At 35.3% G+C, this 72,089-nt stretch overlaps 1 protein-coding gene and 1 long non-coding RNA gene across 11 annotated transcripts; one reads left to right on the top strand and one right to left on the bottom strand.

Moving 5' to 3' along the window:
• Window positions 1-23,300: 23,300 nt before the first annotated feature.
• Window positions 23,301-53,351, bottom strand: LOC141502576 (uncharacterized). Of its 6 annotated transcripts, XR_012472592.1 has the most exons (5): window positions 52,029-52,757; window positions 50,000-50,114; window positions 32,187-32,347; window positions 30,108-30,247; window positions 23,301-29,566 (listed from the first exon to the last, which is right to left on the bottom strand). It is a non-coding gene; the product is annotated as an uncharacterized LOC141502576 (long non-coding RNA). The 6 variants fall into 6 exon arrangements; XR_012472595.1 differs by lacking the exons at window positions 32,187-32,347; window positions 50,000-50,114 and adding an exon at window positions 53,289-53,351 and having other exon boundaries at window positions 52,029-52,181; XR_012472594.1 differs by lacking the exons at window positions 32,187-32,347; window positions 50,000-50,114 and adding an exon at window positions 52,764-53,137 and having other exon boundaries at window positions 52,029-52,181.
• A 3-nt stretch (window positions 53,352-53,354) lies between these two features.
• Window positions 53,355-66,194, top strand: ARRDC3 (arrestin domain containing 3). 5 transcript variants are annotated; one of them, XM_074207371.1, is made up of 8 exons: window positions 53,358-54,003; window positions 57,672-57,753; window positions 59,809-59,956; window positions 60,942-61,044; window positions 61,599-61,855; window positions 62,260-62,422; window positions 63,328-63,482; window positions 65,235-66,194. In XM_074207371.1, exons 1-8 carry the CDS (start codon window positions 53,724-53,726, stop codon window positions 65,289-65,291), a joined length of 1,245 nt encoding a protein of 414 aa, XP_074063472.1. In that variant the 5' UTR covers window positions 53,358-53,723; the 3' UTR covers window positions 65,292-66,194. The 5 variants fall into 5 exon arrangements, with proteins under 5 accessions (XP_074063473.1, XP_074063472.1, XP_074063475.1 ...); XM_074207374.1 differs by lacking the exon at window positions 53,358-54,003 and adding an exon at window positions 56,085-56,268; XM_074207373.1 differs by lacking the exon at window positions 53,358-54,003 and adding an exon at window positions 56,520-56,792.
• The last annotated feature ends 5,895 nt before the right edge of the window (window positions 66,195-72,089 follow it).

Here is a 72,089-nt window from a genome sequence, read left to right as displayed (position 1 = left end):
AAGACATGCCTCTGTCACCTGTACAAGAGCCAGCAAGGAATAAGGAAATGAGAAAAGACTTGCCTTTTTTAATACATCTCAGCTTAGTTCAGCATCCAATCAACAATATTTCTAGTAGAACAGAATCAGTAACAGAATGTCTGTGTAATTCCAAATATCTTTCCCTATACAGATTCCCCTCCCACCTCTGCCATGTGGACCAGCAGCAGGTAGAGTACCCTGAGCTTGCTGTGGGGATGGAGTTACCATTAGCCAAACCTTTATTTTACTTTAATGTTTTTCTTTGTTACGAGGGAGAATTCATAGGAAGGAGGGACAAGTGGTCAGGGAAAAGTGTTTGGTATAAAAACAAATACAAGGGGCAGCTAGGTGGTACATAGAAAGCTGGCCCTGGAGTCAGGAGGACCTGAGTTCAAATCTGCCCTCAGACAGTTAATAATAGCCTAGCTGTTGGGCAAGTCACTTAATCCCGTTGCCTTAAAAAAATAAAAATTTTAAAAAATACAAAAATAAAGCATTTAGTTAATTTTTGTTTGCTTCTACTATCACAGATCCTACCTATTTCTCTTATTCAATAGGATGATATGAAAGACTTAATGAAGACCTTCCTTGTTTAAAAAACAAAGGAACAAACTGGGGACAGCAAGGTGGCAAAATGGATACAGTACCTGCCCAGGAATCAGGAAGACCTGAGTTCAAATCCAGTCTTAGATATTTAATAAGTACCTAGCTGTATGACCTTGGGTGAGTCACAACCCCATTGCCTTAAATAAATTTTAAAAAAATTAAAACAAACAAACAAAGTTTGTTTTTTTTTCCCCTGCCACCATTTGCTGGTCTATCAAAAAATAAAATCAGTGTAGTTTGGAATTTCTTGTTCTTAGTAAATCAATGGTTTTCTTCTTCTAATGAACATAGTTTTTATTTTTTTCTAAATGATCATAAAATCATCTTTTTAATAATAATAAGTTCTAAATTATAATAATTTTTTTTGTTTTGCAAGGTAATAGGGTTCAGTGACTTGCCCAAGGTCACACAGCTAGGTACTTATTAAGTATCTTAGGTCAGATTTGAATTCAGGTCCTCCTGACTCCAGGGCTGGTGCTCTATCCACTGTGCCACCTAACTGCCCTAATAATAATCTTTTTAATGATAATAAATTCTAAATAATAATCTTTTTAATAATAATAAGTTCTAAAACATTTTAGGAATCAATTTCAACCTCACCAAAATGTGGATTCTAATCTACATCATCTTTTTTTTCCATTAATTTTATTTTGAATTTTCATCTTAAGGCTAGAACCAGAATTTGACTACATTAAAGGCCAATTAGCATTAGTTGACACAATGTGGTTTTTTGACCCATGAGACAAAGAAAATAGAGAGGATGAAAATTTTTTTTTCAAAGTAAAATTAAAATAGAAATTTTGAACCAAAATAATGCACATTGTCCTTCTAGTTTGAACACCAAAAGATAACATCTTCATATGAACGAGAAACCACAGAGGATTGTATTCAGCCTATCCATTTTATACTACTTAATTTTTTGAAGTATATAATAAATTCCATGTGCTACTTTCAAAATTATTCTGCTTGATTATGCTTCCTACTTAACTTTCTTGTGTGTTTTTCTGCGGTTATTATCTAAGAGAAAAAGTTCAGAAGTATTCATCCTAAAAGCTGAATTATTATGAGTGATGGTGAGTTCAAATGTATTATTCCTGTAGATGACAAAGAAAGGCTGTAAAAGTACAGATCATGGGATTTGATGTTTATATATTGAGAGGACCTGGTCCAAACAGGAGGTCAGGGGTTGAAGTGGATGTAACCAGGTGATGAATATCTTGAAAAAAAGATGATTAGTAGGAAAACTGTCACAGAGATCTACAGAAGGTGACAAGTATGGAGTGAAGCTCCAACGAGGAACGGTTGCTGGATGATGACAGCAAGGTGAGGGTGGCAGTGACAGAAGAAAGTAAGAAATATATACCCCCTCTTCCTTTGGACCAAGTGTGAGATGAAGGGATGGGGGGAGAAGAAAAATGCTTCCAGTATTTTAGAGGGTGACTTGGGATATAATAAGGTCAGCTGGATGGCAAAGTAGATGAAGCACTGGGTCTAGATTCAGGAAGACCTGAGTTCAAATGTGGCCTCAGATACATACTAGCTGTGTGACCCTAGGCAAGTGGCTTACCCTGTCTGCATAATCTGTGAAACGATCTGGAGAAGGAAATGGCAAACCATTCCAGCATTTTTGCCAAGAAAACCCCAGATGGGGGTCACAAAGAATCAGGCATGACTACAATAAAAACAATCTGGGGATACACTATCCCTGAAGGGACCCATTTTCTCTGTGTTTGAGAAGATGAGACAAATGTAAGAGAAAGAGGTCTAGAAACAAAATTTTTTTTTTAAATTGGATGTTTCAGAAAGCAGAAAAGGAATAATAAGTACAGAGGTATGCTAAATTCAAGAGTTGATTGGTAAATTTTGTGAGTAAAAGTGTGAGCAGTTCCATCTCAAATATGGGCAAATGGTCATATGAAAAATTGCTCTAAATCACTACTTATTAGAGAAATGCAAATTAAAGCATCTCTGAGATACCACCTCACACCTCTCAGACTGGCCAATATGACCAGAAAGGACAATAACCAATACTGGAAGGGATGTGGGAAATCTGGGACACTAATGCATTGTTGGAGGAGCTGTGAACTCATCCAAACTTTCTGGAGACAAATTTGGAATTACGTCCAAAGGGCAACAAAAATGCATATACCCTTTGATCCAGCAATACTACTACTGGGTCTATACCCTGAAGAGAGATGATGAAAAAGGGTAAAAATGTCATTTGTACAAAAATATTCATAGCAGCCCTGTTTGTGGTGGCAAAAAATTGGAAATCAAGTAAATGTCCTTCAATTGGGGAATGGCTTAGCAAACTGTGTTATATGTATGTCATGGAACACTATTAGAAACCAGGAGGGATGGGAATTCAGGGAAGCCTGGAGGGATTTGCATGAACTGATGCTGAGTGAGATGAGCAGAAGCAGAAAAACACTGTACACCCTAATAGCAACATGGGAGTGATGTTCAACCTTGAAGGACTCGCTCATTCCATCAGTGCAACAATCAGGGATAATTTGGGGCTGTCTGCAATGGAGAATGCCATCTGTATCCAGAGAAAGAATTGTGGAGTTTGAACAAAGACCAAAGGCTATTACCTTTAATTTTTTAAAAAACCATTATCTTATTAAGGATGTGATTTCTCTCTTATCACATTCAACTTAGATCAATGTATAGCATGGAAATCATGGAAAGACTAACAGACTGCCTTCTGTAGGGGGTGGAGAAGGAAGTGAGATTAAGGGGAAAATAAATAAATTAATTAAAATAAATGAAATAAATAAATGAATTAAATTTCTAAAAATGGCCAAATGCTAAAAATCTGGACATGATTTATTGTTCTACTGATTGTCTAGACTTAAGAAAGTGTTAGAGGGGTGGCTAGGTGGCACAGTGGACAGAGCACCAGCCCTGGAGTCAGGAGTACTTGAGTTCAAATCTGACCTCAGACACTTAATAATTACTTAGCTGTGTGGCCTTGGGCAAACCACTTAACCCCATTTGCCTTACAAAAACCTAAAAAAAAAGTGTTAGAGAAGTTACTGATGCAGATTAAACTTAAAGGAATGTCATGTATATAGTCCCCCCCCCCCAGCTGATTATTAAATGTTTACTAGGACACTCCTGAAAAGAAGATCAAGACTTGAGAAGGATTGCTTATCCTTTATTCTCAAAGAGGACCGATGACATCTGGAGGGTAAAGTCTTGACTTGCAAGTGAATTGGATTTAAACAAGGCAGAGCTGTACAAAGTTATTACCTCATTCTCTCCTCTCATAGAGATCATATCAAAACTAATTTTAAAAGAGTTTCAGTTTCTGCTTGGTTATTATTAACATGAGTGATAATATTTTGTTACTTCCACTTACAGAAGCTAACATGGCAATCGTTTTAGGTAATTTATTTGGAACCTGTCATAGCATTGAATTCCTGGCATAATATGCCATTCCCCATCAGGGTCCAGTGGAATGGTCTGGCAAATATTCAAATGCTTGCTTGAATGAAAATCACCAGGCCATGGATTAGGTAATAGCCTGGCATGCATCTGCCAGGTGTGTTTGGGGCTGAAGGTCATATTCTTTCTAGAGCAGTCCTAGGGAAGTGAACAGTCAATTGATCAAAAATAAAGCAGTTATATATGCCCTCAGTTCCTGTGAAGGTGGAAATAGAAGATCATGCTCATCATTGTTTCTCTCTTAAAGTACACAGGTATCTGACTCTATTTACAGAACAGTCATAGAATATGGTTTGATCCAAATTTTTAGTTGAAATTTAAACCTTTGAAGCAATATGTCCCCCATATCTTAATTTTTAGTTCTATTTAAGGTTCAACTTAATGCCACCCTCTATGTGAGATCTTTCCTGATTCCCCCCAACTAGTAGCACTTCCCCCTCCCCAAAAATTTACTTTGTGTAGATGTTGTATTTATTTATCTGTATAAATGTGATTTTTTTTTCAACTCCCTGAGGCAAAGGTTGTTTTCACTTTTGTCTTCCCCAACACCTAAAGTTGATGGTATTGGATAGAAATGTCTGGTTTCCTGGTAGCAAACTTTGGACCAACCTCTGGAAGCTTCTCTGCATCCATTGGAATTGCCTTTGAATTTTTCCTCCCATTTATTATAACAGTCTTATCTGCAGTTGTTATTTCTAATTCTTCTGTCCTCAAAGAATCCATTCGGTTTTCTTGAACTTGATTTATTTTTCTACTGAGAAATGTTATTGATGCAGATTAAGCTTAAATGTATGTCATTTTTACATCCCCCCCCAGCTGATTATTAAATGTTTACTAGCACACCCCTGAAAAGAGAATCAAGATTTGGAAAAGATGTTATCTGGTAAAGATGGTGGAGTGGTTTGCCATTTCCTTCTCAATGTGTCCTCAGTTTACAGATGAGGAATTGAGGTTAAAAAAAAAAAGAACAAATAATGACTTACCTAGGGTTATACAGAAACTGAATTAGAACTCAGATCCTCCCAGATTCCAAGCCAGTGCTCTATTCATTGAGACGCCTAGCTACCCTTCTATAATAGTCTAAAGACATTTATTTGTCCTTTGGATATTAAGCAAATAACCTGTACTACTCTATCATCTCCAAAAATCCAGCTCCCTCAGAATATGTTCAATGTATTTTTATCTTTTAGGTCTTTATCATAAAGAATTTGGTCCCTTGACCTTTACTAAACTTTTTGATATATGGCACATCTTGGAAAGAATGGATCTCTTATTTTAAATGCCATGAGTTATTTTTTTGCTTCCCTTGTTGGTACCCAATAATTATAAATGGTTAATATTCATGCAATCATTTTTTTTGTAAAATGTATCATATTTCAAAAGAACTAGGGAAGTTTGGTATTTAAGGACAGATTGTTAGTAATCTGAATAATCCACTCCCTAATATATATTATGTAAATATAGATTTGTCCCTTGTTAAATTTTTCTAAAAGTGCACAATTAGTGGTTCTTCTGCTCCACCTATGATGTCATCTGACATTGCTCACAAAAGGATCATAACCATGGCCAGGTCTGTGTGTCAAAAATGCTAGTTTGTAAAACAATTAATACATTGTAACAACACTGTTCTAGAGAACAAAATGAATCAACTCCATAAGTTAATGCAACCAGCTGTGCAAAATATGGTCTAAGTTTCTAATATGGTTTGGGGAATGCAAAAAAACTTAAAATAATCACTTTTTTAGGGGGTTTTTTTGCAAGGCAAATGGGGTTAAGTGACTTGCCCAAGGCCACACAGCTAGGTAATTATTAAGTGTCTGAGATCGGATTTGAACCCAGGTACTCCTGACTCCAAGGCCGATGCTTTATCCACTACGCCACCTAGACGCCCCAAAATAATCACTTTTTTAAAATTGCTTGCTTTTTATTGCAAAATTAAGAATTTATTCCCATTACACGAAAATTCCTAGCTAAAAGCAGTTTTTACTTTCAGATGAAATGCTAGTATTTAGCCACCAGATGGCACCAATTCCCACTAAAAACATCATCTTGCTACCAGATTTTATACAGTATTATTTCTAGTTGCTTTCCAGTGAAAATAATGCTAAAGAAATTCTTCAGTCCCAGAAAAATGTGGTGTTAGTCACTGAAATTAAGGACACACTGGCAGCAAGTAGTAGAGCTAGGTAATCAATAAGCATATTAAATAGACATCACTTAATAAACAAAGATTCTGCCCCTACTGTGTATCTCAAACACTATGCTAAAAGCTAGAGATTTGAAGGAAGGCAAAAAATAGTACTCATCTTAATTTATTTGTTTATTTTTCCAACTACATGCAAAGATAGTTTTCAACAATCATTTTTTATAATTTTTTGAGCTTCTTCTCCTTCCCTCCCTTCTCTCCCAAGATGGGAAGTAATCTAATTTATATGTATAACCATATTAAACATATATTCATATTACTCATGTTGTGAAAGAAGAATCAAATCAAAAAGAGAGAAAAATTAGAAGGAAATAAGCATTAATACATAAGGTAACAATAGTCCTAACTTAATATTTCACAAGATAGAAGCTAGCCCTATTGCTATACAGTTTAGAAAAACAGGTCTAGGAAAATGAAGTCAATGAGTAGTTAACAGGCACTTATTAAGCTCAGACTTCAGTTCTGGAGATAGAAAGAAAAGCAAAAATAGTCCCTTCCTTCAAAGAGCTCACATACTAGAATGGAGTGACTTGCCCATGGACAAATGGTAAGTCAAAAAGCTGGGATTTGAACCTTATTTTTCCATTATTTCACTGAAATATGAACCTAGAGCCAGAAAAAAAAAATCTCAAAGATAAATTTAATTGAACTATACTATTTTACAGATAAATAAACTGAGACACTCATTTTGAGATTCTGTTTTGAGAAGATAATTAAAAACCCATTAATACTGTAAAGTGAACTGACATTAATTTTAAAAAGAAGTTATTTTTGTCTCAATACTTTGCCCATATACAGAATATATAGTTAAATTTATATGTGTGATAATTATATATAGTCATGCAGTACATTTATAGACAAAATTTTATCAGTAATTTTATCCTTTGATGTTCACTGTTCATATCTATAATCCAGTTAAAATTATAGAAGGGAAGCTAAGGTGGCACAGTGAATAGAATACTGGGCTTGGAACTAAGAAGACAAGTTCAAATTCAGACTCAGATACCTACTAGTTGTGTTTTGTTTTCCTCAGTTTCCTAATTTGTAAGAAAAAAACTGGAGAAGGAAATAACAAATCACTCCAATATCTTTACCAAGAAAACCTTAAACAGGATTAAGAAGAGTTAGGACTGAAAAACAACTCAACAATAATTGTTTACAGACTTCCAGGACACTTCTTTCTTCAATGAGTTCAGACTCACTGACTTTCTCTCCTTCCCAACTTCTATTTCCTCTTGGAAGTTCCATTTTCTTAGCTTCTAATGTGGGGTGTAGATGCACAAGGGAAGAGGAAAAGTTCTATTTTTTTTCAGATTTAGAACCCAAATTTTCAAATATAACTTTTTTTTTTAGGAAAAAATATTTGTCACTAAAATACCTCTACAACATACAAATGATACTCCCTCAAATACCCTAACTTTCCAATTGCTCAACTTACTTATTTCCCACGACCTAAATCTCCACTTCATCAGATACACACAAAAATGACTAAACCCTTGATCTTCCACAAATGCACCACTTCCATATTCATGGATTCTGAAATTCCTTTCTCTGATCACAATCTATTGTCATTCCAGTTCTCCCTCAACTTTGTATCACCAAACTTCATTTTTTGTCCACAACGTGACCTCCAATCCTTCCATCGCTCTAGTTTTTCCCAAGTTGTCACCCTACACTATCCTTTCTTCTATTCCTTATCTTGAATCCTTGGACCACCTATGTGATTCTATATCAGCCCCTTCTTTTGAATCCCCTGTGCCCTCTCCCCCTTCAACTTTAATTACTCAATTCCTCCACCTACTCACTTTCCTATTCCTCCACCCCACCTAAATCACACAAAAAATGGTCATAATCTTTATCTTGCCCTCTTCATGTTCAAAACATAATTTATTGGTTTTTTACCCACCTCTCCCTCTGCCTTTTCTTACAAAACTCTATTCTTTATTCATACCCTGACCGTTCTTGACCCTTTTATTCTTTCCCAAGCCATCTCCCTTGCACCAACCACTCTCTGCTCTTTGGTCCATCTTGACTTTTTGCTGAATTAATTTAATTCTATATATCTTCTTACAATCCTTAGCCCACTTATAATTTAATTGATTTTTCCTGCCAAGCTTCAGTCTTGAATAACTGTCATGATCTCCAGTATTTGCTCCTACACAAGTCTTCCTCTATAAAGGTGGGGAAAAAAAATAAAAAAATCAGCTGACTAGGTTCACTATAAACTTATGTTACATATCATCATCACCTGTGCCTTCATAGGTGCTAGGCAATTCTACCCTACCTCCCTTATCAATTCACTCACTATCCACAGTGACTTTTCCAAATGTCTTCATCCTTTCTCAAGCCTACTATGGTTCCTCCTGCCCTTCATCTTCTCATCTGAGAACTCTGTCTCATATTTCACTGAAAAATTAAGATCATTCTCTGAGTTTCCTCTTTTCCCTTCCTCTTTATCTCATATCACTCAATGCCTTCTTCCATATTCTCTTCCTTTATTCCTCTTTCACATAATGAAGTAGCCCTTTGAACACATGACCCTATTCTGCCCTGTCTTCTCCCCAGTCTTCCACATATTTTCAATCCCAAGCCTGTCTATTGGCTGTTTCCTTTCTTACAGACATGTCTATATCTCCCCTATCCTCAAAAACACAATTACTTAATCCACTTGTCCATAGTTGCCATTGCCCCATATTTTTCCTCCCTTTTTTGATTAAACTTCTTGAGATGTCTGTTTAAACTACATGTCTCCACTTCTTTCCCCTCTCTTCTCCCCTGTAGTTTAACTTCCAGTCTAATTATACAACCAAAACTTCTCTCTCTCTCCAAAGTTACTTAATGATCTCTAATGGCCAAATGTAATGACTCTTCCCATTCCTCATCCTTCTTGACTTTTTTTGGCTTTGGCACTATTATCCATCTCTTCTCCTTGATGCTTTGCTTTCTTCATGTTTTTGAGACACCTCTCTCCTAGTTCTCCTATCTTCCTATCTAAATAGCCATTCCTTATTAATCTCCTTTGCTAAATCTTCATCCAATCATGTCTGGTAATAGTGGTTATCCCCACTCAAAGGGTCTTCAACCCTTTGGTCTTCTCCTTCTCTACTATTTTACTTGATAATCCCATCAGTTCCATGGATTTAATTATCATCTCTATATTGATGACTCTTTTTTGTGACTGATATTTTATTTTATTTTTCCAATTATATATTATGAAAATTTTTCTACATTCACTCATTTGCATATTTATAAATTACACTTTCACAATTTTCACCTATTTCCTTTGTGTCCTCCAAAATATCCAGTCTAGTGAATGTTATACATTTCTATTTAATATGTTTACATATTAATCATTTTGTGTATAAGGAATTAGGACTAAGGGGAAAGAAAGAAAACCAAGGGATAGGAAGGAAAAATATAAGCGAAATTTTTAAAAAGTGAACATAGTATTCATTCAGATGCTATGGATTTTCTTCCCTCTCTGAATGTGGTGTTGTCCATATCAGGTCTCCCAAGCTTGTACTTGATCTTTGAACTGCTGAGAAGAGATGCATCCATCATAATTGATCAACTCATAACATTATCTTGGTTCTGCTCTCTTTGCTCGGCATCAGTTCATGTATTCCATTCTTTTCTAAAGTCCAACCATTCATAGTTTCTTATAGAACAATAGTGATCCACAGCATTCATATACCATAACCTGTTCAAGTCATTCTCCACTTGATGACCATCTCCTCAATAATTTCCAATTCTTTGACACTACACAAAGAGCTACTATAAATATTTTTGGACATCTGGATCTTTTCCCATTTTATGACTCATTCTGCATATAAGCCTAGTATTGATATTGGTGGGTCAAAGGGTATGATCAGTTTTATTGCTCTTTGGGCATAGTTTCAGATTGCTCTACAGAATGGTTGGATGGGTTCACAACTCTACTGTATGTTAATGATTCTTAAATCTACTTATCCAGTCCAAACCTCTTTGCTAACCTTCATTCTCATATCTCTAAATGCCTATTGTACATCAGAAACAAGATGCCCTATGGATATCTTACATTCAACATGTCCAAAACTGACCAACCCTTCTTCCAAACTTCCAAACTTCCCTCTACAACAATCTCTACAATCTACAACAAAGTGTCATCTTCAACTCTACACTCTCTCACCACATTCAGCATCTCCATATCTCACCACATTCAGCATCTCCATATCTAACCTGCTGTTCAAAGTCTGTAGATTTTAATTTTGTGAAATCTCTTACAATCTAGATCACCTCATACCTGAATTATCTTATTAGTCTGGCAGGTGATTTCCCTGCCACAAGTCTCTGCCCCATTCAGTCAGCAGCCAGAGTGATCATTCTGAAATAGAGATCTGATCAAATCACCATCACCATCTCATTCAGTAAATGCCAGTATCTCTCTATTATCTCAGGATCAAATGTAAAATCACCTATTTCCTTTGTGGCCTCCAAAATATCCAGTGTACAAGAAACACCTCTGAGGCTGAGCTCCAAGCTAATAACCATTTATTAAAGGAACTTGGTCCTTCTTCATGATTTGAGAGTGTCCCCCTTCTCCAGAGTCTTCATTTTATAGTGTTTGATAGACAGCTAAAACAGAAGAAGCATAGTAAAATGCAGCATCTCATTGGTTCATAAAATTTGACTATGATCCTCCAGGAGGGTCTACACAAAATACAGAATCCCATTGGTTGACCAACAAGCCAATGAGCACATCTTGCCAAATTTATTTGATCTTTCAGAAGTATTTCAGATTGGGCTAATAAATAGATGTCAAAATATTAGTGTGGGATGAAGGACCAGGAGACAGGCTGGTCATAGACCAGAAACAGGGTTACTTGACCAAATGCTCATGGCCATCTTCTCATATTGGACAATAAAGGGAAGAGAGACAAAAAATAGCTGGGGGAACTTTCCATATCATTGAGTCATCTCTGCCACATTGGTTCCCTACTAAGTAGGCAGAAAGGGCAGAGGTCCTCTAATTGACTTCCTATGATTAAGGAAGTTGGGGTGGCTAGGTGGCGTAGTGGATAAAGCACCGGCCTTGGAGTCAGGAGTACCTGGGTTCAAATCTGGTGTCAGAAATTTAATAATTACCTATCTGTGTGGCCTAGGGCAAGCCACTTAACCCCATTTGCCTTGCAAAAAACTTTAAAAATTTAAAAAAAAATTTAAAAATTAAAAAATTATGATTAAGGAAGTGAACTTCATAATAAGCAAGTGAACTTATACAGAATTTATAATTTAAAGTTTGGGGTCTATTATACATAAGAACTGGTCTTAATGAATTATCCCTTAGGGTTAAAGATGTTTGAATGTGAACTTTTCTTTACTAATATTAGTAAATTAACCAATTATGTATTGATAGACAACCATAATGATAATAATTACTAATAATCACTAACCCACAAGAGTATCACACTAAACTGATAAATACTGATTGGAGTAAGATATGGGGGGGTCAATTAAAATCATCTATCTCAGCCTTCAAAGTCCTTCATAACCTCCTCTCCCACCCCCATATTACCAGTCTTCTTACACTTTAAATCCCACCAAAGACTTTGCAGTTCAATTACTGGCCTCCTTGCTGCTCCTGGAACAAAATGCTCCATCTCCCGACTCTGGATGTTTTCAGTTGGCTACCCCATTGTCTGTAAAACTCTCCCCCTTCATCTCTACCTCCTTACTTCCCTGGCCTCTTTCAAGACCCAGGCAAAATCCCTCTTCCTGCAGGAAGTCTTTTCTATCCCCTTACTTTTGGTGCCTAACATTTGGTAATTAATTCCAATTTATTCTGCATAAAGCATACACAGTTTAGATGTGATCTCCCTTGTTAGATTCTGAGTTCCATGATAGCAGGGATTGTCTTTTTCTTTGTATTCCCAATATTTTACCCAATGGTTGGCATATACTAGTTGCTTAATAAATGTTCTTAACTAACTGACCTAAGTCTGAAAGTATATAGGTAGCCCTGGGTTCTCAAAAATCCTGCCTGTGGACAATAGTGAAATAGCAAAATTATGAATTATTCAAGGATATAAATAGTTTAGAACATATTTCTAATAAGATGACCTTAGATCTAGACCTGGAAGAGAGATGAGAGTCCATCTAGTCCAACTTTAACTAGGAAAATGAAACCTAGAAAAGTAGAGTGATTGGCCCAGTATGACACAAGCAATAAATATCAGGGTGGGATATGAACACAACTCTCCTAACTCCAAAACTAATGTTCTTTCTGTTGTACCACATATTGCCCCTAATCTTGTACTCTATTAAAAACAATAAAATGACTATATAAGAAATATCAACCAGGGCATTTGAAATCAATAAAGAAAATGGTAGCTAGATTGGGGATAATTGATCAGAGTTGTTTCCCTGTTCGTGGAATGCAAAAAAAGGACCTGAAAAAATAATCAGGAAGATAGTGGAGTGGTTTTTTTTTTCAAAAACTTCTCCAACCCTAAAACTCTAGAAAAAGGAAATTATGGACCAGAAATAAAGATATAATAAGTACACAAGTTTAAATGACAGAAAGGCTATACCAGGTTAAAAACTTTATGAAATGACATTTTACAATTTTAAATAATAGAACTTCCTTTCAGTATCCCCCTCTCCCCTACAACAAACTCTGCATTTCAGGTTCAATCAACACAATTTTGCCAAGGTTGTGCTTCAGGGGCCAGCTATGCCATTAGTACTTCCTTTCCACCCCACAATATCCCACAAGGGATGGATCAGTCAGAAAATGATTCTGCCCAGACAGATTGAAGAAAGGGAGAGTAAAGTGGAAGCCTGAGCAGTGTAGGGGGCAGTGCCAAGATGGGTAAAGGGGGATGAAGTGTCTCTGAGGGAAAGAGGACTATTCACACAACTGGAGCTAGGGCCAGTCTTCATCCAGAATTCATTCTCGGGGAATGCAACAGCTCTTCCAATATGAGCAAAATGAGTTCAGTTTTGGGGGAAATCTGTTCAACAGTAAAAAGAAAACTGAACAAAAAAAATCACAGGAATATAAGAGACTAGGAATATAAAATAAGGACCAAACATCTGAGAGGTAAAACTCATTTAACCTAGTCCAGGAACCGTCAAACCAGTAGGAAGACTCATAAACTAAGTAAAAATTCAAACAGAAACCACAACACAATCAAAAATTATCATAAAGTTAAGGAAAAGTAACCAAATTTCCTGAATGGGAAAAAAAGAATTTTGATAATTACTCAGAAATTATAGGAATAACAGCAAGAAATTACAGGATGTATTAAAAGAAAAAAGGGAAATTTTAAATAAAATATTAGAAATGAAATTAGGTGAGAAATTAGAGTTCACAAAAAAAAGAATTTAAAAAGAAAAGCAAAACATAGAACTTAGAAAACATATTGGAGATCTCTCTAAAGGAGAAGAGGTTTTGAAAAAATAGATTTAACGTGCAAAAATAAAGAAGTGGAAGAAAATTTGGCAGAAGACAAGCAAATATCTTAAAAGGATATTGAAAAAATATCATTCAAATAACTTTGAAGTCAGATGCAGAGATTTAAGTGTCCTTGAAGAACTGATACTTCAAAGAATTTAATTAACACTGTAGATAACGTATCAACTGTCCAAATTTTGCATCCAAATTTACTTTATCAATTACATCCACAAATATTGCCATTAGACAAACAAATAAACAAGCAAAAAAATCACATATACTTAAAAATTTCTAGGTGGCCAAATGTCACAATTTCAGTAACAAAAAAAAAAATGTTACAAGTATTCAGGAGAAAGACCTTCAGTGATGAATGATGAATATTTTGAATAACTAGATGACTTTGATGTATATTTTGAATAACTAGAGATCATTTCTGGTCATAAGAAATTTAAGAAGAGAATAAAGCAGTGTATTCCAAAAAACTGGGGAGCTCAAACTGTAGTGAGTTTGATGTCCCACAGTAAGATATCCTACAAAGCCAATAATTACCAATGAAAAAAGATGAACCATCAACAAAAAAGAAACACTTAAATCTTCAGTACATGTTCAATTTAAGCACATGTAAGTAAAATATCAGGTAATTTGAAGAGGTAACAAACATTGTCAAATTGTAACCAAGAAAGAAAGTCTTCATGAGAAAAATGACACCTGAGATGAGAAGCTGGAGGATAAGGATTTGAAAAGCAGAAATGCAGAGGGAGAATGATTTAGGTTAGGAAATGACCTGTTCATTTATCCAGAAGTAGGAGATGAAATATTAAATTGGGAGAACAGCTAATTTAATCTGAAACAAAGTTTATTTTTAAGATTTGGGAATATACAAAAGAAGTAGAGGACACTGTTTACTTTCAATAAGTTTACAATCTAGTTGAAGAATGAAGACAAATACACACACACACACACACATATAAAAGGAGAGAGAGAGAGAGAGAGAGAGAGAGAGAGAGAGAGAATAATACTATACTAAACATATGGTCAGCCAGGTGATAAATTGATAAAATTCTAAACCTGGATCCAAGAAGACTCATTTTTCTGAGTTCAAATCCAACATCAGATTCTTTGTTAACTGTGTGACCTTGGACAAGTCCCTTTACCCTGTTTGCCTTAGTTTTTCTTATCTGTAAACTGAGGGGGGGAAATAACAAGCCATTCTATTATCTTTGCCAAGAAAATCCTCAAATGGGGTCACACAGAGTCAAACATGACTGAAATGACTGAACAACAAATGCCAGATCCTTTGGTACACTAAGTATACCAATTTGACATGAATAAAGAGGTATTATAGGGTAGGATAGTCAAAAAAAGTTTCCCTTGGAGGAAACAATCCCTCAAACTGAACCTAGAAAGATATTTACAATTTAGATTGGCAAAGAGAAGGAGGTAATTTTATTTCAGAGAAGAGGGGACAAAAATGAGCAGAGATATGAATAATAACAATAATAATATAGTATTTTAAGGTTTACAGTGTACTTTTAAAACATCACACATTTTTATCCTCACAACAACTCTAAGAGGAAGGTGTTGATTATGCCTAATTTACATTTGAGGAAACTAAGGCAGAAAGAGTTTAAGTCATTTATTTAGTATAAACTAGTAAGAGACTGAGGCTGATTTATGAACTCAAGTCTCCTGACTCTAGATCCAGAGGCCTCTATCCACTGCATCACCTAAATAAGCAGGATAATAAGTAGAATGACCTAAATGAAGTCAAAAGACTAATTTGGCTAGGAAAGGTAAATAAATTGGTGACAATTGACATTCATTATAAAACAAGTGAAACAATGTAGATTTGACTGAGTAATTAAAAAGTCACTATAAGTTCTTGAACAGAAAAATAATCATGATGAAAATAGCAATTAAGAAAATTAATTTAACAGTAGTGGTATCCAAAAATGGATCAGAGGGAAGGCAGAATTATTGTCTGAGGAAATGGAAAGATGCCATGAAGGAAGAATAAATAGGCCTTGTTATTTTGAAATTGTTTTTGGTCTCATTTTGTTTTGTTTTGAAGGAATGTGCACTGGATTTATGGTTTGCGGAATTCACATTTGATTTTTTTTTCCTTAGTCTAGAATGTGCTCTCAAAACAAGGAAAGTTATGTCACGGTGTCTGAACAAAAATATTCTAAAGTCTCCCATTGGCTAGAGACTATCTCTTAAACCTTGATCTCCTAGATTTGGCCTCTGGGGAATGCAGAAAAATGACCTTGTTTATGACATCTAATCTCACATTTGTGTTTTTTATTTTACTATAATCCACTCAAGAATGCTGCCATTTTTTAATGATTAAATTCCTTTCACTTTAACTAACTTTTTAGATATTTATTTTACTTTTTAAAATTATTAGTTAATAATAAACATTCATTTGTAATGATTAGGTGTTTATAATAATAACATTCATTAAATAATTACAATGTTTAGGGTTGCTGAGAGAAAATCAAAGACAAGTAAATCATGATCCTAAATCTAATAGAGAGGTAAAACTTCAACATTAAGCTATTAATTATCTGCATAGGTATAAATCTATCCAGGAAAACATATGAGAGAGTTAGATGTATATTTCAGAGTATTGAAAAAAGGGGCACATTTTTTACTTGTATTAATTTTTCAGAGTTCAAGCAACCTTAAATTCTATTGGAATTGCAATGCTTCCATTTTTAATTGGAAGATTTATCTTAAGCTGTTTGACAAAGATTTCAAATTGCTGAAGATGCAAATAATTATCATAAAAATAGACTTTTAATATATTCTTGTGTCCACTTCTAGGAGAATGAAAAGAGAGAAGTTGACTTCTCTGTATTACTAATTGCAATGCAGTATAATTCAATGCTTCATAGAAACTTTGATGTTGCTTTGAAGTTTTTGGAGACAGACAATGCAGCTTGTTCAGTCTTTCAGTCCTGTCCAACTTTTCATGATTCTATTTGGGATTTCTTGGCAAAGACTGTTCCACTAGTTTGTCCTTTCCTTCTTCAACTCATTTTACAGATGAGCAAACTGAGGCAAATAGGGTAAAGTGGCTGAACTAGGGTCACAAGTGCCCAAGGTCAAATTCGAATTTAGGTCTTCTTTCCTCCAGGCCAAATGCTTTATCTACTGGGTGGCCTAGCTGCTCATATCTTTTAGAAAAGTTCCATTTTTCTCCAACTCCTTTTAGAAATCAATGAATTGTGAAGAGCTTTTTTTAAGTATGTATGTGTTTCTCTGGATAGCAAAGGAACACAGCCGTTTTCTGAACAACCATTAAGTAGCAACATTGGGCAAAATCCATTTACTGGGGGAAATAGGACAAAATCAAAATAGTTCCTGCCTTCAAGGAGTAACATTCTAGCTGGAAAGAGGAAGAATAAAAAAAAAGTAAAAGTAAAATGAAATCATTTTAAGGAGAAGAGGGCTAATAACTGGGGGAATAAGAAAGGCCTCAGGTAGGAAGTGGAAACTAAGGAAAGTTTGGAAGAAAACTAGTGATTGTATAAGACATAAGTGAGAAGCAAGTGTACTGGGGAGAGGTGGAGGAAAGGGGTATGAGAACTATACAAAGACACAGGGGGAAATGTCATATGTGGGGAAGTTAACAAGCCAATGTGACTGGATAACTATTACCATTTAATCTTACTTCATTATTAGCCTAATTGTTTCTGTGATATATGCCCTTAATGATAGTTCTGTGGTATAGTAAATAAGTCCTGGTTCGGGAAACACAGGTTAATATATGCTATTAACAATATGAACATAAGGAAGTTACAGTATCTCTAGATTATCACTTTCCTTGTCCGTTAAATGAGTGCAGTAATCATGATCTAGCTCATAAAACTAAAAAAAGTACTTTGCAAACCTAAAAACACTTCTCACAAGAAAATAATGCAATGTTATTTATGCCATTGCTTAGACAAAAAACATCATTGGTAATATATCTACCCTTACTCTGTTAATGTTGGAATCTCCTATGGTCTTTATTCTCCTGAGATCATCATGCCATGATTTGAATTCCTGCAGTATCACCAGGATAATATCACTGTTGAAATGATAGCTTCTATGGAAGACAGGAGCTTGGGGTCATTGAAAGTGCTATTCAATTTTTCAAATACAATCTAGACTTTTATTTTATTCAATTCTATACCCAGTTCACTTTCCTTCTGAAGTTCTTATCCAAGATATATGTTTAGAAAAGACAATTATGCTTAGTGAAATTGACATTATTCATCTACTACTTTTTTTTTCTATGTAGAAATTTCTCTTTGCATGGCCATGCCTATCCCTAAAGACAACTTGTAATGTTCTAGGCCTTGATATAATCAGTATAGTCATTGATAAATGAGAGAATGGAAAACATCACTATCCATCAGACTTTCTCTTTCCTTTAAACTTGTACAGAATGTACTATATATCGTTGGTAAGCATCTTTGGCAAGGATGTTTTATGCCTCCCTTAAGTTCAGTGATCCTCAGGGGAAGCACTAAAAAAAGTTAGCTCTGTGGTAGCATCCACAATGGAAAAATGAAAAAGGCTCTTTGACTCCTTATTGGAAGAAAAGTCTTAAGGCAACATTTTGATCTACCAAGTTAATGCGGTCCCTTGTCATTTTTTCATCAAGGATACCAAAAATATATATACATGGATCGTTGATCCTTAAAAAGATTCTAGAGACTGAATCCAATTCAACAAACATTTATTCAGCTCTTACTATGTATAAGAGACTGCCCTAGGTTCTGAAAAAACAAAGACAAAGATAAATCAGTCATTGCCTTCAAGGAATTTACAGTCTACTGAGAAGATTATATATGTATATATATATATATATATATATATATATATATATATATATATATATATATATATATATATATATATATATATATATATATATATATATAATAAAATACTTGCTTTGGGAATTCAAGAAGAGTTTCATGTAACAGATGACCCTTGAGCCGAGACTAGAAAGACACTTGGGACTCTATGAGACAGAGAGATAAGAAGGGAGTCTATTCTAAACAATCAATCAAGACTTTATTAAGTATAAGGAGCAGCTAGGTGGTATATTGAATAGAGAACAGGCTGGAGTCAGGAGGAGCTAAATTCAAATCCAACCTCAGACACTTAATAATTGCCTAGTTGTGTGATCTTGGGTGAGTCATTTAACCCCATTACCTTAAATTTAAAAAATAAGACTTTGTTAAGTATCTACTGCATTTCAGATCACTGCCCACCCCATTCTCATTCCCCACTCCCAGTATTTCCACCATAGTAGGCATTGGGGACAAAAAATAACAAAAATAAAACAATCACTGTCCTCAAGGAACTTCCATTCCTTGCCAATGAGACTGAAGAAGCCAATGTAAAGACTTAGACCAGGGAAGAAACAGTAAGTTGATTGATGTAGAATATATGAGAGTAAAGTCATTCTATATGACTAGCAACTGGTTGAAGTTATACAGAGAAGGGTTTTAGATGCCAAATAGAAGAGTCTTTACAATTTGAACTAGGGAGTTAACCCTGTGAGTGAACAAAAATGAATACAATGGATGTTGTGGAGATCAAATCAACAAGCTACCAGGTTGAAAGGGGAGTTGAATGGCTTTGCTGTAAATTGGAAAGGAGGGTGGTGCCTTCAAATGTAAATTGGGAAATCAGTTGGAAGGTTAAGGATTAAGATAATCAAATGAGTTTTGCTTTAGACTTGATGAATTTATTGTTGACTTAGTTATCAGTCCTGGAAGGTTAAGGATTAAGATAATCAAATGAGCTTTAGACTTGATGAATTTATTGTTGACTAGTTATCAGTCCAGTATGATTCTTTGTGACTTCATTTGGAGGATTTTGGAAAAAAAAAGATTCTGGAGTGGTTTGCCATTTCCTTCTTCTGCTATTTTACAGATGAGGAAACTGAGGCAAACAAGGTGAAATGACTTGCCCAGTGTCATATAGCTAGTAAATGTCTGAGGCTGGGTTTACACTCTCAGAATCTGTGCTTTATTCATTGTGCCACCTAGCTCCCCATGATGAATTTGAGATGCCTATCAAACATCCAAGTGACACTATCCAATTGGCAGTTTGTGATTCAGGCATAGGGATCAAAAGAGAAATTAGTCTTAGATGTAGGTTTGAGAGTGATCTGCATCACTGAACTCAGAAGAGTTGATGAAAATAAAAAGAGAGAGAAAAGGGCCTAGACATATTCCTTGAGTGCATGCCCACCAAGGGGACATAACATGTTATCAAGAGTTTACTGCTTGCCAAGCATAGTCCTAAGGCTGGCAATACAAATACAAACAGAAAGATAAAGTACCAGCTCTCAGAGAGCTTACAGTGTAATGAGAGGTTGACAGTACATAAAAAGATGCTTAAAAGGGGAGAGTAATTTGAAAATAACCTGAAATGGAGGGGTATGGAGAAAATCCTGTAGAGATGAATCAGTAGTAGAGCCTGGAGAAGAATGAAGACATGAGAAACAATCCTTCCAAGGAACTACAAATATCTGTCATACAAACAGGGAAAGACCACGAGGAAAGAGAAGTCTCATTAAAAATCCAAGAAGAAAAGTGCTCTCGAAAAGGAAGAATCCACAGTATCAAAAACTGAGGAAAATTCAAATATGACTAAGAAAAAGCCAAGAACTTATCATTGAAGACATGATTGAATAGTTTTTGATTTAAAAAATTCATTTGTGCCAATATTTTCAAGTGTTTTTAATAGAAATGAATGGCATACTTCATCAAAGCATTTTCTGCATCTATTGATATACTCAAGTTTTTTTTACTTTAATTTCTAAGATCATCAATTATGTCAATAGTTTTCCTTATGTTAAACCATCCCTGAATTTCTGATATAAATTCCAGTTGGTCTTAAGATATAGTCTTTGAAATATATCATTGTAATCTTTTAGCTAGTATTTTATTTAGGATTTTTACATCCATATTCATTAGTGAAATTGATCTGTAATTTTCTTTCTCAGTTTTTAAAACTGATAAATTCTATATTGATAAAAAGAAGACTACCAGATAAACCATGCTATTTAGAGCAAGGAAAAAAGGGGGGGGAAATTACATGTCCTTTGGTTGGGAAATGGTTAAACAAGTTTTATTACATGCTAGTATAGCAGAATGTTGGATCCCAGTGTCCACTGGCAGACAGGAATTCCCTAATGTTTGTCTACTAGAAGACATCAGAAACTGAAACCATCAGACTGAAAGATTAGCTTCCATCTCATCCTAAGGGAAGAGAGCAAAGAAGTCTCATGAGACCTGAGAGTATATTAATGGAGCAAACTAGGTTCCCCTGGTTTATGGCTGCCACTGCTGCATTGGATCCAATGCCAAACAAAGATTATCTCACCAAGCTTTTCAGAAGACACACAAGACAGAATCAGAGTGGCTGGAGCCATTCCTGCTGCTGAAAACAGAACTAGGTAATCTTAATTTTCTCAGCTTTTATGCTTGACAGACCTACAAACAGAGAATGAGACAGAAACAGAGACAAGAATAATCAGCTTATTTATTAACTCCTTTTTCTTATGAAATCAATTACTTTCTATTTTGAAGTTCTAATGAAAGAAAGCTATTAATCATTGAACTGCTGATCCCTTGTGTCCTTGAACAAATGTTATCAGAGGAATGGGTAAACAATGAGGTTCTGCTCAGCTATATATCAGTGGTCTATAAAACCTTCCTCCTGGCAACCTCAAATAACGGAAGGGATAGTCACTCTCCTCTATAGAAAGTTGGACCTAAAGTCAAGAAAATGTATATTGAATGTCAATGTCAATAGTGACAAGTTTAAAGGAAAGAGAAAGTCTGATGGATAGTGATGTTTTCCATTCTCTCATTTATCAATGACTATACTGATTATATCAAGGCCTAGAGCATTACAAGTTGTCTTTAGGGAGAGCCATGGCTATGCAAAGAGAAATTTCTACATAGAAAAAAAAATAATAGATGAATAATGTCAATATATATATTCAACTTGACATCTCAGTATTCTATGCTACTCTAAAGTTGTTACTTGCAGAGAAACAGCTGATCCCCTTTTGGTGGAGGGAACATCAACTGGACTTTCCCTGTACCAATGAAATCACAGATTCAATCATCTTTATAATCACAGTTTCTAATCATCTCATCCTGTCCCTTCCTCCTCTCAAACCTATTCTTCTCAACCTTGATCTCCACTCTTACAATTATTCATGCTGGGGCTCCACTGTCCTCTCCTCAATCAGTTTATGCACTTATTCTCAAAAATCCCATCTTTCTCATCATGTCTCACCCCTTCTAAAACTTAATCTGCATTACCCCTACTTCCAGCTAGATGGCAAAATGGATAAAGACCTGAGACTTTGAGTCAGCAATATTTGAGCTCAAATTCTGTCTCAATTAGCTGAGTGATCTTAGATGAATAGCTTAATCTCTCTTTGCCTCAGTTTCCTCAACTGTAAAATGAGAATAATAATAATAACACATTTCACAGCATTGTTGTAAGGCTAAAATGTATATAAAGTGATTTAAGAACCTATAAATGTCTTGACTATTAAGTAAGAACCAGGGTTCATATTTTCTCCCAGCAGGGATTAGTTTTCCATAAAAGATACAAAAACCTGTCCTTGAGACTTGATTTGTCCCTTCTCCCTTGATACACTTCTTGGGCCTAAAAAGTCCCAGACCACACAAAGTCACCATACTCTGTCTGCTGACCAGATGATTTTTCATCTGGAGATGAAGTAGGGTAGAAAAAGAATGTCCAGAAAAGCTATATGTCACTGCATCCTTGTTGCATATCCATACTGAGTGAGAATAAACTAAACTAAATCTCTTTTTGTTAATTGTCTAATGTTATGTAAGTACCTCACTTCATCTTGACATCAAACCTGAATTAAAAGGACAATAATGTCATTCCTAAAAAAAGAAAAAAAAAACTTTCACTTGACCCTGCCATCCCTCAAGTTATTGGAAAGGGTATGATACAACAGAAAGAAGACTGGATAGCCACCTCCTGCAAGAAAATTAATGGCCTTAAAATTCAGAATAAGACATATATTTTTGGACATGACTAAATACAGAAATTTTTTGGTTTCACTTTACATATTTGTTATGAAGGTTTCCTTTTTCAATGGGTGGAGAAGGGAAGGGGAAGGAGAGAAAATAAATGCTTATGTGAAAAATGGACTTTTAAAAAGCACCCTAATGCACAGTTAATGGAATGGTGAATTGGGGAAACCATTCTGGAAAACCAATTTGGCAACATAATAGAAAAGTCAACAAACTGTATATACCCTTTGCCCCAGTGATACTACTGCTAAGAATATATGCCAAGGAGGTCAAAGACAGAGGGAAAGGTCCAAATATACACAAGTATTTGTAGTAGCACTTTTTGTGTTAGAAAAGTCCTGAAAAAAAATAGAGTTTAGTAAATCAGGAATTATTAAACAAAGTATGGTAAAGAAATGTAATGTAATATAAAATTATTATGCTATATATATATATGAAAAAATTAATTTGGAGAATTTAGGAAAACTTTAAAGGACTTATAAATTAATGCAGAATAAAGAGAACATAACAAGAAGAACAATACACATAATGACCACAATAAGGTAAAAGAAAATGACGTTTAGGGGTGGCTAGGTGGCACAGTGGATAGAGCGTCAGCCCTGGAGTCAGGAGTACCTGAGTTCAAATCTGGCCTCAGACACTTAATAATTACCTAGCTGTGTGGCCTTGGGCAAGCCACTTAACCCCACTTGCCTTGCAAAAACCTAAGAAAATGAGATTTAAGATATTTAGAACTCTGACCAAAATAGAGACTAAGTATGACTTTCATACAGTTAAAATGTGCCTCCTTCCTTTCAGGTGTCAAATGGGGTATATGGTGTCAAAAATATGTTCAATTGTTTTGCTTAGTTGAACTTTGTTGCATAGAAATGTTCTTTCCAGGGATGGGATTATTTTTGAGAAAGGTCAGTGATATTAAAAAAAATCAATAAAATATTAATTTAATTTTCTAAAAGAGTATAGGTGCTGCACTTTGGAACTATGCCCAAAGTGCTATAAAAACTGTACATATCCTTTGATTCAGCAGTACCACTGTTAGGTCTGTTTCCCAAAGAGATAAAAAAAAAGAGATTTGTATAAAAATATTTATACCACCGCTTTTTTGTGATGGATAACAATTAGAAATTTGGGGGGATGTCAATCAACTGGAAATGGCTGAACAAGTTGTGGTATAGAATTGTAACTGAATATCATTGTACTATAAGAAATGATTAAGCAGAATGATTTCCAAAAAAAATGGAAATACATGAATTGATAAAGTGAAGTAAGCAGAACCATGAGAACATTGTATATAGTAACAGCAATAATGTGTGATGGCCTACTGTGAATGACTCAGCAATGTTCTCGGCAAAACAATGATCCAAGACAATTCCAAAGGACCCAGGATGAAAAATGCTATCTGCTTCTAGAAAACAAAAATGTTGTCTAAATACAGACCAGACTATTTTCTTTTTCTTTTCCTTCTTTTTTTTTTTTTTTTGGTTTTTGTAAAGTAATGGGTTTAAATGATTTGCCCAAGGTCACACAATTATGTAAGTATTAAATGTCTGGAGTCCAATTTGACCTCAGGTCTTCCTGCTTCTAGGGCTGGTCTTCTATCAACTTTGACACCTAGCTGCCTCTCAAACCATACTATTTTCACTTTCTTTGTTGCATTGACTAATGACTAATATGGAAATGTTTTACATGATTGCACACGTATAACATATCAAATTATTTGCCATCTCGAGGAAGGAGGAGAGAGGGAAAAAAAAATTTTGAATTCTAAACTTAAAAAAAATATTAAAAATAGTTTTTACAGGTAAGAGGGAAAACCTTATTTAAAACTAAAATAAATGAGAGTGATGGCTGTAGTGTCTTAAATTTGACTCCCACCTCTGATCCTTATTCTTCATTAACATTAGCAATTCCTTCAACCTCTCTAGGCCTCAGTTTGCCCAACAGAATAATAAAGAGCTTACATCAGGTGATTTCTAAGGTGACTTTCTGTAGAACTATGTTCTTAATCACTCTTCTCCTTTTCATAGCCAAACTTCCTGAAAAAATTCATTTGAGTGGCACTTACTGACCACCTCCTACTGTCCCTCTCATTTCTTAATTCTTATCTCCATCATTGTTTCTCAGCTGAAACATTTGTCCAAGATTCTTGATAACCAATTAACTGCTAAGACCAGATGCTCTTTTGTCAATGCTCAACTTTCTTTACTTACCAACAGGACACCTACCTCCTTCTGAATAATTTCTCCTACCTGAGTTTTCCTGCAAATTATTCCTTTTTTTTCTTTGCTGGATTATCATCATCCATGTCTCACTCCCTAAGTGGGACATAGACATCCCACAGACCCTCTTTTGTCTCTCTTTAGTCTTTCTCTTGATGACATCATCAACTCTTAGCTTGTAGTAGGTGAAATTATGCTTAATTAATTAATTAATTCCAGCCCAGTAGTTGAATTATCATATCTATGCAGACTTCCAGATCTACATATTCTTGGGAGCCTATCTCCCAAGTTCCAGTTCTGTACCACCAACTGCCTAATAGACAACCACTCCATGCCTAGAATACACCCCCTCCTCACCTCCACTTTGGGAACATCCTCCTAGAGGAGGACATCATGGTGCAATACAAAACATAATGAATCTGGAACCAGAGAACCGGAACTCAGGTTGCTATGTGACCTTGGGCAAGTGATTTATGCTCTTCCAGGCTTCAATTTCTTAATCCATAGAGATAAGGGACTGAACCAAATGAACTTTCAAGGTCCCTTTCAACTCTACATCTGTAAACCTGTAGTCTTTCCAAAGGCTCTGCTTCTGTGTGGGGTCCCATGGGAAACCTTTCCTGATATCCCTTTCAGCACTGTCTTATTCTTCCTCCTATTATTATGTATATATTTATCTGTTTACACTGTAAGCCCCTTAAGTTAAACAATCAATAAATAGGGGTTGGATTTTTCTTCCCTTTTGTCTTTCTTTTAGAAGTAGTACAGTGCAAAAACAAAAAGGTAGAAGATAAAAGATAGCCAAGATAAAAGAACAGCATAATAAATATTTGTTGGAGTGGATCTAATTACTGGCAGATTTCCTCTAAGAATATCACATTAATAATTTCTTTAATCTTGCATCCTATCAGGAAGGTGGTCCTCCCTTAGCATCTATCCTGTTTGGGATGCATCATTATCCTTCTCGACTTAACAAAGTCTTTAAGAATTTGCACTTTAGGGGCAACTGGGTGGTACAGTGGATAGAGCACAGAGCACTGGCCCTGGAGTCAGGAGTATCTGACTTCAAATCTGAACTCAGACACTTAATAATTACCTAGCTGTGTGGCCTTGGGCAAGCCACTTAATCCCATTTGCCTTACAAAATCCTAAAAAGAATTTGCACTTTAGAGTCCATTTCTCCATAAATGTCTAAGGAAAGAGTGATGATATCAGAACTCAATTTATCCCATTTGTCACAAAGAATAGTTCTAATATGATTAAATGTTATAACTTTATTACTAAAAATGTTTTAAATTCAAAGACATTCAAAATATACAGTAATCTTCAATGTCCCAAGAACATTTTTTGCTGAAGTAGGCAGTTCCCTAAAACAGGTTAATTTATTCTTATAGAAGAATGATTAACATGGGCTAAGATTACTTTCCTCTAATTAACCTTGCACATTATTGAGATCTTAACATGAGGAATGTAGATGGCAAAAAAGTGACACTTAGAAAGAATTTAACTGAGCAGGTTTGATAATCCCTATATTCAGTAGCTATTGGGGATGCTTAAAATCATCTTTACATTTGGGACAAAAACTGAAATACTTTCTAATTGAAACTCTCTGTTTTTAGATTAGAGGGAAGTTTAACATAGAATTAACTAATCTGCTTTGATACCTAACTAGAACTAAAAATGAGTACTAAACAAACATCTACAGGAAAAGTTAAACTCAGGTCATTTATTTTAGACACCATTCCTGCTTAAATGCAGTACCCTTCTTGTCAAAGTAAAAATAAAACTAGTTCCTTAATAGAAATCTACACAGTTATATTCTTAGACAAAGTCTTGATGGATTCTATAACCAGACGCAAGGAGCACTGGCCCTCGAGTTAGGACCCAAGTTCAGATCCAATTTCAGACTCTTGCCATGTGATCCTGGCAAATCACTCCACCCTGTTTGCCTCAGTTTCCTCATTTGGAAAAGGAAATGGCAAACTACTCTAGTACCTCTGGCAAGAAAACCTCAAATGATGTCATAAGGAATAGGACATGAGTGAAACAACACAACAACAACAACAACAACAAATATCCATTTTCTATATTTCATCCATTTTCTATAAGTCATTATTGTTGACAAGAGATAGTATAATTTTTTCATTGAGTAGTAACTTATTAACCAGTATTTCTAGTTATCTAAGAAATGTGACTTTAAAAGATGCAACTGTTAAAACAAGGAATAGCATCAGTCCTAGATTTCATCATATCCTGTGAGATTCTCTTATTAAATCTTTCTTTTATTTAATGAAAAAACTAAGTAAAATTAAAGATACAAATCATTTTAAAAGTTGATATACTTAAATATTTGCAAATAGGTTTTCCTTAGTTTTGTACATGTTTTCCTCAAAAAACAAGATAAAGGAAAGAAAAGTGGTCAACCCTTAACTGTTCATAATAATGGAAGCTTGGAGTAGCATGGATAAGGGGACATGGGGAAACATTTTTATATTTCACATTTGCTTTTGATAGAAACTCAAAGGCACAGGTTCAGAGATGGGACATCTTCTCTGACAAGAGACTTTGGGAAGAGTGTAAAAGAAAAGGAACAGATCCATGCTTCACATCTGCAATGAATTGGGGAATCAAAATAAAAGGCCAATCTTCACATTTGTGAATGTGTGCACTGTGAAAAAGACAATTGGTCATGTACAATTTTTTTCAGCAACAATTGCACATATAAATGGAAATTATTATAAAGGTACTGTTTTTAAATATGATAGCATTTATGTTGTCAGACAAGTATTGAAGCAATTACACACCCAAAGGGTCATTTTCTCCTCAATAGTGATGTTGATTTGCCAGACATAATTACAACTTACACTATTAGTAGAGAGGAAATCCTATTTAGATATGATGACAAGAGGTCAAGACTTCTTCATCCTGTATGACTTTAAATACAAAAATAGGAACTAATGAATTGTCTTCATTGAACAATAAGCCAAGAAATGGAACACATTTATATAAAAACATTTCACTAGCCACCCAAATTGTTATAAAAGCTAATATTTACATCAAGAATTATGCAGGAAGGATCTTAACTAAAAAGGGAAGTAAAAGAATGGAGAATAAGGACCCTTGGGCATTCACCAGCATATATGGAAATGGAAGTAAATAAATACAAGAAGAGGCAGCTAGGAAGCTCAGAAGAGGCCAGCTCTGAAGTGAGGAAAAACTCATCCTCTTGAGTTCAAATCTGGTTTCAAACACTTAATAAGCTGTATGACCCTGGACAAATCACTTCATCTTGTTTCCCTCAGTTTCTCATCTGTAAAATGAATTGAAGAAAAGGGTAAATCACTTCAAAATCTTTTCCAAGAAAACTTCAAATGGGATCATGAAGAGTCAAACATGACTGAAATATCTGGACAGCAACAAATACAAGAAGCCATTTAAACCCTTTAGCCTTGGGTTCATCTTCTGTAAAATGAGAGGATTGAGTTGATTATCTAAGTCTCTTACAACTCTAATATTCTGTGATTCTCTTAAAAAATAAAAATTAAGAAACTAAAAAAATGTTTCTGTGATGGTCTTAAGATTATCTGTGGCTAAGATACTGTAAAGGAAGTATTTGTGTGGCGAACAATTTACATCAAAAAAAATTATGGGAAGGGGTGGCTAGGTGGCACAGTGGATAAAGCACAGGCCCTGGAGTCAGGAGTACCTGGGTTCAAATCCAGTCTCAGACACTTAATAATTACCTAGTTGTGTGGCTTTGGGCAAGCCACTTAACCCCATTTGCCTTGCAAAAAAAACTAAAAAAAATTATGGGAAAGAATTTTACCAGCTAGAGGGGAAAAAAACTCAATTTAATGTAACTTTCAAGACAATGGAAGTAGTTATTTTTATGAGAATTACGACAAACTTGTCACAAACAAATTTCATATAATAACTGTGGATTCTTGCAACACTATTTTGATGCTTTTGGTCTTTATATCCTCTTTTAAACATCTGCACAGGTTGCTTGTTACATCAATGTAGGGGCTGATGAGGACAATTCCTCTATTATTTCTATAGTCTAAAAGACTCTTTCCAATAGCTATTGAAGGTTATAATCTTAGCAGAATGTAACCTCCTTGAAGGTAGGAATTGTATCCTCAGTACAGTGCCTGGAACATAATAAGCATTTAATTAATACCTGAATTGATTTGAATTGAACTTGATTCTATTTTTTTAAATATAAAAATTGTACCAGGTTTTATAATTCACAAATGTATTTTTTTGTTTAAAGCAAGCCCCCTTTAAAAGTTTCCTTTTCATTTTTAGAGTAACTTGCCTAATATAAGTCCCATTTCCCAAACGATACAAGTTAATATTTGTTTCTCCTTAATACAAACCCAATGGTAATTCTTTCTATGATATAATTCTTTTTTAATTTTACTTATTTCCTTTCTTAAAGAAAATGTGTCCTTGGAGAAAGTGATCTCCTGGGAGATGAGATAACAGCAGAAATTATTCCATCCCAAGCATGCAATACTGATCCTTCTCTCTACAAGAAAACAAAAACATAGTTACTGTACCAAATCCTACACATGTATATTAGTAGACATAAATAGAACTTATTTATAGTAAAAGGAACTTTAAGCACAGAGGAAAGCAAATAAGTTGTTAGAAGATGAGATTTGGGGACAGCTTTGTTTTCTTCATTGTAAACAAACTTATATTAGTTATAAAATTTTATTAAAAAAGGTCTATTATTTTAATTTTTAAAAATACCAATTCAACTACATAAAATTGAGTTTAAATTAAGAAAGAAGCTATTCATATATCCCCTATATTGTGTACAAGGCAATTGACTTACTGAGGCAAATACAATGTATAAAACAAACTTAAAGTTTTTTGTCTCATTTTTAATCAATCCATCAGTAAAGACCAGCAAGATAGCCAGCATGGCTGTACCACAGTATACGAAGATAAGACAAATTTTAAAGACTTTTACATGCCAAACAATGGAGTACTGTATTTGTGTTTCTTGTCCCCCCCATTAAAATGCGAGCTATTTGTAAGTAGAGTTTGTTTCATTTTTGTACTTGCACAATGGCTGGACCATAGTTCTGATTGCTGATTGACTGGGAAGCACAGATCGGATAAGTGATGAGGCTGGAAACCAGAGAGTATGGTATACAGTAAGTACAGGTCTCAACTGAAGAAGGCTTCTCAAGGAGTTCGACTAGGAAAGGAAGGAACAAAGGGATGATGACATAAAGAAAATGCTTTTTAAGGATTGAAAAGATGTGTGCATTTTTATTTATTTTTCTAATTATTTGTAAAGATAATTTTCAACTTTCAGTTTTGCAAAGTTTTCTCCTTTTCACCCTAGGACAGCAAATGATCTGATATGTTAAACATGTACAATCACATTATACATCCTTCCATATCAGTCATACTGTGAAAGAAGAATCAGAATAAAAAAAATGAAAACCCATGATTGAGAAAAAAGCAAAAAAAAAATTTAAAGGTTAAAAATAGTATGCCTTCATCTGCATTTAGATTCCATAGTTCTTTCTCATCTTAGATCTTTTAGAATTGCTTTTGAATTACTAAGAAAAGCTAAGTCTATCATGAGTTGATCATCACACCAGATTGCTGTTAGGATATATAATGTTTTCCTGGTTCTGCTCACTTCACTCAGCATCAGTTCATGTAAGACTTTCCAAGTTTTTCTGAAATCTGCCTGCTCATCATTTCTTATAGAGCAACAATATTCCATTATATCACAACTTGTTCAGCCATTCCCCAAAAGATGACATCCCCTCAGTTTCCAATTCTTTGCCACCGATGCATGTATTTTTAAAGGAAGCAGGAATAAGACCACTAGTTAGAGAAAGGATGCTTAAGGGGGAAGGGGCTATCTGCTAAAGAAGATAGAAGAGGACAAAGTCAAGGGTTTGACTTAGCAAGAAGAATCAGCTCTTCATAACAGAAGGAAGAAATAGTATAGGTTAATATCAAATTAGAAGTTTGTGAAATGGGGAAGCTAGGTGGAGTACTGGCCCTGGAATCAGTAGTACCTGAGTTCAAGTCCAGCCTCAGACACTTAATAATTATTTAGCTGTGTGACCTTGGGCAAACCATTTAACCCCATTTGCCTTGCAAAAGTTTTAAAAAAAAGTTTGTGAAATAAGGAAGGTGATAATGGAAAGTTTTAATATTCTTGGTAAAGAATGAAGTAAGGACCTGAGGAGGAAAAGGGGGGGGTCACAAGGGGAAGGTTCTGTGGGAGCCATTATGAAGAGTGGGATAATCAGTTAAGGAGGAAAAAATAGATTTTTGTTGTTAAAAAAAAATGTTAAATGTTCCTAAAAACTAATAATTAGAGAAGAGTAAAAAGTATTGCCTTGCCATGGAAAGGACCCAGTTTAAAAAAAAGGAAACAAATTAGCCATAATTAGTCATTTTTGTGCAATTAGGATATTCAGGGCAAATATCCTCAAATAAACTTTGTAAATCATGATTTGAAAAATCACAAGGGAAGTAATTAAAGCAAATTTGGTAAATCAGGAAGGGAAATTACTATAGTGGCTCACAGATAAGTGTTAATAACAATATGCACCATCTGGTAGTTTCCTATTTTAACTTATTCTTACTAAGTAGTCCTAAGCTCAATTATTCCTAAATTATTGAAAAAGTGAGTATACTATTCACTATAAAGTCAACAAATTTTTAAATTTTGGTTTTAAAGAACTGATATTTTAAATTTTTACACACTCTACATTTTGATGTCCTGAACAAAGCCATATTATCCTACCTTAGTCTTATGACTCTATATAATCTATATCTATGACTCTATATACAAAACAGGTGGTCCCCCATTTCCACAGTAATAGAATTTAATGCTTCTTCCCTCTATTATTATATGCAGCATAACAGATATATAGATAGATACATACACACATTCATATAGATATGCGCATGGATATGCATAGATATATATTTAGATAGATAAATAGAATGTGTGTAAGGAAGGGAAGGAATTCATAGTTGAATCACCTTCATGCAAAACGACTAATGCATGCCAAAAAACTTGTCATATATCTGCTGATAATGTCAAATGTTTTAACCTTGAGGCTACAACTAATCATGAAATGAGTAGAAATACATGTGGTTACCCCAATCAAGGAGATATGGTCTCTTTAGGATCTGTGGGAAAGACAAGGTAGCAGTTGATGCAATAGTCCAAATTAGGTCAACTCTATGACTGACGCTGCCAACAAGAAGCAACAATCCCCTTGGGTGGATCTGTTAGATGGAGGTTTCAGAGATAACTTTCCTTAGAAAGGAATAGAAGAGGAAAGACAGGAGAAAGAGAATGAGGCTTTACAATAAAAGGCCCCACATTTGAATTTAGTGCTGCTACTTAAGTGATTTTGTACAAGTCATTTAATCTTTTTGAATCTAAATTTGCTTCTCTGTTTAAAAAAAAGACTTGGACTGAGATGGTCTCTAATGTCTATTACAAATCTAAATCTCTGACCTGATGACTTTTTGGTGGCAGAGCAGCATTGGCATTTTGATATGGTCTTCCATGGGACCCTGTGTCTGTGTTTCCTGATGGTTTATAAGTCCCTGAGCATGTCTTTGCTGGGTTATGTAGTGAGATGCATAGTCTTTGGTGCAAAAAAAAAAAAATTGTTGGTTGGATGATCATCCATCAATCAACAAGCATTATTAAATGCTGATTATGTTCTTTTGGATGTGTCTGTGGCAGAAATACTAGAACTCTGATGAAGATCTCCAAAAGTTCAGACATATATTCTCTTTCCCTTGACTTTGTTACAAAATGTCACTCTTGTGCCCTCCCTCTCACCCCCTAATCCTAGGACCAAATAATTTGTCAATGAACAGATACAAATCAATGCAATTTTTTTTCATTTTCCTTTTTTAAACCACAGGTCATAAGAGTTGGTTTATTTACTATGGGAAGGGGCAGCTAGGTGGTGTAGTGGATAAAGCACCGGCCCTGGAGTCAGGAGTACCCAGGTTCAAATCTGGTCTCAGACATTTAATAATTACCTATCTGTGTGGCCTTGGACAAGCCATTTTACCCCATTTGCCTTGCAAAAAAAAAAACTAATAAAAAATATTTACTATGGGAAAGGATATATTCAAATATGATATATACTAGAATAATTGAATTAGAAATAGTTTAAAATTAAGATTTATCAGGCATGATCACAAATAACTCTAAGTGTACTACAGAATACATCAAATAATTATGAATGCACTTAAATTCCATGGTTTCCTTCAGGAATAATTTCAACTACTTGGCCTCTAACTGCTCTGAAATTCTTCATTTCTCTAAGATGTTTTATTTGGTCACAATATCACAAGAGTACAGCCACAACCTCCCTGATCTCTCCTTTTCCTCATCCCTATCACTCAGGTACCTTCTGACCAACCCTTTTTTCTCCTTCACCTCTTACTCCTCCCATCCCTTCTTCTCATCCAACAGATTGTTCCCCTCTGTCATTCCCACTCTATCATTTATCTTCAGTCTCCTCCATGGCTTATTTCCTACTGTCTACTAACATGCTAATCCTTCCATCCTCACTATCATTCTAGATTTCTTTTGCTCTTTGCAGCTAAACTTGAAAAGACCATCTGCAATAGATACCTCCACTCTTTCTCCTCTCACTGTCTTCTTACCCCCTTCCACCAACTCCTCTCTTTAAAGTCACTAATTATCATAGTTACAAAGTTCAATGGCCTCTTTTCAGCTCTCATTCTTCTTGAACTCTCTGCAGCCTTTGACACTGTAGATCTCTCTCTTCTGTTTGATCATCTTTTCTCTCAGGGTTCTCAGCACACTACTCTCTCCTGATTTCTCCTAACCATTGACTGATCCTTCTCTTTCTCTTTGGTAGATCCTCCTTCAGATCAAGCCTTCCAACCACAGATGTCCCTTAGGGCTCTGTCTTAGGTCATCTTCTCTTCTCCCTCTATATAGCCTCACATGGCAATCTCATCAGCTCTCAGATTTAATTACCATCTAATGAAGATAATGTTCAAATCACCCTTTTTTGTCAGTCTCTTTGCTTAACTCCAATTTTGCCTCTCTTTAACACATTTCAAATTGGATGTCCAATAGACATCTTAAACTCAGTATATCCAAATTCCCTCTAAACTTGCTCCTGTCCCTCAAGACTTATAACCTAGGAGTCACTCTGGATTCTTCTCTATTTCTCATCCCCATTATCCAAGTTGTTGCCAAACCCTGTGGATTTCATCTTTTCCACAACTTGAATATGCCCCATTCTCTCCTCTGATAATGACACCACCTTGGTACAAGCCATCATCACCTCACATTTGGACTAATGCAATAGCTGCTAGTGAATTTGTCTGCTTCTCCTCAATCCAATCCAATCCTCCATTCAGTTTCCAGAACAATTTCCCTAAAACACAGGTCTGATCATGTCACATATACACTTCTCCCATTCTTCCACCTTACTTTCATACACAATAAATTCTAGTGGCAATCATTCCCCAGTTAATAAATGGTCAAAGGATGTGAAGTTTTCAAATGAAAGCGTCAAATGAAAAAAATGCTCTAAATCAGTATTGATTAGAGAAATGCAAATTAAAACAACTATGAGGTATCACCTCATTTCTATCAAATAGGCTAAGATGAGAAAAAAAGGGAAAATAATCAATATTGGAGAAGTTATGGGAGAATTGGAACATTATTGTATTGCTGATGGAGTTGTGAATGGATCCAACCTTTCTGGAGAGCAATATGGTACTATGCCCAAAGAGCAATAAAACTGTTCATACCAATTCTAGGTCTATATCCTGAAGAAATCATAAAAAAGGGGAAAATGCCACTTGTTCCAAATATTCATAGCAGCTCTTTTTGTAGTGGCAAAGAACTGGAAATTGAGGGGATGCCCATCAATTAGGGAATGGCTACACAAGTTATGATATATATGAATGTTATGGAATTCTGTTGTTCTATAAGAAACCATAAATGATTGGGCTCCAAAGAAATATGGAATGAGTAACAGGATCTGATGCTGAGCAAAGGAAGCAAAATCAAGAGAACGATGTACACATTAACAACATTGTGAGATGATCAACTTTGATGGAAGCAGTTCCTCTCAGCAGTTCAGAGGGCTAGGACAACCCTATTAGATTGGCTATGGATAATGCTATCCCCATCCAGAAGAAAAATAAAATCTTCAGAATCTGATGAACACCTTAAAAAAATTATCTCTTGGGTATCTTTCCCTTAATTCTAATTCCTCATACCAAAAATGACTAATCTGTAAACATGTTTATCAAAAATATGTATGTATAATGTTAACCTGACTTTTTGCTACTGAGGGGAGGGGGATGGGAAGGGAGGGTGGAAGGAAATTTTGTAACTTGAATGATGAATGTTCAATTATATACTTGGTCCTGTGAAAAAAATTAAATAAACTCTAGTGGCTTCTTATTGCCTCCAGGAGAAAATACACTGCTTTCATTATTTGGCATTCAAAGACCCCCATAACCTATCTCCCTCCTACTTTTCCAGTCTTCTTATAACCTTACTCCCCAACAAGAACTCTTTGGTCTCCTGGAATGAACAAAACATTCTATCTCTCAGCTTTGGGCATTTTCTTTGGCTGTGTCCCATATGTGGAACACCCTTCACAGTTCCAACTGAGGACCTCCTGGTTTGCATTGTTACAACTAAAATCACACTTATAGAAATCCTTCCCCAACTCCTCTTCATTTCAGAGCCTTCTCTTTGACAGTTATTTCCTATTTATCCTGTATATGCTTTCTATATATTTTTGCATGTTTTCTCTCTCATTAGATGTTCTTTTTGTATCCCCAATGCAAGTCCATTCTAAAGGATTGGAAAGATAAAGACTCTCAAGTGAGACAGAAGTGGGGTATTAGCAAATGTCCAAGTGAAAGCTTAGGGTCGATTATGGGGTAAATATATCAGCTAAACATTATGAATAGAAATTCATTTATGTGATGCTATAATATGAAATATATTTCTGAAAATTGATTGGTAGCTATGTAAGTTAGTATATAAAATAATCATTATGTAAGATAACAGTTCATTTTTTTCAGCTCCTTTGGCAAGTTAACATTTTTTTTCAAAAACTTCAAAGTTATCTGTTAAATTTTTTTTTTACCATTTTTCTTTTTCAATGTTAGTACTACAAACATCTTTTAGATTAAAAAGGTTGACCTTAAGTCATATGAAACAAGAACTTTCAATTTATTATTTTATTATGTAAATCACCTATATTTCTAAATTTTGATAACATGGGACACCAATACCAAATATATCATTTGTGTTTTTTTTTAAATTCTAAAACATCAAACTTTCCAAGGAACTAAACTTAAATACTCATTTAAATAACAAAAAAGAATCAGTTTCAACTTATTTCTTATAATTAAATGAGGTCTACATTATACAATGGAAACATGCAAATGCAATTTTAAAATACAATTATTTAAATAGAATAGATTTAGTGCCTTTTACTTTATTTTTTCCTTTATTAATTGCATTTATTTTTCCAATTACATGTAAAGATATTTATTTTTATAAAGTTTTCTTCCTCCTCCCCTTTCCTCCCCCATCCTAGGATAGCACATAATCTGACATAGATTAGACATGTACAATCATGTTATAATATTACCATATTAGTCATCCTTGTGACAGAAGAGTCAGAACAAAAGGGAAAAAACCATAAGAAGGAAAAAACAGAAAATAAAATTTAAAAAATGAAAACAATATGCTTTGATCTGTATTCAGATCTATAGCTCTTCTGGATGTGAATGGCAGTTCTCATAATAGGTCTTTTAGAACTGTCTTTGATCACCATATTGGCTGAGAAGGGCTATGTCTATCATAGTTATCATCACATAATGTTAAAGTATGTAATATTCTCCCCGTTCTACTCACTTCATTCAGCATCAGTTCATGTAAGTCCAGTTTTTCTGAAATCTATCTGTCATCATTTCTTACAGAACAATAATATTTCATTTTATTTATACCACTTTTTTCAGTCATTCCCCAATTGATGGTCATTCCCTCAATTTCCAAATCTTTGCCAACACAAAAAGAGCTGCTATGAATATTCTAGTACATATGGATCTTTCCCCTTTTTTTAAATGTCTTTGGAATATAGACCTAATAATGTTATTACTGGATCAAAGAGTATGATAGTTTATTGCCCTTTGGGCATAGTTTCATACTGCTCTCCAGAATGTTTGGATCAGTTCACAACTCCACCAACAATGCATGAGTGTTCCAACTTTTTTACATCCCTTCTTACATTTATCATTTCCCCTTTCTACATTTTAGCCAAACTGCAAACTAATTTGCATTTCTCTAATCAATAATGACTCAGAGCATTTTTTTTTGGTTTTTGGTTTTTGAAAGGCAATGAAGTTAAGTGACTTGCCCAAGGTCACACAGCTAGGTAATTATTAAGTGTCTGAGGCTGTATTTGAAATCAGGTCCTCCTGACTCTAGGGCCAGTGCTCTAACCACTGTGCAACCTGGTTGCCCCTAGAATATTTTTTTCATATGACTATGTATAGTTTTAGTTTCTTCATCTGAAAACTTTCTATTCATATTCTTTGACCATTTGTCAATTGGGGAATGACTTATATTCTTGTAATTTGACTCAGTTTTCTATATTTTAGAAATAAAGCTTCCTGCTTACCTTCTAATCCTGGTTGCAGTGCTTTTATCTGTACAAAAATTTTTCAATTTAATATCATGAAAATTATCCATTCTGCATTTCATAGTTTTCTCTGTTTCTTGTTTGGTCATAAATTCTCCTCTCCACAGATCTGACTGCCTCTTACTTTATATAAGCTCAAAATTAGAGCATTTACATTGGAGGCTTAAATGAGGAAATGTATACAGGTGTTTTGAAAATGTTCAAACTCCTGATGCTGAGTGAGATGAGCAGAACTAGAAAAACATTATACACCGTACAACAACATGGGGTGATGATCAACATTAATGGACTTGCTCATTTCATCAGTGCACTAATCAGGGACAGTTTTTGGGTATCTGTGACAGAGAATACCATCTGTATCCAAAGAAAGAATTGTGAAGTTTAAACAAAGACCAAAGTCTGTTACCTTCAATTTAAAAAAAAAAGTGTCTTATGTACTACATAATATTTGCTACCACTCTCTAATATTTTATTTTCTCCTCAAGAATATGATTTCTCTCTCAACACATTCAATTTCAATCAATGTATAGAATGGAAACAATGTAAAGATTGTCAGACTGCCTTCTTTGGGGAGGTGGGAGAAAGGAAGGAAGGGTGGGGGGAAAAACTGTAAAATTCAATACCTTACAAAAAAAATGATAGGTAGAAACTACTATTGTATATAATTGGAAAACAAATAAAATATTAATAAAAAGAAAAATCAGGCAGCTAGGTTGCATAATGGTTAGAGCACTGGCCCTGGAGTCAGGAGGACCTGAGTTCAAATCTAACCTCAGACACATAATAATCACCTAGCTGTTTAACCTTGGGCAAATAACCCCACTGCCTTACAAAAAGAAACAAAATCAAAAAAAGAAAGTGTTCAAACTGTATATAAATGTCAACTGTCATCACTATCAAACATCTAAAAATCATTTATCTAATCACTGAATCAATGACAGGAATTTTTTGAAAAGCATATTAGCAATAAAATGAAAATCTCCATTTTTATCATTTTCCCCTCAAACATGCTAATTCATGTAAAGAAATTGTATAAAAATTCCCCTCACCTATCAAATAAGCACTGTAAGTTATGGTTTTTAGAAAGTTGTCTAGGATCATAAGAGGTAAATGTATTTGCTCATGGTCAGAAAGCTAATACCTGTTTGAAGAAGACCTTCAGCCTCTGAATCCTAAGGTAGTCCTCTGTCCCCCACACTAACAGTTCTCAAACTTTCTGGTCTCAGGTCTCCTTCATACTCCTAATAATTATTGAGAAATGTTTCCTGAATTCTCTTCCCTTTCCCCTCAATATAATCTGACTTGGAGATCTTGTCAGATTCCATTAATCTGAATATTATCACTATGCATGTGATTACTAGACATATATATCTAGTCTTTTTTGACATCTTAAACAGGATGACTGGTAGGCAACTCAAAAATCAAAATTCACTATCTTCCCTCCTAGTGCTTCCATCTTCTGAACTTTGTTATTTATTGTTGAGGGCACTACTATCTTCCCAGTCAACAAGGCTCACAACCTTGAGTTCATTCTTGATTATCCACTCACAGCCACCCACATATCAAATCTGTTGTCAAATCTTAGCATTTCTACCTTCATAACATCAATCCTACTCATTGCCTTTTCTTTGCTCATAGAATTTCTATTCAATGACAGGCCCTCCTCATTTTTTTGTTTGAACTATTAAAAATAGTCTTTAAGAAAAAAGCAAAATTTGTTATTTTAGTCAGGGAGAGATGTTATACTGAATGAAGAGAATACATGAATTTGAGAACCAATGATTCAAATATTTAATTCCAGAAATATATATATATATATATATATATATATATATATATATATATATATATATATATATATCTTGTAAGTCCTCTTTGTAGACCTGTTTTAAAACATTAAATAGAATCAATATAAAGGTAGGACACTAAACTCAACATTTTTCAAAGAATTAAAGTTTGAGAATATTCCTTTATTTTTTTATTTGCTAAAAGCCAAGACATATTTAGACAGATTAAATATAGTTCTAACAGAAGCACTCCAACAAAATCAGTGACAATCTTGTAATATGTTTTCATGTTCAGATATTCACTGGGATCATCTGACTCATGATTTTTTTTAAGACTTTATTGGTACAGAGCCTTCTTATCTGAAATGAAAGTTATAATATCCTCAAGATATTGTCAACTTTTTGCATTCACATCAGGAATTTCAAACTCAAATTTACCTTCCTTTACTATTTTAATTTTTACTTGGTCCAAACTACCCAAGCCCGGGTCTTTTAGGAAGAGGGAAGATAATGAAGGTTTTTCCTGGATCAATGCTCCTGTAGTTCAAGCTATGGAGGATATAGTTCTTCATGTTCTCCAGTGGGGGGGGGGGGCGGGAAATCACTATAATTAGTAGCCCAATTGCAGGAAATCTGTAGGTGTGCTAGGTGGGGGCTACTACTCTGTTTCTCCATACCCTGGGAGAGTTGAGGGATCTGACCTGGGGAACATGAGTAAACCACTGACACAGGCAGAAGACCTATGCCACTACAGTTATCTAGACCCCAAGTTCAACAGCTTTCTAATTTGCTAATTGATCTCTCTGCCTCACAATTCTTCCCACTTCAATTTATCATCTTTTAGTTGTGAAAATGATTTTCCTAAAGTAAAGGTCTCACCATAAAATTTCACCTCTCTCTCTCTCAACTCCAATAGTTTCCTATTTCCCTCAAGATCAAACAGAAAATATTTATTTTGATATTTAAAGTTCTTAAAACCTAGCCCTATCTATCTTTCCCATCACCCTATAATTTATGCCCTTCTACAGTCTCTATAATCTTATCTTCTACACTGGCTTATTTAATATTACTCACCCATGAAACTCACCCAAGAGACTCCTGCTCTCAAATCTGAGTCTTTGTATTAATTGACTCCTATCTATATCTTGAATGTTCTCCTTCCTTACCTCTACTTCCTTAACTTATCTGGCTTCCTTCAAGTCTCAGCTCAACATATCAATGAATTGGGCATATAATTAAAAAAAAACTAAAATAAATTAAAAAGTCCCAACTAAACAACAAATTGAAAATTCTGATAATCAAATGAGAGATTAATAAAATAGAAAGCAAGAAAGCTATTAAACTAATAAATAAAACTAGAATCTGGTTTTATGAAAATAAAATAAGCTGTTAGTTAATTTGATTTTTAAAAGAAATTAGAAAACCAAATTATCAAAAATGAAAAGGATGGGGGCAATTAGGTTACACAGTGGATAGAGTACCAACCATGGAGTCAGAAGGACCTGTGACCTTGGGCAAATCACTTAACTCTACTGCCTTGCCAAAAAAAAAACAACAACAGCAGCAGCAGCAGCAGCAAAATTGAAAAGGATGAATTTACCACTGATGAAAATGAAATGAAATGATTATTAGGAGTTATTTTGACCAATAACATGTCAATAAATTTGAAATGGATGAATATTTGCAAAAAAAATATAAACTGCACAGTTTAACAGAAAAAAAAAATAAAATACTTAAATAACACTATCATAGACAAAGAAACTGAATAAGCCATAAAGGAGCTTCCAAAAAAAATTCACAAGGATTAGATAGATGTACAAGAAAATTTTAAGAACAATTAAGTACAAAAACATATAAACTATTTTGGAAAAACAAGCAAAATAGTCCTACTAAATTCCTTTTACAACGCAAATATTGTGCTGACACCTAAACCAAGAAAACCAAAAAACTAAGATATCATTTCACTTCTCTCTCTCTCCTTCTAGCTATAAACTCCAACAGCTCCCTATTAATTTCCCTAATGAATGTTGATGCCAAATTTTTAAATAAAATACTGGCAGTAGGTAGTGCAGCACTGGCCTTGGAATCAGGAGGACAGGAGTTCCAGTCCAGTTTCAGACACTTGCCACTTACTAGCTATGTGACCTTGTCTGGCTTCCAGGGTCATCTCCAGTCGTCTTATTATCCAGACTCTGGAGCCAGATGGATCTGGAGGAGAAAGTGAGTCTGGTGACTTGGTAAAGTACCCCTCACTCAAAATCCAATTCATGTGTTTGTCATGGCATCATGTTGTGAGGTTGTGATCTTCTCCGAGAATGAAGGACAAATGACAACAAATAAAATCCTAGCAAAAGGATTACAGCAATATACCATAAAGATCTTACATTGTGACCAGATGGGATTTACATTAAGAATGCAGGGCTGGTTCAATATTATGAAAACTATCAGCATAATTGATCTTAACAATAACAAAAACAACAAGAATTATTTGACTATCTCAGATGCAAAAAAAAAAACTTTTGACAAAATGTAATACTCATTCCTACTAAAGACATAAAAAAAGCATAGGAATAAATGAAACTTCCCTTAAAATAATATTCAGTTACAAATCATGGCATCACCTTCTTGATGTCATGGTCCTCTATGAGAATCAAGGACAAACAACAATCTGCAATACATAAAACCATCAGCAAATATTTTCTCTAATGAGGATAAACTTAGATGCCTTCCCAATAAGATCAAAGGAGAAGCAAGGCTGTCCATTATCACCACTATCATTCAATATTCTACTAGAAATGCTACTTATAGCAATGAGAAGTAAAAGAAAACATGCCAAAAGAATTAGAATAGATAATAAGAAAACAAACTAATTCTTTGTAGATAACATGATCATAGACTTATAGCATCCCAGAGAATCAACTAAAAAACTAGTTGAAACAATTAAGAACTTTGACAGTTGCAAGATACAGAATAAACTGATATAAATTATCAGCATGTTATGTATATATTAACAACAAAAAAGGAAGAAATAAAGAAATTCCATTTAAAATAAATGTAGATAATACAAAATACTTGAGACTCTATCTGTCCAAACTCAGAAACTATATGAACACGATGACAAAATACTTTTTCACAAATGAAGTCAGATCTAAACTATAGAGAAATATTAATAATCCACAGGTAGGTACAGCCAATATGAAAAATTGAAGATTCAAACCAAATTAATTTACTGATTCAGTGCTATACTATTACTACCAAAAAAAATATATTTTACAGAAACAGAAAAAATAATAACAAAATTTATTTGGAAGAATAAAAAGTGAAGAATATCAAGAGAATCAATAAAAAAAAGTGGACAGTGGCCTAGCAGTACCAGATCTCAATTTGCATTGTAAAGCAGTAATAACAAGGGCAGCCACATGACATAATGGATAGAGTATCAATCCTGGAATCAGAAAGACCTGAGTTCAAATCCAGACACTAACTGTATGACCCTTGACAAGTCATTTGGTCCTATTTAAATTAGTTTCCTCTTCTGTAAAATGATCTGGGGAAGAAAATGGCAAACCACTGCAGTATCTTTGCAAAGAAAAGCCCAGATGAGATCAAAGAGTCAGGCATGACTAAAATGACTGAACAGCACTAACATTAGTATAAAGAGCTGGGAGTTTAAGTTGCATGTAAGGGAGGTAGCATGCTTCAGTGAAAAGGACACAGACTCTGAAGTCTAAATATCTGCCTTTAAATCCTACTCCTAATGCTTTCTAGCTGTGTGACCTTAGTCAAGTCACTTCATCTCTCTGGGCCTCAACATTCTCATCCATTAAACAGGAGTGGCCTGAAGTGGGGGGACCTGAGGTCTCTTCTGGTTCTAGTCTCTAAGGTACTACTATAAGAACTATGAAGGGAAGCTAGGTGACACAATGGATAGGGCACTGCCCCTAGATTCAGGAGAACCTGAGTTCAAATTTGACCTCTAATACTTAATAATTACCTAGCTGTGTGACCTTGGGCAAGACACTTAATCCCATTGCCTTGCAAAAAAACAAAAAAGAAAAAACAACCATGGGCTAAAATCTTTAACATAAAAACTATTAAGACATTGATATGAATTTGATCCAAAAAAATTGTGGTATTCCCATAATGCTTAATCATTTGAAATCAGAACATATCAAAAAGTGGATTTTATTATTACTATATAAAGTTTTACTTCTTGTAAAATTCATTAGACATCCAGGATATGAGGGTCTAATTAGAATCTGCTCCTTCTTGTGGGCTAGGGAAGGGGGAAAAGTTAATAGACCACTAGCCCAATGGATGCTCTTAAGAGACCACTGTCCCTTGTGGTCATCAACCAAAGCTTTTCACAGAAAAAAATCAGGTCATTCAAGAAAGCAAAACATGGACAGTGAAACTTCCTACTTTGGGCTTTCTAGCAGATCATTAAATTAATAGAAAAATAGGACTGGAAATAATTTAGTCTAAATCCTCCAAAAGTAATCTAAAAAGTTAAAGAATATAGCTGCCTAATTTGAATCCTACAAATATTTCCAAAAACCACTATCAAAACCATAATTAAATTTCCCCTCTAAAAATGCTACTAGCATAGAGGAGGTAAGGTCAAGACTGAAATGTGGTAGGAGGTAGACTTTGAGTTCTGTTCCAGAAACTTCTCCAAAAAGAACTGGAAGTGATCTTTTTGGAGTGAGATGGGTAGCTATATACGGAAGGCTGACTTTGGTTTGAAAGGCCCTGGAGAAAGGAACAACATCAACATGTGGCTCAGACATAAAGCAGGGTCTCAATTAAAGATCCTAGTTCTTGTTTCCATTCTCCAGGGGCTCTCAAACCAAGAACTATGGCCAAGGCAGGAATCTGAGACCAAAGGGGAGCCTACAATTCTGTCACTCTGAACCAACAAAGCTGGCTCAAACCTGGGTCAAAGACTTGAAGAGCACAAATCAAGGAGGTAGCAATAAGCCTTTGCCCTGCATCAGAATACTCTGAGAGCACTGAGAGCTTGCAGATCCCTAGTCTGTTCCTGAGATCCTGGAATAGTATGACATTCACTAACCCAAGAAAACAGCAGCAGAACCATTCCAGACCTTCCCTCCATAAGTGTTGCAAAGCCCAGTCCTCCTATCAAATTCATACTCAGGAAGATGGTTGAAAGAATGGACAAACAAAAAAAGAACTCTACCATAATGAATTATTGTGGTAAGAGAGATGCTCAAGGCACAGACACAGAAAAAGAGAATGACTCCAAATTGTCCACAAGCAAAGTCTCAGAAAAAAAAAAAAACATAGTTTGGGCAGTTTTAACTAAAATTCCTGGAAGAGATGAAGCAAAAGATTTTTGATTATTTATTTGGGGTTTTTTTAAGTTAAAAATGTGATTTTTTTTAAATAAATGGAATAAGAACACTTACAGAAAAATTAAAATGGAAACAAAAACTATAGAAGAAAGAACTAAAAAGGGAATTAGAAGTTTGGCATAAGAGATACAAAATCTTGTGCAAATAACAGACTCCCTGAAAATTAGAATGGCTCAAATAAAAACCAATGTCTAAATGAGGTAACAAATAAATTATAAAACAAAATCAGAAGTCTGAAAAAAAAAAGAGAAAAATGTAAGGAAAAAATTAACCTAGAAAACAGATCAAGGAGAAAACATTGAATAATCCTTGGACTATCTGAACACCAGGATCAAAAAAAAAAGAGAAAAAAAAGCCTATACATCCTATTTTTAAGAAGTCATTAAAAAAAACTGCCCAGATCTCTTGGAAATGGGGATAGAGTGGAAACAGAACAAAAATACATGCCCATCATTTCTTTTTTTTTTTTAAGTTTTTTGCAAGGCAATTGGGGTTAAGTGGCTTGCCCAAAGCCACACAGCTAGGTAATTATTAAGTGTCTAAGACCAGATTTGAACCCAGGTACTCCTGACTCCAGGGTGGTGCTTTATCCACTGCGCCACCTAGCCGTACCTCCATCACTTCTTAAAAGAAACTCCAAATTGAAAATTCTCAGGAACATCACAGACAAAAATCCAAAGATTCCAAGTCACAGAAAAAATTCTTTATGGCCAGGAAAAATTCTTAAACAACCAGTAAGAAAGAAAAAAACCAAGGAACCAAAATTAGAATCCCATAAGATTTAGCAGCACTACTATAAAGGTGTGGAAAATTTGGAATGTGATATTCCAAAAAGTAATGCCATCAGACAGGACCAATGCAGAATCTATTTTGATTGACCATATATGTTGGTAATGAATCATATTTTTCTTGTGTTCTCAACTGAGGTGAGGGATGGGGTTGATGTAGGAGAATAGAAGAAAGTGGACCATGAATTATAAAACAAATACAATATTACATCAACAACAAAAATGAAATGTTATCATTATAAATTTCTGCCAAGATACTTGCCTGGAAAAAGACAGACCTCATAGCTCCCATATACCTATTCCAATCAAACTCCAAAGTTTTTTTGGAGCTCCTGTCCAAAGAAATTCAAAAAGAAATTAGAATATGTTATTTATTCCATTACAGAACTGTATAAAAAAATCAGTCAGAAGCCAAATGGGAGCCCTCCATCAAATTAATGACAGTATAACATGGTCTTCCCACCTAATAGGAAACCTGCACCTTATAAGGTTGTGTCCAAAGTCAGGAAGATCTAAAGAGCTCCCATGAAAAAATTCCTGGGCAGTCAGAAAGCCTCAAGATGGAGCTCTTAGAAGCCTCAGGGAACAGGAGCAGCCATTCATAAAATGCTGACTAGCAAAGTGTGGCAAGCATTCAGACCAAGGCCTGTGAGGTTCCTAATAACTGTCCTGAAACAGAAGAGAAAGAAGACCCTGAAGATCCAATGCTCAGAAGCTCAAAAAGGCAGAGGTCAGTGCAAGAACCCAAGAGACTAAAGGTGAATCCAAATAGCCAGCCAAAATTTCAGCAGGAAGTAGAGCCTGGCTCTGGCTGGAGAGAAGAAAAATCAAAGAAAACACCAAAATTACAAAAATATTGCTGCAAATCTTCCCCACTGTCCCTTAATTCTTCAAAAAGCTGTTCTCTAACAACTTCAACAAAGATTTAAAGGGGGAAAAAAACAGATATTTGAAAGAAATGAAGAAAGAAAAATGAAATAAAAACTCTGAAGGAAATAATTAAAAGAACAAATAGCTTAGAATCGAAAGGAATATAGTGTTCTCTGAGAACTAGAACAGACCAAACAGAAACCAAAGACTCCATGAGAGGGCAAGAAATATTAGAGCAAACGAAAGGACTGAAAAAAAAAAAAGAGAAGGGGTGGCTAGGTGGCGTAGTGGATAAAGCACCAGCGTAGAGTCAGGAGTACCTGGGTTCAAATGTGGTCTCAGACACTTAATAATTACCTAGCTGTGTGGCCTTGGGCAAGCCACTTAACCCCATTTGCCTTGCAAAAATGGAAAATCTGGAGCCAAATCCCAACTCTTTTGCTTTAGGAACTGTGTAACTGGTTTAAAGTCCCTTTTTCTGAGCCTCTAGGATAAAATACAAACTATACTGTTTGGCATTTAAATCTCTTCACCCCAGCTCTCAACCTATCTTTCCAGACTTAATACACATTATACCTGTTCATCCTGGCTACTATACTGCTACTCATAATAAATAATGAAAATAGCCAACATTTATATAGTGTTTACTAAGGGGGCAGGGATAGAATGTGCAGGGAGAATGGAAGGAATGCTTTAGACCATCTCTTTATATAGCAGCCTATAATTATTTATATAGCAATTTTCATGAGCAAGGCACCAGACTAAGCACATTACAATTCTATCTTCATTTCATCCTTAAGATAAACCCAGGAGGTAAGTACTAATATTATCCCTATTTACAGATTAAAAAACTGAGGCAAACAAAAGTTAAATGACTTGGCCAGAGTTACTAAACTAGTAAATGTCTAAGGTCAGAATTGAACTCAGGTATTCCTCACTCCAGACTTGGCACCATTTAGCCATATCTCCTATCCCCAAGTTTTTGCACCAGTTTCTGCAGATTGTACTTTTTCCTCACCACCAGACCTCTGAAAAATCCCTACTTTCTTCAAGAATCAGCTCAAGTACCATCTTCTCTATGAAGCCTTTCTTAATTCCTCTAATTGCTAGTGCCTCACCACAAAAATCACCTTTTAAGTATTTCATATTCCCTGATATACACATGTGGGTGGATGGACGGATGGATGGAAGGATGGGTGGATGGATGGAAGAATGTATTGCTTCCCCTGATAGAATATAATAACTGGTTTCTTTTTTCTTCTGGGGATTAATTACAGCAAGGGAATAATACTATTCATGGTAATTTACAGAAAGGAAGGGATGATGTTGTCCAAGCCTCCTTTCAGGATCTCCCAGGACTCCCAAAAACAGGAACTTTCTCACAACCTGTTATTCAAGTCATTGAAGAGTTGATTATTCCAATTTTATTTTTTTAATGAAGAAGAATAAAAATGAAACTAACCTGAGTTAAAATTTTAATTATTATATTTTCAAGTCGTAAGGTCAACATCAGTCTCACTTGTCTAACTAACAAAACACCTAACATTTGTGGAATTTGTAAAGAATATAAAAAGTTGGAGCCATAAAAAACTGTTGAACAACACAGCTAAGAAATATGCAAGTGTACAATCCCACTTTTAACTTTACAAAACAAAATTTTACCTCTGAACTCCTAGCAAGGATGAATGAAGAGTTTAAATGGGTCTTTACATCTCAGTTACTAGTAAGATTTCTCCAATTTCAGTGGTTTTGTGTGAAATAAGTCAGAATTGTCTTTCTCTAGAATAATATCTAATACTAATATAATTTTAAAAGACTTGAATATCATAACTAAAGTAGTTCTATCGAAGCTTCTACTTAATATTTTTTTTAGTTTATGTACTTTGCAATCTCCAACAAGCTATACAAAGAAAAAAACGTAGATTCAACTTGTGACATACTGGTAAAGGGACTCTGGACAATTCACTTAATTCCTTCACACCCTAGCCTACTTTCTAATTACTAGAAATTGCAGAAAAGAGGACAATTTGCACTGATGAAAGAAGTTCCTCACTGGAAGTTTCCTATACTAACAAAATCACAGATCTACTTTTAAAATTTTTATGCTGTCATTAGCTCTTTTATTTTTATTTTTTGGTTTTTGCAAGGCAATGGGGTCAAATGACTTGCCCAAGATCACACAGCTAGGTAATTATTAATTTGTCTGTGGCCGGATTTTCCTCACCACCTAACTGCCCCTGCTCTTAATTTTTGCATTATCTGCAACAGTTATATGATACAGTGGATAGAGCACAGGGCCTAGATTGGTGTGACCTTGGGCAAGTCACTTAATCTATGTTTACCTCAGTTTCCCAGGCTATAAATGAGGATCATAATAATAACAATCATCTCCCAAAGTTGCTGTAAGGATCAAATAAGATAACAAATGAAAAGTGCTATATGTAATATTTTAGCTAGTAGTCATTTCAATCATATTTGACTCTGTGACCTCATTTGGGGTTTTCTTGGCAAAGATATTGGTGGTAGTTTGTCATTTCCTTCTCCAGCTCATCATACAGATGAAGAACTGAAGCAACAAAGCTTAAGTGACTTGCCCGGGGTCACACAGCTAGAAAGTGCTTGAGGTCACATTTGAACTCAGATCATCCTGACTCCATGGCCTGTACTCTTTCTACTGTATGACCTACCAGACGAGACCTTTAGGGAAATAGAAATTAAGAAGCTCTTAAATCATGATTCTTTTATGAATAATTTCCCAAATATACTTCAACCAAGATAGTAAATATAAAATTTAAAAAGATTTGCTCATCATTCAGTCTTCTATATAAGCAGAAAAAAATAGTTTAAAATAATTAATTTATCTAAATGGACCTGTGTGCAGGTTCGCAAATTAGCCTGGGGGGAAGGGAAAGGAATAAGAATCTTTGACAGGCCTGCTGTATAAAAGATGTTGCATCAAATTCTTTATAAATATTATCTCACTGGAACCTCTACTTCTTTTTTCAGCTTGCTGGCCAGAAGTGAGTCTAGAGGATGGGTGTTCCGAAGGGAAAGGAGGTAACTTGCAGCAGTGGGAGGTTGTTCTGAGGACAGGAAGCAGCATGTAACTATGCACAGGGACAAGTTAACAAAGGGGGCAGAAAGATGAGCTTGACAGGAGTACAGAGAGTTAGCAGATGAGTAGGAGGAGATGACACATGAGTTGTAGGATGGGGTGTAGTAGAGGAAAAGACTTGCCGGTGAATATGAATAGCTTAAACTTATGCAAAAACAAAAAAACAAAAAGGACCGAGTGAAGCTATTGGAGAAGGATAACATAATGATTAAAATTATTCTGTCTGTGGCATTTTAAACTGCCTAGATGGTGGATAATTTGGGCAAGAAGTCCTGAAGGGAAAGAACTGCCATACCATGAAAGAAGACATCCAAACCTCGGATAAATATTGTTTCACAAGAAATGGAAAAAGTAGACGTGGATTTTAAAGAAACTCTGAATGAAGCAGCAGGATTTTGTAGTTTTAGCCCCTGGAACAAGCGGAAAGAGAGAAGCAAAAATGAACCTTATTATAATTCATGTAATCTCTCTTACCAGAAAACCATGCAAGAGAAAAGTCCTCTGAAGAAAGAGCAAGTATTAAGTAGTAGGTAAGTGCATAAAATCCTTCAGAAGTTAAAGTGTTAGTGGAGAAGCAATTTAGTAATTTAACAAGTAAACAAGTAATTTAGTATTTCTTTGGCATTATGAAAAGCATTTTTGTAAACAAAAAAAATAAAACTCAAAACAAAAGGCAAACAACCAGATATTATTAAAAGCAACAAATAATCAAATCCTAAATAAGTACAGAATAAAAGATAAAAGAATAGAGAAGAAATAAATTGGGAACCAAAAATATTATAGAACTAATAAACAGGGGCAGCTAGTCAGAAGGACCTGAGTTCAAATTTGAACTCAGACAATTAATAATTACCTAGCTGTGTGACCTTGGGCAAGTCACTTTTAACCCCATTGCTTTGAAAAAAAAATTTAAAAAAATAATGAACAAAACTAAAAAGACTGTTCTTTGAAAATATGAACAAAATTGATAAGCCTTTAGCCAATCTGATTTAAAAAGAAATATTGGTAATTTATTGAAACTAAAAGTATGAATAGGAGGATTATTAATATTAAGGATATATATTGGGGGTAATATTAGGGATCATATAAAATCAAAAATATAAATTGTACATATATATGTGTTAAAGTTATTGAACCACTTATAGATGTTTCTGGCTCTTAATTTTTAACCATGGTCTTATAATGTTTGGTTTTTCAGAAATATTTGTAATTTCATAGAGAAAATTTATTTACAAGCTCTGAAATATGCAGCCATAGATAACATAAACTTGTAAAATGCTAACTAGCACTAGGGTCTTTCTCATACTGTACAGTACTTTTTTTTCATTATTATAATTGTGGAAGCTGGTGAAGTAAGCATTTTGGTATGTTCAGTATCATTACCACTAGGTGGCGGAGAAACACAAGTATTATTTGTACTCTAGTCTAGGCTAACCTTAAAAGAATTTTGAGACCAGTAGAATTTCCACCAGGTGTCAACCAAGAGAAGATATATATTTTTCCTCCTAAGAAAAAAGGACCTATCATTCTGAACATGACTGTCGAAATTAACAATTCAGCAAACATTTATTAAGACTTTGAAAGTTTATGAAAGTATGTAAACTTTTAAGTTTGGGAACCACTTTCTTCACAAAAAATTTGGGAAGCAGAGTAGAGATAGTTTGGTCCCATTGTACAGGTTACTTTAAAAATGAATTATATACAGTCACACAGTTCATGAGAATAGAATTCAGGAGTATGTCCTAAATGTTTTGACTTTGTCTAGGAAGCTGGTTCCACTATATCATTCTCCATCAGTGCCTTATGTCCAGTCCTAGGTCAAAGGAGTCATTGAAACCATAAATTCATAAATTAAGATTTTGAGCTGGATGGAAATTTAAGGCCTATCTAGTCCAGGTCCCTCAGTTTGTAGACTAGAAATCTGAGGCCAGAATATTTAAAAGATTGGCCCAAAGTCACAAATGAAATTATAATTCAAACCAGTGCTGTCTCTTCACTTTATGTATCAAGTCCTAGTCCCTTTAATGGATTAAAAAAAAATAGTAATATATGTATAGCCAAGATGCAGTGACAAGAAATAGATTAAGCTATAGTCTATTTCTATCTTTCAGAAAGAACTGGTCAGCAGAACTGATACTGTCTACTCAATTTATATAGATATGCTACACTAAAAAAAAAAATCTAAAATATAGAAATATAGATGTAGAAAAGATGATCAAAGTGCATGATGATTTTAGTTACACATTTTTTTAGTTAAATGCAAAAAGGAAAAAGGGAGGAGAGATTAACATAAATTAGAAATACTATTTTTTTCATAAACTTACCTGATATTGAGTTAATATCCTCAGTAGCTTATTACTTTCTTGGACTTCATTAGAGCTAAATTTTAATTCTGAAGACTTTTTCTTAATAATGTTTCAGGGAATCAAGCATTCTAGATTATGAAAGTCTTGGTAGCTCAATGAGAATCTACATTCCTGAAAAAAAAAATGGGAACAATCATCTAATACCCTGAAGATGATCATGGAGAATTCATCCACTTGCTGAATAATTCAAGGCCTTCCAAACCACATAGGTGCTTTAAAAAAACAAAAAAACCTAGGTTTAAATGTCTTCTAATCTAAAATTAGGATTTTTTTTTAAATCTGTCTCCCTACAGTGTTTTATTCTTGTGGTAAACAGTATGTCTAAATAAACACTAGGTCACACTGTCTTTTCCAAGGTTTCATTTTTGAAAAACCAGACAATTCTTGGAAGCCTCTCAGGACATCATGTCAGAGCCTCAACACTGGGCTTGGAGGTGGTTTCTTTCAACAGGACTCTTTCTTCTAAGGAAGTGGTCAGCCCTTTTTTTTCCCCCCCTACAGTCGTCATAGAAATGGCTTGGTTGTTGGTTGTTTTTCATCACAATGGAGTTTAGAGATGGAGAGGACAGCTGCTGCCACACAGAGCCCTGCAGAACCAAGCGGCTGGCTCTCTCTCTCTCTCTCTCTCTCTCTCTAGTCCATGGCAATCGTCTCTAGGGAAAGACCGGGCTCCTCCGGCCTCCACTGACTCACTTTTCACCCTGTCCTGAGCAGCACCAGAGACTCGCGAAGTTTCCAGCCCATCCTCCCCGCATCTGGCCATTCACCCTGATTCTCAAGCCTTGGGCTTGTTTATATAGTATTATTAGTATTAGCATTGGTATAGCAATTTCTCCTGAAATTGATTATTATTATTATTATTATTATTATTGTTGCAATTTCTCCTGAAATTGATTATTATTATTATTGCAATTTCTGATTATTATTATTATTGCCATTTCTCCCGGAACTTTTATTATTATTGTTATTATTATTCTTGCAATTTCTCCCGAGGCTGATTCGATCATGCTGTAAGGGTCGGCCCAACAGGTTTCTCCCCTCCCCCGGCCCCCATCTTCCTTCCCCGGTGGCTCCCGGGGAGCACGTTTCAGCCCAGCCCTCAAGCACGTCCCCTCGTGCCCCCCCCTCCTGCCACCCTCCCTCCAGCGCCGCTATTAGAGTGTGCTCGGTAGCAAGGCCTGCTGCCCCACTTTTGGAGGTTTACGGTAGGCTGCCCACCAATCGGAGCCCTCCATGCAGAGGAGTCAGGTCGGGCGCCGGGTCCGGAGCAGTCTTCTTCCTTCTGTTCTACACCTACTGTACCAGAGAGGAAGAGCGACGCGAGGGAGGGGGCCGAAAAAGCAGCAGAGCCGTGCGCATGCGCTGTGGGGTTGTTTTTCACAAAGCTGGTTTTAAAGTGAGCTGGCAAGCTGTAGCCACCCGTCTTTGTACGGAGACCACTGATCTGAGAACTAGGAGCTAGCAGCATCCACTGCTGTGACTTTTTAAGAAATCTCAATGAACTATTTGTAGAGAATGCACTGATCCCGCCTGCAAACCTTTTTTTGCACGGCAAAGACATCGATCAGTGTTAAGCGAAGATCACATTTTATATGTGATCTTGACTTTTTTTTTTGTCTTACATTCTATTTTTTATAGATTTTTGTTATAAACATGGTGCTGGGGAAGGTGAAGAGTTTGACAATAAGCTTTGACTGTCTTAATGACAGCAACGTCCCTGTATATTCTAGTGGGGATACAGTCTCAGGAAGAGTGAATTTAGAAGTTACTGGGGAAATCAGAGTAAAATCTCTCAAAATTCATGCAAGAGGACATGCGAAAGTACGCTGGACTGAATCTAGAAATGCTGGATCCAACACTGCCTATACACAGAATTACACTGAAGAAGTAGAATATTTCAACCATAAAGACATCTTAATTGGGCATGAAAGAGGTAAGTTTTTTTTTTATTTTTCAGAAGTCATAAAGGAATAAAATTTATTTTCTATGAATCGATGCAATTTAACTCTTCGCTTTTGCAGTTTCAAATCTGGACGTTTATTATAGAGAATCGTTTTGCAATCTTGAAAATGTGGATTTTTTTGGACATTTCTCGAGTGCTGCTGAGTGGCAATGCATTGGAGCCATCTGCAAAGTGACTGTATAGAGCACTTTGCTGAACTACCTCTAACACCTCTGGCAATACGCACTTCCAATTCATGTGCACCTTATTTCTCACAGCTCCTTCCATCAGTTGGAATGATTTTTTAAAACATGGTTTCCAAACGCATTGCTAGAAACTGGAGTCGAATCTCAAATGTTTCATTTTTTTTTTTACTTTGCAACCTTGACTCCACAAAATGAGTTGCAATAAAACATGGAGTAGCATCTTTTAATGAACGTTTAGAGGTGCATTTTAGATTTTTAACATCGATACGCGATGTTTTCAGAATTAATCATTGTTCCTTGATAAAGGGTTTTCCCTGGCTTATTTTGACATATGCTATCAAACACCCCACGTGTTATTTTTTCTCTTCTTTCCAATTCAGTTCAAATTTTATATCAAGCTGCAGTTCTTCCTTAAAAAAAATTAAAATTAAAAAAAGACCACCATCATGGTAGGTTTAAAATTTGATCAAGAAGCCATTTAGAGTCAATTCTTTTCTTTTGAGAGCATCATTCCTAACTTTGGAACATACATTGAATGAAACCTGTGCCAGTCAAAAGGAAATGTAAAGGACTTCTCACCCTAGGTCTGATTTTTGGTTAAAAAAAAGGAAGATAAAGGATTGTCAAAGGGGGAAGGGGTCCTGAGATTGCTAATCTATTGTTTGAATGGATACATTGTGGAAATATAGCAGACTCTAAGCTTGTTTTTCTAAGTTTCCACCCTTTGTTAGAAGCGGTTCAATCCTGTTTCGGACCAGTACTGGGGGGGGTGAGGAGGGGCGCCTGTGCTGCTCTCAGCAGATTGGTTACACGCGTCAGGTGGTGGCGATGACTTAATTCCTAGCACCAGAAGACTATAATGTTAAAACCGGTTATGTAATTCTTGGTCCTTCTCCTTTTTAATGCAGTATTTAGTTCGAACATTGACGATTTTGCAGATAGAATAAAGAATTCGAGATATTTTGCTTTCCTCCATTTAAAAAAAAAAATAATGTATTCCTATCCAAACGATGCTACCTCGAGTCTCAGTCATGTGTGGGAATAAATGAAGGATGTTCTAACTTCCATCTGTGATGCAGCACGTCAAGGTGTTGGGGGAAAACTAACGTTTCCATAAAAGAATGAAAAATTTTAAAACTATGATTTGCATCCATTAGTTGTGGATTCCCCCAACCATTAAGCCACACTACAAAAAAGAACAAATGGCTAATATTCTTAGGCCTTGATCAAAAGCAGCCTTAAGGGTTTGCAACTAATCTGTTACCTGAGGTAGCAAGTCTTTTTTGGGGGGGGGGATAAGGGGGGCAGAGTGTTTAAGCAGACACAAAAGATAGGATGTAGTCAAGGGGGTCTCGCGGTGGTGGGGGGATGGAAAATAAAATGAAGGGCAGAATTTGGTTGATCGGCGTGTGCCGGACCTTGTCCGCGGTCCTCACGGGGCGCCCAGCCCGGGCCGAGGCTGCCGGACACGCAGCTGGGAGAGTTTCAATGACTCGGGCCGGGGAGCTCGCAAACTCGCCTGGTAGCCTTGGCCCCGCCCCGCGCCGGCAGCGAGGGGCGGGGCCAGGTTTGTTAGCCTGTTGCTAAGGCGATGCCAGCCGCTGATTGGATTGGGTGCCGGCCCGGTGGGGAGAGGGAATCCGGGCCGGGCGGGGCGAGGCGAGGCGCGCGCCGCTCCAGGGTCCTCCCGGGCCGCCCCGGCCCCGGCCCGGCCGCCGCGCAGCCCCCGCGCCCCCGGCTCCCCCCCCCCGCGTCGGGGTCCTGGCCCGAAGCTCATTGGGCTTTCGTGGAATGGAAATGCTAATTACCCCCTCCCCCCCCGGCCCAGAGGATCCCGGGATTGTCCCAGACCCTCCCGCGGTAACTGGAACTAACCGGCCTGGGCAGGTTTGGGGGACCCCCTTCTCCGCAGAGGCGGGGTGTTTCCCACCTTGCCATGGGCGAACAAAGCCCGTTACCTCGCGGTGACCCCGGGACCACAAACGTGGGGGGCAGATGGGCTGGGACGTTGGCATCGCCCCGGGGCCGCGCGAGCCTCTCCGATGCCTCGGTGACCTTTCACCCCGCCCCCCGTTTTTTTTTTCCTTTGTCCCCGATTTCCAAAGCCGGTAACCACCGGCCCCTGAAAGGTGCCCGGGCCGAGCCCCAGCGGGCACACCGGCCTGGGCGTGCACGCCCGGAAGCCTCGGCCCCGGCCGCCCCTCCCCCGCCCGGCCGCCCCGCCCCCACCGGCGGGCTGGGCTGCGCGGAGCGTGCGCCGGGGCGTGATGTATACTGGATGTATACGGAGCCGGCTGGGACTGCTCGCGCCGGTTTAGGCCGGTCCTCTCCTGCTGGAGTCGAGCTTTGATTGACAGCTCAGCACTTGTTTACCACTGGGCTCGGCTCGGGCTTTTGCTGCCGCCGCCGCCGCCGCCGCCTGTGTGCGGAGCCTGCCCAAGACTGCTGAGCTGGCACAAAAACGCGAGCAGCGAGAGATGGAAAGAAAGGAGACAGAGGAGGACGGGGCTGGGTGGCGGGACTCCGCCGCCGAGGGCCGGGCGTGCAGGAATGGCCATTTTGGCGAGCCAGAGGGCAGTCACGAAGTCCCCAGGGGGGCAAAAGGGATAAACCCAGAAGGATTCTGGCATTTTGTGGGAGAAAGTACAAAGCCGAAAGGGGACGGCGTTTTTAACCTTATTTTTTGATATGATGGAAAAATAAGAACGAATCATTTATGAATGTGCGTTCCTAAAATAGTTGAGGAGATGAAAATAAGTTTATTTAAGGGAATGCTCAGGCTGTGTAGAGAAACAGTGGTCTTTACGGCCATCACCCACCCACCCAGGAGTATGGAGCAGAAAAAACACTTTGACCAAAGACCCTCCATTTTGGGGGAAAAGGCTTTCCTGCCATGTATTGATAATAAGAGAATGTAGATTGGAAGAAAGGGAGCCCCTGCCTGGCTTGTGGTCCGAAACTTGTTTCGTCTCTCCAAAGGGTGGGACTGCTCACCAGACCCTTCCCTTTAAACAATGGTGCTTGCCTCCTCCAGCTCCATCATTTGATAGTCATTAAAAGGTGGACTTTGAGTACTTGCATGGCAATGGTTTTCTGTCTTTTAAGACAAATAAAGGAAAATCTAACTATTAAGGCTGGATGGTTTTTTTTTTAATTTAAAAGTCACATCTTAAAGATGGAAGGGGGAAACAAAAAGCCACTATTTGCTAGAAAAGAACATTTTGCATGTAGAAATTTTTATATGAAATGCATTTGATTCTGCAAAAAGAGGCAGACCAACAAGTAACATAGATAATGAATTTAATACTTCTTTAAAATGGTAAATTAAAAGATTTTGAAGAGGGGCTAATTAAAATTTAAATTTTGCCTTGAATAAAAAAACACTTATAATTTTTAATTACATATATAATACTTAAAGAAAGAATGCAATTTTTTCTTTTTTTTTTTTAACAGATGATGACAATTCAGAAGAAGGTCTCCACACTATTCATTCAGGACGGCATGAATATGCATTCAGCTTTGAGCTTCCACAGACGTAAGTATTACAGATAATTCCCATGTTTCACCAGATAGTCAAACACTATTAAGCTTCTTAAAAATCTCAATATTCGCCATTTTTACATTTATAGTGGCAAAGAACACCACAATACATACACACCAAAACAAACCAAAAAAAAAAACCCTTTTCATTACTTGAGGAAACATACTAAAACCTGACATAGGAAAACAGCCTATTAAACTTAAGAGGCTATTTTTTCTTTACAATGATAAAATTATGGAAATAAAAATCTGAATTCTTATTACCTGCTAAGAAGTCACAAAGCTTGAGTGTGAAATACAATATTTCATTTATTTCAGGAGAATAAGACTAGTATTGAATAGGGTCTTAGTTAGAAGCCCTGTCACAATAAAAGGAAAACCTCAGGGCGAAAAAAATTAAATGGGACTAAGTGAAAATATAAAGAATATGGTGACTATGCATATGTATGTATATGTGTGTATATATATATATATATATATATAGGAAATGGCAAAAAATCAAAATGAAATTAATTAAGCAGGGATGAAAGGTGAGGTGGAAATAAGACATTCACATTCTAGTCAGTAAAAGGATAGAAAATAATTAGTAATAAAATATATATTTAAAAGAATTCATATTTGCATATGAATTAATCTTGTTTTCTTATTGACAGAAAGAAGAATATTGAGGGATATGAAGGAATGTTATAATTTTTCAACATAAGGAGAAAAGATGTGCATTTCCCAGATGTTGCAAAATGGCACTTGTACTGATTGTCCTAAAATAAACTTGCCTTTTAAGTTAAATCAGGTGCCCATAACATTTAACTCCTATCTCTGCCTACTGAAAGTTAATATTTGAATTGTTCCACGTAAAGAGAATTCATAAAAGAAAATAATTGAGAATGGTTTATGAACCTCAAATTTCCTCTTTGGAGAGGAAAAAAAATTAAGTATAATTAGAATAAAAGTAATATGGACCAAATAAATTCAGTTAATAGAGTTAATTAAAACCAATGGTCATATAAATTATCCTTAATAAACTAAAATTACTTTGGAATATCATTTCAAAGATTAGGGTTTAGAAGCATTGGTTTGCACTTTTGTTCTATATAAATTAATTTAAAACAATGTAACTAGTAAGATATTTTTGAAGTAATAAATTAAGGGAAAAAATCCAATCTGGTATTGATGAGAAAAGATTACATAAGGAGCAGATAGGATGGGAATTGGGTGAGGAGTGAAAAGAAAATTCTGTGAACTTTGACTGTCTAAATAATATGATAGAAATAAGGTTAAAAAAATTTCAGATATTTAAAGGTGTTCAAAATACTATAAGTACATACCTATACATATATTTATGTACTTGTATGGGTTTTGAGATGCAGAAATTAAGATGATATATCAGCAATTGAGAATTTTAAGTAGTCAGTGGAGGGGAGGGTGTTTTTGTTATGTAGGATAGAGAATCTAACTAGGTTATGTAATGATTAGAAAGACATTGAAGAAAGAAAGAGTCCCCCAAGCAGGTTTGCAATCCTGAATATGTAATCTATTATTACTTAACTAATAACCACAAAGGGGTCATAACCCTTGGCTAATGAAGTCTGGCATTAAAAAACATTTGGACTAAATGTCTTTATATTATTGGGCATACAGAATAAAGTACAGTAAAAGAATAGTTGGGCTAGCTATTAAAAGCCATTTTCAAGGAAATTACTATTTATTTAGAACTGCTTATTCTCCAGTTTCATAACTTTGCTCATAATTAAAGTAGCCTCTTATATGTTTAAAAGAACTGTGTTCTTATGGCATGTTTTAGAAAAAAATCTCTTAAGTACAGTAAAACATTCATATCTCTATTGGATGACAGGAAAAAGTCTTATCACCATCCCCCCCCAAAAATAAAAGAATTGTTCCCTCTGGTACTCTTGCCAGAAAATAATGTTTCATATATCATGATGCATAAACAATACAGTACAATATATTTATACTTATACTCTGACCAAATGTATAATTATTAGAAAGAGAAATAAGAAATAATATATTTTGACCTTTGTGTTCTGCACAGACCACTTGCTACCTCATTCGAAGGCCGACATGGTAGTGTGCGCTATTGGGTGAAAGCCGAATTGCACAGGCCTTGGCTTCTACCAGTAAAATTAAAGAAGGAATTTACAGTCTTTGAGCATATAGATATCAACACTCCTTCATTACTGGTAAGAATGGATTGAATTCTTCATTCCTGGTTTTTGGCATACAAATACTAAAGTACAATCACCTAAACTACAAAAATCTTTATTATATAATCAATATATTTAGAAAATCAATGCTGTAAACATTAATGACAGTATTAGAGCACAAAAATTCAGAAGTGGTAAACATATCCTGTATATGTGCTCTTGGTTGTGTTTTTAAAAATCATTTCAAAAGACATGGACAACCAGCACTTTTGTATAAAATATATCAATTCCAGAGGGAAAAGCAAACAAAAAAACAAACCTTTGAACTGTTCCCTGATCATTTATTTTTTTGGAAGAGGAACAGGGTTTCTTATAAAGAGACTGCTAACTTAAAAGAATCAAATTTAAGAGTTTGTACTGCATTGCATTATTACTTGATATATAGGGATAGTTATTAATGGAGAGCTCATTAATCTCATAAAGCAATCTTTGACTCCTTAGAAAAAGGAAGCAATCTTAATGATGTTTTCTGTGAGACCTAAATTCTAATTTGACTTAAAAACCTTCATTTGATTTACCAAAATAACAACATCTTTAAAGTAATTAATACTAAACAAGTTGGATTTTCTGTTTCAATATGTCGATTTAAATGAAAAAAGGAAATTCTCAGAGAGAGAAGACTCATGTTTGAGATTATAATCAAATTATTTTCTTTAAAAAGAAAGTTTAATAAATGGACTATGGAAAGGGTTTTTTTTTTAATTTCTAACTACATAGAGATGCTAAAATCATGTATAGATTACTTGATCTTATTAAACCTTCTACCTTAATTTTTAATCAATTGGCATTGCCATGATGGAAAAGAATCATCACAATGAAGAATAATTGAAAAAAGTATATTTCTAGATAATAAAAAAATTCTACTTTTTGTTTTTTTTTTCAAATGCTTAATCTTTGTCATATTCTAAACAGTTTGGTGTCAAACCAATCCCTAAGTGTTTCTCTCTTTTCTTTCTTACAGTCACCCCAAGCAGGCACAAAAGAAAAGACTCTGTGTTGCTGGTTCTGTACCTCAGGCCCAATATCCTTAAGTGCCAAAATTGAAAGGAAGGGCTATACCCCAGGTATGTTATCATGAAAAAAAAATCTTCTCCATGTTGTTTTTGTGGTATACAGTTGAAATGATTGTAAACCAGCTAAAGACCTAATTCTGTTCAGTAAAATATAGCATGCATTATACTTATCAAATTTTCCATCAAAAATATCTCTATTCCGATGATCTTATTGACTAGACATGATAGTTTTTGTGAGCTTGGGGCAAGGCACCTTTAACCTTATTGGCCTCCCGTCTGTAAGATGGGAAAAATAATAACAGTACCTATTTCCCTAGAGTTCCTGTGAAGAAAAAAGTGAGATAACATGTAAAGTCTCTGCAAAACTTAGAGGACTACATAAAGGCTAATTGTTACTGATGCAAATTTTTGTTCGTCTAAAATTTGCTGCTCTGGTGACAAATCTCATGAAATGTCTCTTACACTTTTAAAATTTGTCAGAAAAATTAGTAGAAATATATATATGTTTGTGTGTGTGTGTGTGTGTGTGTATTTTTTTTTCCTTTCAGCTATCTTATCACTAATCATCCTTGGGGGTTTTTTTATTTGTTTACTTTTTACTCTAGGTGAATCAATTCAGATCTTTGCTGAAATTGAGAACTGCTCTTCCCGAATGGTGGTGCCAAAGGCAGCCATTTACCAAACACAGGCCTTTTATGCCAAAGGGAAAATGAAGGAAGTAAAACAACTTGTGGCCAATTTAAGAGGGGAATCCTTGTCATCTGGAAAGACAGAAACCTGGAATGGGAGACTACTGAAAATTCCACCAGTTTCCCCTTCTATTTTGGACTGTAGCATAATTCGAGTGGAATATTCACTAATGGTATGTACAGATTTCAGACTTCTAGACAGATGTTTTTGGTTTTGATTTTATTTTTCAAAGAGAACCACAATTTGACTTTTAAGTTTTATTTTGAGGACTGCATGCTTCACATTTTAAATAACTGATTATATTATAATGATTCACTTAGAGAAAGAGGCCACTAAAGCCCAGATAAGGATTGATGCAAGTCTTATGTTGATGTAAAAATTCAAAGATCAGATTTTGTTGTATTTTATTTTTATTTTATTAAACATGTCCCAGTTTACTTTTTTTTCCTAATCTTATTTAGAAAGGGGTAGATGTGTTCTGAATCTTTTAAGCATTTGAATTACAACATCCCTCCAAAGATATATGGCAATATTTCACCTAAAAGATGTACCTACCTTTGTTTTTTAACAACTTAGGTTTATGTGGATATTCCTGGAGCCATGGACTTATTTCTTAATTTGCCACTCGTCATCGGTACTATTCCTCTACATCCATTTGGTAGCAGGACCTCCAGCGTCAGCAGCCAGTGTAGCATAAATATGAACTGGCTTGGTCTATCCCTACCTGAAAGACCTGAAGGTAATTTTATAATACATTTCTAAACTCTTGATTCAGCAACCTAATTTCTCTAGTATGGACTATCTATTTGGTGGTATAGTAGAAAAGAGGAGACTAGACTAGGGAAGTGCTAGCTCTGGGTTCAGACAACCCTAACTTTGCCCCTTGCTCAATGAATGATTGTCTGCAAGGTAGCTGTGTGATAGCTGGAAACCCCAATTTCAAAACCAACCTCAGATCCTTATCAGCTATTGACCTTGGGCAAATCACAACCTCTGTTTGCCTCAGTTTCCTCGACTGTAAAATGGAACTCATAATGGTACCCACCTCCCAGGGTTGTTGTGGGGCTCCAGTGAGGTAATAGTATCATAGTCTAGTATCTGAGTGTCCAACTTGAGCCCAACAAAAACTTGTCAGGGGTCCAATACAGAATTCAATACCCATTCATGAATACAATGCAACCCACACCACCAGCTAGCACAACAATCAATACAATGTGGCCCCCTGGCTCTCTGGTTGGGCACATTTGATCCAGGACCTAGTAGGCATATATAAATGCTATCATCATCATCATCATTCTATTCCAACTGCCTTGGAGCTTCTACTTGCTAATAAAAATAATACTTACACAACCCTAATTCACAAGATTCACAAGGTCACTTGGAGAAAAGTACTATATAAATCTGAGTGAATTGTTCATTATTCCTCATAAAATACTGATTTATTCCAAACATTTAATCTTAAAAGGAAGCTTTTTTGTTCCAAAACTTTGTGTTAGCCATTAGTCTTGAGTGTTAGCCACCAACTCTTTTACCTGTCTAGTTTACCCCCAGTTTTCCTTTTAACATCTATACTATCTGTAATGCTTTGTATTTTGACATGCATAAGAACTTGCTGTTCGAATTGCGTGTATCTTTATCCTTTAGCACCGCCCAGCTATGCTGAAGTTGTGACAGAGGAGCAGAGGCAGAGCCATCTCTTGCCCATGAGTGCCTATGACGATTTTGAGCGGGCTCTCCAAGGACCACTCTTTGCATATATTCAGGAGTTCCGGTTTCTGCCACCACCTCTTTATTCAGAGGTAAGCTCCACCACCTTGCTTCCTTTCTCCTTGGTCATCAGAATGGCTTAGAACCTTCAGCTCTTCTCTATGGGAACCACATATAACTCCTCCAAAATAGCAGATAATACAAAAGTATTTTCTTGGAGGCTTCAGAATGGAATAAGAATTCTTCCACAACAAATGCAGCCTTCCTCTTAGACTGATATTTGTAATTCATTTTCCTGAGCTCACACACAATCTGAGAAAAGCACAGCCTTTATAGACTCAACATTTTATTCTGTTATACCAAGATAAGCTCTAAATGACTTAGATATAAAGGGTGACATCATAAACAGATTCAAAGGGACAAGGAAGAAATTGTCTTTCAACACTATGAATGGGGGAGACAGATCATGACCAAAGGATAAGAGAGGACCACAGAAAACCAAATGAACATTTTGATTTTTACGTAAAATTCAGAAAGCTCTTTGATAAACAAAATCTGAAATTAGAAGAGAAATGAGGATCTTTTGAGAAATAAATCTTTCAAATAAATATTTAATATGTATTTTAAGTAATATAAAAATAAAATCATTCCTCAGTTGGCAAGTGGTTAAAGGAAATAACAGGCAATTTTTTTCTAAGAAAAAATCCATCTCTTCTAATGGCATTGAATTCTTTTAATGGCATTGGCATATCAACCTTTTTTTTTTAGTAGCTTTTGCTCCTTTTGTTTTTAAAATGCCATTACTTAGCATTGTCAGCCTCATGTTCAAAAAATGTTGACACTTAGAATAGACAGTTAAGGAGGAATATTTTATTATCAAAACTCCAGTATTTTAAGTGTTTATAGAATAACAGTTCATCTTGAGGACTTGAAAAGATTTTGCCTACACCCTTAATGGTCAATAATATTTACCATTTCACTTAATTTCAGCTTAATTTATGACTTTTACTCCTCAGTTGACTATTCTTAAATGAACTAGGTTGATCGTCCTTCTGTTGCTAATACATTCTGAGCATATTCCTTCAAATTCCTTATAATCAGATCAGATTTTAGCTGGATCTTGATTAGCTCTGTCTTTTCCGATTTGACTGCTGCCTAGTGAAAGTACCAAGAGCTTTTACGAGTCCTACGAAAAATCAGTTTTCAACTGATGTTTTTCATGGGATAGTTTTTGTTGAATTCAAGAGTAGTGGTGATACTTTTTCATGACTGAGAAGTGGTCTGGTAACACAGATTGTGGATGAGGTTTTGTTTTCCCTCTTAAGTTAGAGTTGCTGACCCTTTTAGTCTTTGGCTAAAGCATGGTCACATAAGGGGAAAACAATAGCTGGTTCATTTTATCTTCAGTCTCTTGATTATTTTCCAAGCTTTTGTGATTGTCCCAAGTTGAAACGAAATTGGACAGATCTTGACCATGAAGACTTTTAATAAAAGAAGTGATTGGTTGTGTGGCTTCCCTCTGCCATTTGCATACATAGATTTGCTTAGTTTGAAGATTTGTTTCAGCATCCCTTTAATCTCCCAGGCCCTTACTTACAGAAGTACAGTCTTTCTAATGTCTTGGTGAGAGTTCTGCCCACTTTAAAGGAGAAATACTCATGTGACTTTTAGCAAAGGAGAAAACATCTAAGAAAATGTTTTTTACAGTTTACTCTATTCTTAATTTTTGCATATGAATGTTGGGTGGAGATTTCTTAGCTTCTCTTCCTAATCACATTATTGGCATGCTTGATACCACAAGCATTTTCAAAATAACTTAAATCTTTTCTTTTCTTTGTCTCTAGATCGATCCCAATCCAGATCAACAAACAGATGACAGACCATCCTGCCCCTCTCGTTGAAGGAAAGCTTGATTGACAGAAGTTGACCTTGGTTCGGAACTGTATCTCTCTTCCCTGCTGTGGATAGAGGAAGTATCTTGGAGACACGTTTTCAGAGGAAGTGGTATTACTCTTGCCCAGAAAATGGCAAATACATGAAAGCACCAGTGATCATGCTTTTGAAGCCTTATAGCAACATCACAGGACTGCTCCCACACGCTTGAAGATGTGAGCTTTTTTTCCCTTTAAACTGGCACATACATGGAGCAGCCTTATTCTAGCCTATGATCGTACGTGTCAAGACACCACGTTGTAAAAGAGGGAAAATTTCCTTCTTTTGATTTGAAAATTTGCACATGCTCAATGCTTAACATTGTGCGGTTCAGTGTCACTACAGCTTTTTTTTTCCCCCATTTATGCCGGACTCTTGATGCTCTTTTAAAACTTGCTTGTGGTCAGCACAACAAGGAGCAAAAAGAAAGCTTTGAAAAAAAAAACTTTATTATGACAAATGCACTGACATTTTTTTTTTAATTTAATGTAGCCTGGACTTTACCTGTGTAGCACATGCTCAGAATTGTCCTTCTAGGCTGACCATGTATCACCTCTTCAGCTTGGATCCAATTGTGGATTTATTTACAAACATCAAATGCCTTCAAGCCAATCCTTTTTGCTGTATGTTTTGCAGCCTACTGTAGTAGATAAGCAAACACCAATGTGGGGGGAAAAAAAGATGAGAAAACTCATGAGACTGTCAAGATTGTATAACCTTCTTGATTTATTTTAAGAATGTGTTGCCTTTCTACTATTACAGCAAAGCAGCATTTTGTTACAGACTGCCTAAAAATCACTTAATCTCAGGTGAACGCATCACTTGCCAAACTGTTGGAATGCTATTTGTGTTTTATTGCACTGTTGAATTTTTTTGTTGGTGTTGTTTTTTGTTTCTTTTTTGTTGTTTTGTTTATTTGGTCGATTTTAGGGGGAGGGAGATTTGGAAAAGGGACATACACAAAAGTTAAAAAACCCACCCACATTCCCTTTTTATCATTATACATGGAAGAAGAAATTAGCAAGAGCTGAAAATGGAATAATAAAGGCAGTATCAGCAGGCACCAGCTAAGGGTTCAATTAGGGATATTGCTCTTAAGAACTGTCTTTGACCGTCCAAACAGTATGAAAGTATCTTAGCCACTAGAGATAGGAGAAGGGAAAGTAAATTTATTTTTATACATAGTACCTGAATCACCAAAAAATGAATATATGTTTTAAGTCTTTGCTCTGGTAGAAAGTCTATTTTAAAAAGTACGAGAAAATACTGTTAGGCCAAAAGGGCTCAGTTTATACTTTTTTGCATTATGTATGGTCTGTTGAAGTTTTGATAGGGCATGAAGGTTTTTTGTTTTTTTTCCAATATACAAATTGATCAAACAAGCAAACAAAACCCACCAAAATGACCAGCAAAAGCAGTAATTGCTGGTAGAATTATCTCTTTCTGAAAGTAATTTTTCCATGAACTGAGGACTCTATACCAGCAATAAATTTTTTTTAGAAGTCAGTTTTATGTTAAAACAAAACTTCAAAGGACCTATCGAAAGAGAGCTTCCATCCTCTATAAACAAAGAACAGTGATCAAATCAATAGCATAATTTATTGAAGACAATTCTGGTTAGCTCTCTTAATACATATACCAGCATTTGTAAAATAATTGATAACACTACATTCTCAGAATATGTATAAACTTTCCATTTCAGAAAGAATTTAATAATAAATTTTTTCTACCAAAAATCAACATTTTTTTTTGATGGGTGAAGGGTATGTTATAGCTATCTTACCTTGTAATCCATGACTTAGTAAAGTGGCTATAAACCTTAGAGACTCTGGTATGGTGCTTGACCTGGTTAAATACTGTCTTAAAATTTCATACAAAAAAAAAATAGGCTTTTCCATAAGTGGCCTTTAAGAAAACATGGAAGACAATTCATGTTTGAAAAATGCTGACAGGGTGAAGAAAGCCCAGCATAAAAATGAATCACGTTTTAAGTGATTCAGTTAAAAGGGTTTTCCAGTAAGAAAAACTAATACTAGATAACAAGGAAATGGGGGGTTAAATATTTTTTTATTCTTGTTAAATAATTTTGTGAATGTCCCCCCCCCAAAAAAAAAGTTGGTGGATTATTTGGCATAAAGGGCATTTGGTGGTTTTATTTTGGTTTTGTTTTAATTTTTTTTGTTGGGGGGAGGGGTTGTCAGATGACCCCCTTTTTCTTCCTCTTCTGTCTCACTAGGGAACAATTATTGATATGCATAGCATTGGAATACCTAACATGATGTAATCCTTAAATTACACAGAGAGCAGGGATGACCAATAGGAATTGGCGCCAGACCACATGAAGAAATGTGATCACTTTAAATTTTGAAAACTATATCAAAATTTTTTTTGTTTTTGTTTTTCCACGAAAGTATTTCTATACTCTGTTGTTTAGAGGCATTACTTTACTATATTATTTCCTAGGTATTGGTCAGTTCCTGACATAAAGCATTATATTCATAAATGTATTCCAGTGTTTTGAGATTCCTGATTTTCCAATTAGGAAAGACAAGTTAAATCCAAAATGTTAAAAAAAAAACAAAGTGCAATATTAAATGTTTGCTTTATAGAATATATTCTATGGTCATTTGTACTTTTTTCCTTTCCCTTTTTTTTTTATTTTGGTGCTGAACATGTCCTTGTAGGCTCTGTTTTAAGAATACATGGGGAATGATAATTTTTCCTATTGCTCTTCCTTGTGGAAAATAAAGTTTTTGTTTTGGGTTTTTTTTTTGTAAAATTGTGTTTAGAGTTCTTTATATCCGTCTTAAGAAACAGTATTTTGTTGTTATTCATTAGTACTTGCAAAAGAAAACTACACCCTCCCTGTGGTCTCTATCTTTCCTCCTACCCATTTGCTAGGTTCTCCCTAGATAACTTTAATCATCCTGATCGAAGACATAGTCCAACTAAAAGAGAATATTCTAGTTACTTTATTATGTCCCATTTAAATGTGAAAGTCTAAAATTTTTAAAATGAAATTGCTAGATTCTCAAAATTAGGATTTACCCTTGCAAATCTCAGTACCATGAATAAATTTAACTAGATTAGTTTTTACTTTCTGGATTTCATTATGTTATGCCTACATTTCTAGTATCACAAGAGGAAATGAATCTTTCATTGGTGTTTTTGTAATTTTATTAAAATACTCCTTTTTAGAAGAAATGCCAATTTTAGAGAATTTTTCATTTTTACAATAATCAGCAAAAAAAAAAAGTTTTTCTCAAAGCAGAAAAATTAACCTTTTAAAACTTAGATTTGCACTACCACTAAAGAATCCATCAATGAACTAGGAATCCCTAAATGATGGTTTACTAAGATTATGTGATCAATAAACATTTGTATTTAAATATGGAGAGGAAATAGATTTTTTTCATGTTTCCCTTTTTTCATAGGTTTCAATAGTTTCCATGTAACCAAAGTTTTTTTATTCTCATTTCACTTTTTTGATTGTTGGTACTAATCAGAGAGATTCTCACCTTATATGGATAATGTCTATCATGCTCCACCAAATTTGTAACCAAAAAAAAAAACTCTTTGTTGTCTTTATGTATAGCAACTAATAATGATACAAAAATAGACAGCCATAATAAGCATAGAGAGATGGTGTGGGAAAATGGAAAGAATTGAGAGATTCTGGTCTCTCTTTAACTTTGTACAAATTAAAACTTTTCTGAGCTTTAGTTTTCTAATTTATAAAATGAAGAGGTTAGATCAATAATAGGTTCCTTCTGTGATGAAAGCAAACCTCAAAATTAGCCAATGGAATTTTTAATGAGATGAAAATTATTTAAATGATGAATTAATCTTTAGTCATAAGAGTATTTGATATACTTAGGAAAAACCTTAAAATATACATTCTTTTCCCTTCCTAAGTGAAAATAAAAGTACAAAGTAATATATGTAAGCTTACAGTATATTCTGAATGGTCTGAAGATGATAGCAAAAAATACATCTTGAATAACTTAGAGTTTAACTAAATTCTTTGGGATCTCTTGATACTAAAAATAGATAAATGTCTATTCACAGACCTATATTTATGATATATTGACTTTAGAATCATCCTATTTTTCATTTGAAAAAAATGACAGTTACACTGTGCTCCATGGTCATAGTATTTCATTTAGGAAGACTAAAAATTATCTTCCTGAGAAGAGTTAATGAAGTCTGGATTTAGATTTTTTTTTTTTTTGCGAGACAAATGGGGTTAAGTGGCTTGCCCAAGGCCACACAGCTAGGTAATTATTAAGTGTCTGAGACTGGATTTGAGCCCAGGTACTCCTGACTCCAAGGCCGGTGCTTTATCCACTATGCCACCTAGCCATCCCTTGGATTTAGATTCTTAATCTGGTCCTGACTTCAAATCAATATTCTTTCCAATACCAAAGACCAGACTGGACAGTATTGCAATCTGCAGGACATAGAAGAGGTTACAAACTAACCCACATTGAGTGCTGAACCTAAAACTACAGCCTCATGAGTCTTGTGCTATAAACAAATGTGTATCTGATAGCTATAAGGTATTCAGTGAGTGGAAAGTAATCATGCCATTTTGAAACTCAAAAGAAAATTTATGGCCTACTATTTTTAGAGCTAGATCCTTGTAACTCCTGAGATAGTGGACAATTAATGCAAAGCCTGAATTTGTACTTCAACAGCTTGTGTTTGACATAAACTTCTGTTGATCTAAACTATGTGCCTTTTAGGTTATTAATTTCATAATTGAGAAGGAGCTAGGGTAGAGCCAAAATCTTCAATATGTAGGACAATACCAAATAACTTTTTTAAAAAAATTTATAGGTCATAGATCTTAATCTTAAAAAAAAATCAAGGAAATAGAAATGAGAATAAATGAGCCTGGAAAATAAAATGGATGGACTACATAATTAACACCCAGTGAACAAAGAGGAAAGCAAGCATGATGAAAGCACATCATTGCTTCTTAAATTGTAACCAATTAGTTCCATAACAGAAAGGGAGGAAAAAAGTTCAATGCAGCCAAACAATCTCTGCTCATCTTGACATATGTGGCACATACAATAACCATTTATTTTTAAAAATAGAAAACAGGGTGACATGCCACTAGTTAAGAATGATTTCACTTTTATAAAGTATTAAAATTTGGGGTTATGCATAAATGAAAGAAAGGAAATCAATACTGGTTGCAAGGTCCCAAATCTATGAATTTGGTAACATCCCTCCTTTAAGCAATAAGTCTGTATGTTTTGAAGTATGATTTGGTATATGTGAATTTAATTCATCCATCATGTTTTAATTTCTCTGTTCTTACACACCATTAACTCAATATGGGATTGGGCATAAGATTAGGTATGGAAGGATTGGGCATAAGATCATAATATAAAAGGGGATCGGGGAGACCTGAGTCCAACCCCTTCATTGTACAAAGGAGGAAACAGACACTAAAGGATCAAGTCACTTGCCCAGAGTCAAACATATCTTATAAGAGAGAATTTGAACCCAAATCTTTCTGACTTGAAATCTAATGTTTTCTCCCCTCCATTATCAAATGACCCTCTGTACAGTGGGCCAGTGACAGACAGTATTTATCATGTGAAACATTTGTTTATTTGACCTTCCTTTTGAAGATGGCTTTTGGGGACCAAGTTTACATTTAAAAGTCTAGATTTTAACATCATTTGCAAAAGTCAAAGGAGTTGCTATTCTGAGCCTAGATTCCGGTATAATAACTTTCAAAAGATGTCCAAGTATTATGCCCATCAATGAAGCAATGAAAAATATTTTTAAGATGCATTTTTTCAAATTCATATTTTAAAATTAGAGACAGTATAGTAGTGCTAAAGAGTGCCATAGATAGTGCTGGCTTCACATCCAGGCCCAGAAAATTACTATTTGACCCTAGACAAGTAAGTCACTTAGCCTCTAAACCACTTTACCTATTAAGTCATAGGCAGTATGACCTGAATTGGTAGCAAGAATTATCCTAAATGCCTTCCCCCACACTGATGAAACCACCTATTTTACTTATATTTTTAAAATAGTAGCAGAATCCAATATGAGAAAATAAATATTAATAGGTTGTACTAGGGAAAAAAATAAGTTAAAACAGAATGAAATTTGCTGCTTCTAAACTCACCACTAGTACACTATTTGCATCTGAAGAGAATGATTAATTATCTCGCACATTTGGAGCTCTGGGAAAAAACAAGGAAGTTACTGCAGACTTGAGAGTAAAGAATCAATTTATTTAATTTAATAGTCCATTTGCTAGTTAGACAAACTATTCTTGCCAGTTAAAGGAAAGATGCCAAACACAAATGCAATATAATTTTAACTTTATAAGAAGGTTGATTTCACTAAATAATAGATATCTCTACTTTGAAGATATCATTGTTAAGAAAATTCATGGCATTATTATGAGATTTATCCTAAATAATATGAATTTTTCCCCAAAAGGCAAAACCAACTTGATATTCATTTACTTATTTTTTCTGTAGTAAACACTCAATAAATATTAGTCAGATAAATAAATTAATGAATTTTTAGATTGACCTGCAAAAAATTCAAATCAAATCAACAAATAGCAAATAACTGTGCAAATGATGTTAAAATCTAGACTTTTTAATGTAAGCTTGGTCCCCAAAAGTCATATTCAAAGGAAGGGGGTCAAATAAACAAACAAACAACTTAGAATGCTGGTCCAAAGCCAATAAGGATATACTTCAGAACCTCTAAGATGCCAGTCATTT

The sequence above is a fragment of the Macrotis lagotis genome, chromosome X (assembly GCF_037893015.1).
Source record: "Macrotis lagotis isolate mMagLag1 chromosome X, bilby.v1.9.chrom.fasta, whole genome shotgun sequence".
In the NCBI taxonomy this organism is placed as follows: domain Eukaryota; kingdom Metazoa; phylum Chordata; class Mammalia; order Peramelemorphia; family Peramelidae; genus Macrotis; species Macrotis lagotis.
Note: the sequence above shows the minus strand (reverse complement) of the source record. Positions and strands in the feature narration are given on the sequence as shown.

Excerpts from the sequence above, each read along its gene's own strand:
- ARRDC3 (XM_074207371.1), top strand. The coding sequence starts at position 53,724 with ATGGTGCTGGGGAAGGTGAAGAGTTTGACAATAAGCTTTGACTGTCTT. Across the intron at positions 59,957-60,941 it reads TCAACACTCCTTCATTACTG|TCACCCCAAGCAGGCACAAA; the intron begins GTAAGAATGGAT and ends TCTTTCTTACAG. Across the intron at positions 62,423-63,327 it reads CCTACCTGAAAGACCTGAAG|CACCGCCCAGCTATGCTGAA; the intron begins GTAATTTTATAA and ends TTTATCCTTTAG.